Consider the following 70,972-nt stretch of genomic DNA (forward strand, 5'->3'; position numbering starts at 1 on the left):
ATGCTCAAACACTCAGCTCTCAAACATTTAGGGATTGCTCACAACGAAAGCCAAAAACCTCTAAACCCTAGACACTGGTTCCTACTCTACCTAGCCAGGATTCTATACACCCAAGCAGGGCATCGCAAGACCATCCTGCTCACAGACTGGACAGCCATCGGCTCCACTGTCTAAGGGAACTGACATGTTGACGTCACACTCCGAGCCATATTCCATCTACCCACTGATCCATGGAGCAGGGCAGAGCAGTTCCAGGCTGACCCCAAGTGAGACACCCCACACCTGTGACCACACACACCACGTGACACAATTAAGAGACGAAGGACACAAAACATGGACGAGACAAAGGACGTGACACAGACCGGAACTGCTCTGCCCGGCACACGGGAATCCCATGATAAAAAGTAAGCCCTTCCTTTGATGCGTCCAAATAACCTGTCACAGGATACCCCCTGCACCAGACTAATTTCAAAAATCCCTCCAGGCGAGGCACAGACTTGCACCAACTCCCAACCCCTCTCTGGGGCTTTGCCCTGCACTTATCTTGCCAAGAGCAGGGGATGCCAATCCATCTTGGATGCACAGGACGGGCACCTGGGCTGCCTCAGAGGTTCCTGCCATCATCAGAGTACTCGGAGTCAACTGCAAGAAAGAAAACCAGACTCCAGATCTGAGTACTGAGGCACGTGGCCCCAGCCCCCAGGATCCCTCTACTCACTGTCACCGAGGCAGGTCCTCGTGTCACTGGCTCTGACCTGACTTGGACAAGGTGCTATCATCTCCTGGGACACATGAGCGAGAGAGAGACAAAATTAGAGGGCATCTCTATAGCTGCAGTGGATTCCTGCTCCTCCTGCTGCCTCCCCAACTCACCTCCAACGCTCATCTGCTCCCAAAGGTTAGCTGGATGGCACGTGCAATCAAAAAAGCTCAATCCTTCATTGCTGATCCTTTCAATACTCGGAGATTACCTACAAGGACAGCTCCAGAGGACCAAACCGTGTCCGTCACCTCACTGTGAGTTGGCTTCAGCCCTGTGAGGCTTCGTACGTCTCCTGCAAAACAACCCAGAGGCAAGTGTGAGTACTGAGATACTGCCCAAGAGTTTGCTGCTCCCATGGCAGCTTCTGTCTGACTCCCCTTGACCGTGACCTCTTACAGGCAGGGTCCCCGTCACGTTGGACTGTATGTTAGAAGTCGGTGCATTGCCTGGAAAACAAAAAAACAAGTATGTACACAGATTCACCACAAGTAAACCACCTGCAAAAGAGCAGCTAGTTTTGTCCTGCAGTCACTGCTCACCTTGCTCACCAGGCTCACCTTCCCTCTGGTGCCTGTCATCTGCTGGGCTGAGGGCTCTGCATCTTAAAAAAAAAAAAATAAAAAAAACAAAACTAAACCACCAAACCATCCAAATGATCAAGTAACCCTAGGGCCAAAAGTCATGTCTTGGCTCTGACCTCACATGACAACCCACCTTCTGACTGTGCTCCTCCAGCCTCTTCTGTTCATCTCTGCTTTACATCCAGTCCCTCTGACACTGCAAAGAAATGAGTTACCAAAGTCAGCCATATATACAGGGGGACTTTAGCTGCTGTGCAATTCTAATTTCTCCTTAGACAAGCCCTCTGGGGTCCAAAGACAACCTGCACAAACAAACACTGACCTAACTTTAAGGTCCTCAGTGCCTAAGCCTATCCATGGGGTAACCGGGAAGTCTCCTTTCTACTCCACCTACCCCCAAGTCTACACTGCAGGGCAGAGCAGTTCCAGGCCCAACACAAACTCCAAGGACACATTTCCAGACAAGTGCTGTGGTGCAACCAGGAGAGAGAACTCTGAGAAAGGAACGACGCCAAAATGGATGTGCTGCCGCACGAGAAGACGGAGGATACGGTGAGACTGAACGGAGGAGGCTCTGGGGAGCCTGAAAAGACACTCTAACAGAATGGCCTGGGACAAGAACTGCCTACAAAATTGCTAAGATGGATGGGAGACAAGGCTATGTTCAGAATCTTCTTAAACTCTCAGAAATCCCAGGCGGTTACAAGAGATGACTGCACAGCACAGCCACCGATACAACCTGTAAGGAGGCTGTAAAAGACACCTGACCTGACACTTCTCAGATGCGATTCTGATGCACATCCAAGCTAGTGAGACAAAGAACGGATGGTATGGGCACTGGGCTGGGCAGTGCAGAGGTTCAAGACCCTAGGAATGATGCCTCAGATAAGAGCTTTGAGGGCAGAAAGCAAAGATGTGGTGACTGTGAATAGTAAGACACGAAACACAGACTGGACAAAGGACATGACACAGACCTGAACAGCTCTGCCCTGCACATCCTACTCCATGATGAAAAGTAAACTGCTCCTCCTATGTGTGCCAAGGGCCTGTTAGGGCAGACCCTTTCCCCTGGGCTCATTTGAAAATCCCTCCCTCCTAACCATAAAACTGGACCCAGCTCTCATCCCCTCTCCAGGTGGGAGTCCTCCACTTATCTTTCCCACAGCTGGGGATGTGAATCCATCTTCGATGTGAAGGAAGGACGCCCGGCTGGCTCAGAGGGTCCTGTGAGATCACTGACTCGGTTGGCTACGAGAAAGAAAACAGAAACTGACACAAGAGTTGGGCAGCACGTGGGAGATAACCCTGCAATTGGCTACTCACCCTCCCCTGAGCTGAGAGGTTCTCAGGCCACTGGCTCTGATCCCAGTCAGAGGCTGCTGCCGTCACCGTGCGCCGTACCTGGGGGTGTGAGAAAAAAAGTTATGGGTGTTTCTGAAAGTAAGGGAGACGCCAGCACCTACTCCCTACCTCCCCGACTCAACCTCAATGCTCCTCCTTTGCCAAAGGCAGGCTGGATGGCACCTGCAACTGGGAAAGGTCCAGCCTTAATTGATGACCCTCGTAGTACTAGGAGATTACTCACAAGGACAGCTGAAGACCATCAAACCTAATTGGCAGGTGGCTCCGGCCCTCTCAGGCTGCACACATTCTCTGCAAAGTAAAAAAGCCAAAGGCAAATGTACAGACTGAGGTACTGCCTGAAAGGATGCCTTTCCTGGGGTAGCTCCTACCTACCTCTCCTCCACAGTGACCTCTTACCAGCAGGGGCCCTGAAGCACTGGACTGTCTGTTAGAAGGTGGCAGAACCCCTGGAAAACACAAGAAACAAAGCATGTGCACAGATTTACCACAACACCTGTAAAAGACCATCTAGTTCTGTCCTGGAGTCAATGCTCACCTTGCTCACCGGGACCACCTCCCCTCCAGTGCCTAGAGCCTCCTGGGCCCAGGGCTCTGCAGCTGAAAACAAAGAAAAAACAAACCCAAACAACAAAATCCTTAACACACAAGTAAACGTGGAGCTAAAAGCCACATCTTTGTGCTGATGTCAGGTGATGACCCACCTTCTTGCTCTGCTCCTCTGGCCTCTGTTCTGTTCAACTCTGCTTTACACCCTACCCCTCTGACATGGTAAAGAAACCCTAACCAAAGTCACCCAGATAGATGGGGAGAGCTCAAAGAGTCTCCCTTCTCTTTAGGCAAACCACCCAGGGTCACTGCCTGCAGCCAAAGACTGCAGCTGTAATTGCACAGAATATCTGGGTGAATGAGAAGAAAACTTAAGTAGCACATCTGAAAAGTCAGTGGGTGCCTTCACAGGCATTTAGGGGGCTCCTGGACACTGCTTTCCACCCATACTACCTCAAAAAACCCCTAGCAATTCCTAACTGGCACCCCAGCCCTCACTCTATCTGTGGGCTGTAACCCCCCACTGACTACTTGCAAACCTGAGTGTCTGTAACATCTTCAACACAGAGCAGCTTCACCTGAGGACTGGATAACACTGGTGAAAAAATGCCAAACTGCAGTTGAGATGATCAGGAAATCCCAAAATATGCAAGGCTCCTAAGGAAAAGAAAAAGAGATAACCAATTATAAAAGCAGCTTAGCAACACCAAGTTATTAAATTTAAAAACCCTGCATGTGAGTGTAATCCTCTTCATTACCATATACAGCTCTGCTTCTTTGGATACCAAAGCTGATGCTTTAATAAAGCAGGAATAGCTTGAGAAGTGCCATTAAATGAAAGAAAGGGAGAGCTCTTATCCCATTGAAGCCTGCCTGCTGAATGACTTCCCTGACCAAAGGCTGGGGTTAATATACCCCTGGTCGTGCCCACCTCCCTTCCCTTGAGGCCCCGGGAGAAAGGGAGCAGCCCAATCCAAGACAGTATAAAGGCTCTGGGAGCAGCAGCACCTGGTTTGCATCTCTGACTTAAAATCAGGATAGGTAAAGAGCCTGACAAAGAAAAGGACTCCTAACGTGAGCAGGTATTATAGTTGCTATTAGATTTAGGGTTGGTATTGGATTCGGGTAGGGGCTGGAGCGGAGGGACTGGAGCAGAATGGCGGGAGTTGGAGCGGAGGGGGCTGCGGCGCCGGGAAGGGGAGCGGCGCGGCGCGGGCTGCGGCGCCGGGAAGGGCAGCGGCGCGGCGGGGGCTGCGGCGCCGGGAAGGGCAGCGGCGCGGCGGGGGCTGCGGCGCCGGGAAGGGGAGCGGCGCGGCGCGGGCTGCGGCGCCGGGAAGGGGAGCGGCGCGGCGCGGGCTGCGGCGCCGGGAAGGGGAGCGGCGCGGCGCGGGCTGCGGCGCCGGGAAGGGGAGCGGCGCGGCGCGGGCTGCGGCGCCGGGAAGGGGAGCGGCGCGGCGCGGGCTGCGGCAGCGCGGCGTGGCCGCGTCCTACCTGCGGGACAAGGGTGAGCCTGGCGGTACCGGAACGAGGCGCGGAGGGGGCCGCAAGGAGCCCCGGGGCTGCCGGGACCCTCCCGCGCTGCTGGGGTGAGCTCCCGGGGTGCTTCGCGATGGGGGATGTGGAGTGAGGTAATAACGAGAATCAGGAAGTGCTTCCACGGACCCGCGCCCGGTTCGGTGGCTGTGCCGAGGTTTGAACCGGGAAAGAGCCGCTGTCCTGCGGTGAGGACCGGGGAAAATAGCCTTAAAATGAGAGTGGAGAGCTCTGCACAGAGGAAATAAAACTCACTGGGTTTAGTAGCTAAAATATCAGGGGAAATTACTGTCTGGTTACGGCAGTAAGCTTCCCACAGCAGTTTCAGGTGCCTACCTTTGGAGACCAGCCCCAAAGTAGAAACTCCTCTCGACTGCTCCTGAGAGAGGCAATTGGAACTTTAGGTGCTGAGGAAAGCGATTTCCTCTCCTAAGTCCTGGTTCACCTGCCCGAGCACCTACAGTGTTTATATTCCACCTCACTCTCTGCTTTGCACGTTTGTATCAATAAAAGAAACTTCCAAGGTCTTCCTCTAGTCTGAGCTGCATGTTTTCTGCACCCCAACACTCTCCCACCTGTCCACGTGCGCTGCTCCCCTCTCCTGCGCTGCTTCCTGGAACAGGGCTCATCCCTCGGCACCTTCCTCGAGCGATAATCCGGGTACATCAGGTGCTTCCCCCAGCCCCTGCGAGATGCTCTCACCATCACTGCTTGAGAGATTCCCTGGGATCGACTGCTCTCCTGCAGAAGCTCCCCATAAAAAGGGCCCCACCGAGCACGGCCCGCCCCTTGTCACCCTCACTGCCCACACCTGGGGCTGTCCCGCCTCTTTGTCAGCCTCACTGCCCACACCTGGGGCTGTCCCGCATGGGAGGGGAGAGAGGGACGGGTGGAGCCACAGGCGGCCGCGCCCACCCGCCGCGCCCAGCTTACCCCGGGGACGGTCTCCGTCGGATCTGCCGCCGTGGGTCGCTCCCGGGGGGGAAGGCGGCGGCGCAGCCCCGATAGCATCTCCAGGGCACGGCGGGGGCGGGAGCGGGAGCGGGAGCGGGAGCGGAGCGGGGCGAGCGGGCGGCGCGGCGTGGGCGCCTGAGGTCCTCGCGCGCCGCGGCGCCGAGACGGGGGCTGCCCTCGCCGGTGCCTGCCGCCGCCCACGAACCTGCCGCCCGCGCCCGGCGCCGCCGAGCGCCCCGCCCCGTCCCCACAGCGGGAAGCGGCGCGGCGAGACGGCGCTGCGGGCGCGGGGCGGGGGTCCGGGTCGCGGCGGAGGTCAGGCAACAGGATAGACACCTCTCTAAAGCGAGGGGGCCTCTCGCCGCCATCTTTAGTGTGGCCTCGGCTAAGTTCCGGTTTTGGCGGCGCCATCTTGAGTGTGGCGTCGGGGCAAACTTCCGGGCAGGGGCCGCCATTTTTAGTGTGGTCGTTCCGGTCCTGGCGGCGCCATCTTTACTGTGGGCTTGGCGGACTTCTGGGACGGGGCCTTGGAGGACTTCCGGTCGCTCTCTACTTCCGGGGACCGGGTTTACCCAAATTAGCGTCCCTCCTCGCTAATTTCTGCGCTTTCACCCCAAAAAATCTTCATGTTATTCCCCCCACACACACCCCGGGAGGGACGGGAGACCGCGAGTCCCGCCCTGCCGCCGGAACCGGCCCTTAACTCGACCAGGGAGCGCTGCACCGGCACGAGAGCCACCGCGCATGCGTCGCCGGTCCCTCTCCTGGCTGCCCTCAGTTACCACGTGATCGCCGGCGTCTTTCCAACGACTGCGCACGCGCCGGCGTCGCCACCTTGGCTCCCCCCCCCACCCCGCCGCCCGACCGCCCGGCTTCGCTTTCTTACTGCGGCTCCCCCTCCACTTTTTCGGCTCTCTGGGGTTCCCTCACCCACATTTTGGGGTCCCCTTCTCACATTTGAGGGGTGATGACCCCGCAATTTACGGTTCGGGGGGGGGGGGGGGGAGGAGAGGAAACGGGGTGCCCAAGAAGGGGTTTCTTTTTTTCTTTTTTTTTTTTTTCTCTTTTATTTCATTTTCATTTTATTTCCTTTTTAGGTTTTTTGCCTTTTTTTTTAATTTTCTTTTGTTTTTTATATTTCCTTTTTTTATTTCGTTTATTTTTTATTCTCTTTATTTTTCATCTTCTCTCCCAGTGCTCCCCAACAACCCTCAGTAACACCCGGTGCTCCCCAGTGCACCCCAGTAACACCCAGTGCTCCTCAACAACCCCCAGTAACACCCAGTGCTCCCCAACAAACTCCAGTAGCACCCAGTGCTCCCCAAAAATTGACCCCAAACCGACCCAAATCATCCCAAAAGCTGACCCAAAACTGACCCCAATCATCCCAAAAGCTGACCCAAAACTGACCCAAATCACCCCAAACAGTGACCCCAAACTGACCCCAAAAAATGACCCAAATCATCCCAAAAACTGACCCAAAACTCTGCATTTATTTGGCATCATTTCCTCTCAAAAACAACATCTCCGATTTAGTTGATTGCTAAAGCCATCATTTTAAAATCATCTCAGGAATCAAAAGGGACTGGAAAACACACAGAAATCATTCCTGCACCCACCAAATCATTAGGAATTGGAACCCGATTCCCTCATCTCTCTCCTTGTTCTTCTTGCCTGGAAAACCTGATGATCCCCGCTGGCTATTTTTAGGCTGCTTTTCTTCCACAGCTCCTTTCCTCCCGGCTGAAACCTCCTGGCATATTCAGGGCTTAGCTGGAGGGAAGCCCCTCTGAAGTATTTCCTCTCGTGGCAATTCTGTGGGATGAAGAAGTAAAAAAAGCACATCAAGAGCTCCTTCTCCCCCCTTCCTTTGCAAACACCCTCCCAGTTTGTCCTTGGCAGCTCCATCCCCCCGGCACCCGCACCCGACGCTTCGGCTCCGCTGGCAAAGGGACAGCAAGTGCACAAGCAAGTTCAGTGCTGGGCAGGGGCTCCCTGGGGAACGGCACTTCAGTGCTTTAGTCCGTGGCCTTTCCTGCTGCCCTCCCTCCTGGAGGCAGAGGATGACCCGGCCCTTGTTTCTCCCACGCTCGCAGACCCAGGTCCTGCTCCTTTGGCCCCACTTTTCTTAGCAGACCCGGCATCATTTCCCAGGGTCCCCAGGAAACTTCTGCACTTGACCCATTGCTAAGTGCAGAGCACAGGGCAAGGGAAGGACAAATTTCTTGGCACCCACCCCCTGGAATTTTCCTTCTCCGCAGCACGCTCCCGTTCCTGCTCCTTCCCCCAGCACCTCAGAGAATGTCCTTTTCACCCAGGTCCTGCTTACCGTCGTCCAACAAAACACGCTGACAACATTTTTCAGGATGCCAGTGGAGAGATATTAGAGCACACTGCACAGGGAAGCTGAGCCTGCCCCATCCCTGCAAGTGTTCCAGGCCAGGCTGGATGGGACTGGGAGCATCCAGCTGAGGATGAGAGGGGAAGGTGTCCCTGCCCACGGAAGGCAGGATGGCCTTTGAAGGTCCCCTTCAAACCAAATCGCTCTGGGATTCCCCTCCAAAATCACTACCCAAGAGACACAGCAATCAAAGCAGAGGGACTACACTCCCAGCTTTTCTTACCTGCAGGCACACAGCACAGCACGTTGGACATAAAAGCCACAGGGTTAGTCCTGCCAGAGGTGTCCGGCACACCCATGGCAACCGAAGGGAAAGAGGGAGCCTGAGAACACAGAGTAAAAGACACTTTAATTAGGAGTACACCGAGCACTAGCCAGGTCATTCACACAGCTTCACTGTCCAGTCATACAAAAAGCACTCACCGAGGCCTCAGTTAGGATGGTTCCTGACGCTGACCAGCTGAATACCTCCCTGGAAGCCCGCTCCGCTCATGCCAGGCACTGGGGCTCACTCAGGGGGGCTTTGCCAAGCAGCCAATGGAAATTAAAATTACAGGCTGGGCAAAGCCGCTTCCCACAGGACCGCTCCTGGCCAAGGCCACCGGTCCCTGCAAGTCAGACCACTGACCACCCGGGGGGATTTTCGGGGGCACGCTTCCAGCTTTTATTCTCCAGAAACTCCAGTTCTTTCTGGCACCCCTTGCTTCAGTCTTCCCCTGCTGGAAGAGGTCACTTAAGACTTTCGAGGGGCCAGATTGCCAAAGCCCGGCCAGTCCATTCCCACGAGGAAAGAAAGGTAGCTTTGTCTTGGACAGGATGCTGAAGGGGGAGACACAAAATAAAAGTTTAATTTAAAACAACTGCCTAGAATAGGAAGCAATTCAAACAGAAGGCAGACAAGACTCGTGCAAATCTGAATACATTTGACTTCAAAGGAGAATTATTTCCCTCTGCACCTAACAGAAAGTCATTTTCACCCGGGCCCTGCTTACCATCGTTGAACAAAACACGCTGACAACATTTTTCCTGATGACAGGGGAGAGATATTAGAGCACACTGCACAGGGAAGCTGAGCCTGCCCCATCCCTGCAAGTGTTCCAGGCCAGGCTGGATGGGACTGGGAGCATCCAGCTGAGGATGAGAGGGGAAGGTGTCCCTGCCCACGGAAGGCAGGATGGCCTTTGAAGGTCCCCTTCAAACCAAATCGCTCTGGAATTCCCCTCCAAAATCACTACCCAAGAGACACAGCAATCAAAGCAGAAGGACTGCACTCCCAGCTTTTCTTACCTGCAGGCACACACAGCACAGCACGTTGGACATAAAAGCCCCGGGGTTAGTCCTGCCAGAGGCATCCGGCACAGTGTCCACGGCGACCGAAGGGAAAGAGGAAGCCTGGGAACACGGAGTAAAAGACACCTTAATTAGGGATCACAGGGGAGGGAATTGGGATGGGCCTGAGGACAGTGGGAAGGGACTGGGATGGAACTGGGCAAACTGGGGAAGGACTGGGTTGCACTGCAGGAGGACACTTGGGAAGGAATGGGTGCGCTGGCTTGCACTGAGACAAGTGGGAAGGGACTGGGATGAGAGTGGGGGCACTGGGGTGGGACTGGGAGCACTGGTGGCACTGGGCTAGGACTGGGGGAACTGGGGAGGGAGCAGGGAGGGACTGCGAGGGGGCTGGGAAGGGAACTGGGATGGTACTGGAATGGGAATGGGATGCATGGGAGAAAGGAGCGGAATGCACTGGGGAAGGACTGGGAGCAACGGGAAAGCCACTGCAGGGACTGGGATTGGACTGGGAAGGGACTGCAAGAGGACTGTGACAGGACTGGGGAGTGGGCCTGGGATGGGACTGGGATGCACAGGGGAAAAGAACCGGGATGCCCTGGGGAGGGACTGAGGTCACGGGAGGGCTGGGGATGGGTCAGGGGCACTGGGAAGGGAACTGGGATGGGACTGGATGTTCTAGGAAGGGAGTGGGATGCATCGGGGAAAAGGACTGGCATGCACTGGGAGGGACTGGGGCAGTGGGGAGGGATGGGGATGGGACTGGGGACACTGGAGAGGGACTGGGGGCACTGGGGGGATTTGGGCTGGGAGTGGGGACACTGGGGTGGGACTGAGATTTTCGGGGGGGTGAGGGGGACTGGGAGCAGTGGGATGGGACTGAGGGTCATTGGGGAGGGACTGGGATGGGACTGGGAGCACTGGGAAAGGGACTGCAGGGACTGGGATAGGACTGGGAAGGGACTGCAAGGGGACTGTGAGAGGACTGGGGAGGGGACTGGAGAGCGTGCCTGGGATGGGCCTGAGAATCTCTGGGGAGAGACTGGGACCACTGGGATGGGACTGCTGTCACTGGGATGGGATGCAGTTGTACTGGGAGGGGACTGGGGAGGGAATGGGAATCACTTAGGAGGGACTGGGATGGGACTAGGCAAACTGGGGAAGGACTGGGTTGCACTGCAAAAGGACACTTGGGAGGGAAAGGAGGTGGTGGGTTGCAGTGGGGGAAGTGGGGAGAGACTGGGATGAGAGTGGGGGCACTGGGGTGGGACTGGGAGGACAGGTGGCACTGGGCTAGGACTGCGGGAACTGGGGAGGGAGCAGGGAGGGACTGCGAAGTGACTGGGATGGGAATGGGATGCACAGGGAAAAGGAGCACAATGAACTGGGGAGGGACTGGGATGGGACTGGGGACACTTCAAGGGAGTTGGATGCACTGGGCTGAGACTAGGGGCACTGGAGCGGGACTGGGGGGAGTAGGGAGGGACTGGGATGGGACTGAGGGCACTGGAGATGGACTGGGGAGAACTGGGCTGGCACTGGGGGTGCTGGAGTGCAACTGGGATTCTCAAGGGAGGGACTGGGGGAAGTGGGATGGGACAGGGGTCATTGGGGAGGGATTGGGGACAGTGGGACTACAGGCACTGGGATGGGACTGAGCTGCGCTGGGTGGGCACAGGGATGGGACTGAGGTCACTGGGGAGGGAACTGGGATGGGACTGGGAGCACTGGGAAAGGGACTGGGAAGGGACTGCAAGAGGACTGTGACAGGACTGGGGAGTGGGCCTGGGACGGGACTGGGATGCACAGGGGGAAAGAACCGGGATGCCCTGGGGAGGGACTGAGGTCACGGGAGGGCTGGGGATGGGTCAGGGGCACTGGGGAGGGAACTGGGATGGGACTTGGATGTTCTAGGGAGGGAGTGGGATGCATCGGGGAGAAGGACTGGCATGCACTGGGAGGGACTGGGGGCAGTGGGGAGGGATGGGGATGGGACTGGGGACACTGGAGAGGGACTGGGGGCACTGGGGGGATTTGGGCTGGGAGTGGGGACACTGGGGTGGGACTGAGATTTTCGGGGGGGTGAGGGGGACTGGGAGCAGTGGGATGGGACTGGGGGTCATTGGAGAGAGACTGGGATGGAACTGGGAGCACTGGGAAAGGGACTGCAGGGACTGGGATAGGACTGGGAAGGGACTGCAAGGGGACTGTGAGAGGACTGGGGAGGGGTCTGGAGAGCGTGCCTGGGATGGGCCTGAGAATCTCTGGGGAGAGACTGGGACCACTGGGATGGGACTGCTGTCACTGGGATGGGATGCAGTTGTACTGGGAAGGGACTGGGGAGGGACTGGGAATCACTTAGGAGGGACTGGGATGGGACTAGGCAAACTGGGGAAGGACTGGATTGCACTGCGAGAGCACACTTGGGAGGGAAAGGAGGTGGTGGGTTGCAGTGGGGGAAGTGGGGAGAGACTGGGATGAGAGTGGGGGCACTGGGGTGGGACTGGGAGGACAGGTGGCACTGGGCTAGGACTGGGGGAACTGGGGAGGGAGCAGGGAGGGACTGCGAGGGGGCTGGGAAGGGAACTGGGATGGTACTGGAATGGGAATGGGATGCATGGGAGAAAGGAGCAGAATGCACAGGGGAGGAACTGGGAGCAACGGGAAAGCCACTGCAGGGACTGGGATTGGACTGGGGAGGGACTGCAAGAGGACTGTGACAGGACTGGGGAGTGGGCCTGGGACAGGACTGGGATGCACAGGGGGAAAGAACCGGGATGCCCTGGGGAGGGACTGAGGTCACGGGAGGCCTGGGGATGGGTCAGGGGCACTGGGGAGGGAACTGGGATGGGACTTGGATGTTCTAGGGAGGGGGTGGGATGCATCAGGGAAAAGGACTGGCATGCACTGGGAGGGACTGGGGCAGTGGGGAGGGATGGGGGCACTGGGGGGATTTGGGCTGGGAGTGGGGACACTGGGGTGGGACTGAGATTTTCGGGGGGCGGGGGGGGGGACTGGGAGCAGTGGGATGGGACTGGGGGTCATTGGGGAGGGACTGAGGAACCGTGGGACTGGGGGCACTGGAATAGGAGTGAGATGCACTGGGGAGGGACTGGGCCGGGACTGAGGGCACTGGAGAGGCCCTGGGGGCACTTGGGGGAACTGGGCTGGGACGGGGATTCTCTGGGGAGGGACTGGAGGCACTGGGATAGGACTGAGAGGCACTGGGGAGGCACTAGGACACACTGGGCCACCACTGGGATGGGACTGGGATCACTGGGGAGGGAATTGGGATGGGCCTCAGGGCAGTGGGAAGGGACTGGGATGGAACTGGGCGAACTGGGGAAGGACTGGGTTGCACTGCAGGAGGACACTTGGGAAGGAATGGGTGCGCTGGCTTGCACTGAGAGAAGTTGCAAGGGACTGGGATGAGAGTGGGGGCACTGGGGTGGGACTGGGAGCACTGGTGGCACTGGGCTAGGACTGGGGGAACTGGGGAGGGAGCAGGGAGGGACTGCGAAGTGACTGGGATGGGAATGGGATGCACAGGGAAAAGGAGCACAATGAACTGGGGAGGGACTGGGATGGGACTGGGGACACTTCAAGGGAGTTGGATGCACTGGGCTGAGACTAGGGGCACTGGAGCGGGACTGGGGGGAGTAGGGAGGGACTGGGATGGGACTGAGGGCACTGGAGATGGACTGGGGAGAACTGGGCTGGCACTGGGGGCGCTGGAGTGCAACTGGCATTCTCAAGGGAGGGACTGGGGGAAGTGGGATGGGACAGGGGTCATTGGGGAGGGATTGGGGACAGTGGGACTACAGGCACTGGGATGGGACTGAGCTGCGCTGGGTGGGCACAGGGATGGGACTGAGGTCACTGGGGAGGGAACTGGGATGGGACTGGGAGCACTGGGAAAGGGACTGGGAAGGGACTGCAAGAGGACTGTGACAGGACTGGGGAGTGGGCCTGGGACGGGACTGGGATGCACAGGGGGAAAGAACCGGGATGCCCTGGGGAGGGACTGAGGTCACGGGAGGGCTGGGGATGGGTCAGGGGCACTGGGGAGGGAACTGGGATGGGACTTGGATGCTCTAGGGAGGGAGTGGGATGCATCGGGGAAAAGGACTGGCATGCACTGGGAGGGACTGGGGCAGTGGGGAGGGATGGGGGCACTGGGGGGATTTGGGCTGGGAGTGAGGACACTGGGGTGGGACTGAGATTTTCGGGGGGTGGGGGGGGGACTGGGAGCAGTGGGATGGGACTGGGGGTCATTGGGGAGGGACTGGGGAACCGTGGGACTGGGGGCACTGGAATAGGAGTGAGATGCACTGGGGAGGGACTGGGCCGGGACTGAGGGCACTGGAGAGGCCCTGGGGGCACTTGGGGGAACTGGGCTGGGACTGGGATTCTCTGGGGAGGGACTGGAGGCACTGGGATAGGACTGAGAGGCACTGGGGAGGCACTAGGGCACACTGGGTCACCACTGGGATGGGACTGGGATCACTGGGGAGGGAATTGGGATGGGCCTCAGGGCAGTGGGAAGGGACTGGGATGGAACTGGGCGAACTGGGGAAGGACTGAGCTGCACTGCAGGAGGACACTTGGGAAGGAATGGGTGCGCTGGCTTGCACTGAGAGAAGTTGCAAGGGACTGGGATGAGAGTGGGGGCACTGGGGTGGGACTGGGAGCACTGGTGGCACTGGGCTAGGACTGGGGGAACTGGGGAGGGAGCAGGGAGGGACTGCGAAGTGACTGGGATGGGAATGGGATGCACAGGGAAAAGGAGCACAACGCATTGGGGAGGGACTGGGGGCAGTGGGGAGGGACTGGGATGGGACTGAGGGCACTGGAGATGCTCCCTGTCTCACCCCAGTGCCCCCATTCTCATCCCAGTCCCTTCCCACTTCTCTCAGTGCAAGCCAGTGCACCCATTCCTTCCCAAGTGTCCTCCTGCAGTGCAACCCAGTCTTTCCCCAGTTTGCCCAGTCCCATCCCAGTCCCTTCCCACTGCCCTCAGGCCCATCCCAATTCCCTCCCCGGTGATTCCAGTCCTATCCCAGTGGTGGCCCAGTGTGTCCTAGTGCCTCCCCACTGCCTCTCAGTCCTATCCCAGTGCCTCCAGTCCCTCCCCAGAGAATCCCCGTCCCAGCCCAGTTCCCCCAAGCGTCCCGAGGGCCTCTTCAGTGCCCTCAATTGTACTGGGAAGGGACTGGGGAGGGACTGGGAATCACTTAGGAGGGACCGGGATGGGACTAGGCAAACTGGGGAAGGACTGGGTTGCACTGCAAAAGGACACTTGGGAGGGAAAGGAGGTGGTGGGTTGCAGTGGGGGAAGTGGGGAGAGACTGGGATGGGAGTGGGGGCACTGGGGTGGGACTGGGAGGACAGGTGGCATTGGGCTAGGACTGGGGGAACTGGGGAGGGAGCAGGGAGGGACTGCGAGGGGGCTGGGAAGGGAACTGGGATGGTACTGGAATGGGAATGGGATGCATGGGAGAAAGGAGCGGAATGCACTGGGGAGGGACTGGGAGCAACGGGAAAGCCACTGCAGGGACTGGGATTGGACTGGGAAGGGACTGCAAGAGGACTGTGACAGGACTGGGGAGTGGGCCTGGGATGGGACTGGGATGCACAGGGGAAAAGAACCGGGATGCCCTGGGGAGGGACTGAGGTCACGGGAGGGCTGGGGATGGGTCAGGGGCACTGGGGAGGGAACTGGGATGGGACTTGGATGTTCTAGGGAGGGAGTGGGATGCATCGGGGAAAAGGACTGGCATGCACTGGGAGGGACTGGGGCAGTGGGGAGGGATGGGGGCACTGGGGGGATTTGGGCTGGGAGTGAGGACACTGGGGTGGGACTGAGATTTTCGGGGGGTGGGGGGGGGACTGGGAGCACTGGGATGGGACTGGGGGTCATTGGGGAGGGACTGGGATGGGACTGGGGGCACTGGGATAGGAGTGAGATGCACTGGGGAGGGACTGGGCCGGGACTGAGGGCACTGGAGAGGCCCTGGGGGCACTTGGGGTACTGGGCTGGGACGGGGATTCTCTGGAGAGGGACTGGAGGCACTGGGATAGGACTGAGAGGCACTGGGGACACACTGTGGCACCATTGGGATGGGACTGGGATCACTGGGGAGGGAATTGGGATGGGCCTCAGGGCAGTGGGATGGGACTGGGATGGAACTGGGCGAACTGGGGAAGGACTGGGTTGCACTGCAGGAGGACACTTGGGAAGGAATGGGTGCGCTGGCTTGCACTGAGAGAAGTTGCAAGGGACTGGGATGAGAGTGGGGGCACTGGGGTGGGACTGGGAGCACTGGTGGCACTGGGCTAGGACTGGGGGAACTGGGGAGGGAGCAGGGAGGGACTGCGAAGTGACTGGGATGGGAATGGGATGCACAGGGAAAAGGAGCACAATGAACTGGGGAGGGACTGGGATGGGACTGGGGACACTTCAAGGGAGTTGGATGCACTGGGCTGAGACTAGGGGCACTGGAGCGGGACTGGGGGGAGTAGGGAGGGACTGGGATGGGACTGAGGGCACTGGAGATGGACTGGGGAGAACTGGGCTGGCACTGGGGGCGCTGGAGTGCAACTGGGATTCTCAAGGGAGGGACTGGGGGAAGTGGGATGGGACAGGGGTCATTGGGGAGGGATTGGGGACAGTGGGACTACAGGCACTGGGATGGGACTGAGCTGCGCTGGGTGGGCACAGGGATGGGACTGAGGCCACTGGGGAGGGAACTGGGATGGGACTGGGAGCAATGGGAAAGGGACTGGGAAGGGACTGCAAGAGGACTGTGACAGGACTGGGGAGTGGGCCTGGGACGGGACTGGGATGCACAGGGGGAAAGAACCGGGATGCCCTGGGGAGGGACTGAGGTCACGGGAGGGCTGGGGATGGGTCAGGGGCACTGGGGAGGGAACTGGGATGGGACTTGGATGCTCTAGGGAGGGAGTGAGATGCATCGGGGAAAAGGACTGGCATGCACTGGGAGGGACTGGGGCAGTGGGGAGGGATGGGGGCACTGGGGGGATTTGGGCTGGGAGTGGGGACACTGGGGTGGGACTGAGATTTTCGGGGGGGGGAGGGGGACTGGGAGTAGTGGGATGGGACTGGGGGTCATTGGAGAGAGACTGGGATGGAACTGGGAGCACTGGGAAAGGGACTGCAGGGACTGGGATAGGACTGGGAAGGGACTGCAAGGGGACTGTGAGAGGACTGGGGAGGGGTCTGGAGAGCGTGCCTGGGATGGGCCTGAGAATCTCTGGGGAGAGACTGGGACCACTGGGATGGGACTGCTGTCACTGGGATGGGATGCAGTTGTACTGGGAAGGGACTGGGGAGGGACTGGGAATCACTTAGGAGGGACTGGGATGGGACTAGGCAAACTGGGGAAGGTCTGGATTGCACTGCGAGAGCACACTTGGGAGGGAAAGGAGGTGGTGGGTTGCAGTGGGGGAAGTGGGGAGAGACTGGGATGAGAGTGGGGGCACTGGGGTGGGACTGGGAGGACAGGTGGCACTGGGCTAGGACTGGGGGAACTGGGGAGGGAGCAGGGAGGGACTGCGAGGGGGCTGGGAAGGGAACTGGGATGGTACTGGAATGGGAATGGGATGCATGGGAGAAAGGAGCAGAATGCACTGGGGAGGAACTGGGAGCAACGGGAAAGCCACTGCAGGGACTGGGATTGGACTGGGGAGGGACTGCAAGAGGACTGTGACAGGACTGGGGAGTGGGCCTGGGACAGGACTGGGATGCACAGGGGGAAAGAACCGGGATGCCCTGGGGAGGGACTGAGGTCACGGGAGGGCTGGGGATGGGGCACTGGGGAGGGAACTGGGATGGGACTTGGATGTTCTAGGGAGGGGGTGGGATGCATCAGGGAAAAGGACTGGCATGAACTGGGGGCAGTGGGGAGGGATGGGGATGGGACTGGGGACACTGGAGAGGGACTGGGGGCACTGGGGGGATTTGGGCTGGGAGTGGGGACACTGGGGTGGGACTGAGATTTTCGGGGGGGTGAGGGGGACTGGGAGCACTGGGATGGGACTGGGGGTCATTGGGGAGGGACTGGGATGGGACTGGGGGCACTGGGATAGGAGTGAGATGCACTGGGGAGGGACTGGGCCGGGACTGAGGGCACTGGAGAGGCCCTGGGGGCACGTGGGGTACTGGGCTGGGACGGGGATTCTCTGGAGAGGGACTGGAGGCACTGGGATAGGACTGAGAGGCACTGGGGACACACTGTGGCACCATTGGGATGGGACTGGGATCACTGGGGAGGGAATTGGGATGGGCCTCAGGGCAGTGGGATGGAACTGGGATGGAACTGGGCGAACTGGGGAAGGACTGGGTTGCACTGCAGGAGGACACTTGGGAAGGAATGGGTGCGCTGGCTTGCACTGAGAGAAGTTGCAAGGGACTGGGATGAGAGTGGGGGCACTGGGGTGGGACTGGGAGCACTGGTGGCACTGGGCTAGGACTGGGGGAACTGGGGAGGGAGCAGGGAGGGACTGCGAAGTGACTGGGATGGGAATGGGATGCACAGGGAAAAGGAGCACAATGAACTGGGGAGGGACTGGGATGGGACTGGGGACACTTCAAGGGAGTTGGATGCACTGGGCTGAGACTAGGGGCACTGGAGCGGGACTGGGGGGAGTAGGGAGGGACTGGGATGGGACTGAGGGCACTGGAGATGGACTGGGGAGAACTGGGCTGGCACTGGGGGCGCTGGAGTGCAACTGGGATTCTCAAGGGAGGGACTGGGGGAAGTGGGATGGGACAGGGGTCATTGGGGAGGGATTGGGGACAGTGGGACTACAGGCACTGGGATGGGACTGAGCTGCGCTGGGTGGGCACAGGGATGGGACTGAGGTCACTGGGGAGGGAACTGGGATGGGACTGGGAGCACTGGGAAAGGGACTGGGAAGGGACTGCAAGAGGACTGTGACAGGACTGGGGAGTGGGCCTGGGACGGGACTGGGATGCACAGGGGGAAAGAACCGGGATGCCCTGGGGAGGGACTGAGGTCACGGGAGGGCTGGGGATGGGTCAGGGGCACTGGGGAGGGAACTGGGATGGGACTTGGATGTTCTAGGGAGGGAGTGGGATGCATCGGGGAAAAGGACTGGCATGCACTGGGAGGGACTGGGGCAGTGGGGAGGGATGGGGGCACTGGGGGGATTTGGGCTGGGAGTGAGGACACTGGGGTGGGACTGAGATTTTCGGGGGGTGGGGGGGGGACTGGGAGCAGTGGGATGGGACTGGGGGTCATTGGGGAGGGACTGGGGAACTGTGGGACTGGGGGCACTGGAATAGGAGTGAGATGCACTGGGGAGGGACTGGGCCGGGACTGAGGGCACTGGAGAGGCCCTGGGGGCACTTGGGGGAACTGGGCTGGGACTGGGATTCTCTGGGGAGGGACTGGAGGCACTGGGATAGGACTGAGAGGCACTGGGGAGGCACTAGGGCACACTGGGTCACCACTGGGATGGGACTGGGATCACTGGGGAGGGAATTGGGATGGGCCTCAGGGCAGTGGGAAGGGACTGGGATGGAACTGGGCGAACTGGGGAAGGACTGAGCTGCACTGCAGGAGGACACTTGGGAAGGAATGGGTGCGCTGGCTTGCACTGAGAGAAGTTGCAAGGGACTGGGATGAGAGTGGGGGCACTGGGGTGGGACTGGGAGCACTGGTGGCACTGGGCTAGGACTGGGGAACTGGGGAGGGAGCAGGGAGGGACTGCGAAGTGACTGGGATGGGAATGGGATGCACAGGGAAAAGGAGCACAACGCATTGGGGAGGGACTGGGGGCAGTGGGGAGGGACTGGGATGGGACTGAGGGCACTGGAGATGCTCCTGTCTCACCCCAGTGCCCCCATTCTCATCCCAGTCCCTTCCCACTTCTCTCAGTGCAAGCCAGTGCACCCATTCCTTCCCAAGTGTCCTCCTGCAGTGCAACCCAGTCTTTCCCCAGTTTGCCCAGTCCCATCCCAGTCCCTTCCCACTGCCCTCAGGCCCATCCCAATTCCCTCCCCGGTGATTCCAGTCCTATCCCAGTGGTGGCCCAGTGTGTCCTAGTGCCTCCCCACTGCCTCTCAGTCCTATCCCAGTGCCTCCAGTCCCTCCCCAGAGAATCCCCGTCCCAGCCCAGTTCCCCCAAGCGTCCCGAGGGCCTCTTCAGTGCCCTCAATTGTACTGGAAGGGACTGGGGAGGGACTGGGAATCACTTAGGAGGGACTGGGATGGGACTAGGCAAACTGGGGAAGGACTGGGTTGCACTGCAAAAGGACACTTGGGAGGGAAAGGAGGTGGTGGGTTGCAGTGGGGGAAGTGGGGAGAGACTGGGATGGGAGTGGGGGCACTGGGGTGGGACTGGGAGGACAGGTGGCATTGGGCTAGGACTGGGGGAACTGGGGAGGGAGCAGGGAGGGACTGCGAGGGGGCTGGGAAGGGAACTGGGATGGTACTGGAATGGGAATGGGATGCATGGGAGAAAGGAGCGGAATGCACTGGGGAGGGACTGGGAGCAACGGGAAAGCCACTGCAGGGACTGGGATTGGACTGGGAAGGGACTGCAAGAGGACTGTGACAGGACTGGGGAGTGGGCCTGGGATGGGACTGGGATGCACAGGGGAAAAGAACCGGGATGCCCTGGGGAGGGACTGAGGTCACGGGAGGGCTGGGGATGGGTCAGGGGCACTGGGGAGGGAACTGGGATGGGACTTGGATGCTCTAGGGAGGGAGTGAGATGCATCGGGGAAAAGGACTGGCATGAACTGGGGGCAGTGGGGAGGGATGGGGATGGGACTGGGGACACTGGAGAGGGACTGGGGGCACTGGGGGGATTTGGGCTGGGAGTGGGGACACTGGGGTGGGACTGAGATTTTCGGGGGGGTGAGGGGGACTGGGAGCACTGGGATGGGACTGGGGGTCATTGGGGAGGGACTGGGATGGGACTGGGGGCACTGGGATAGGAGTGAGATGCACTGGGGAGGGACTGGGCCGGGACTGAGGGCACTGGAGAGGCCCTGGGGGCACTTGGGGTACTGGGCTGGGATGGGGATTCTCTGGAGAGGGACTGGAGGCACTGGGATAGGACTGAGAGGCACTGGGGACACACTGTGGCACCATTGGGATGGGACTGGGATCACTGGGGAGGGAATTGGGATGGGCCTCAGGGCAGTGGGAAGGGACTGGGATGGAACTGGGCGAACTGGGGAAGGACTGGGTTGCACTGCAGGAGGACACTTGGGAAGGAATGGGTGCGCTGGCTTGCACTGAGAGAAGTTGCAAGGGACTGGGATGAGAGTGGGGGCACTGGGGTGGGACTGGGAGCACTGGTGGCACTGGGCTAGGACTGGGGGAACTGGGGAGGGAGCAGGGAGGGACTGCGAAGTGACTGGGATGGGAATGGGATGCACAGGGAAAAGGAGCACAATGAACTGGGGAGGGACTGGGATGGGACTGGGGACACTTCATGGGAGTTGGATGCACTGGGCTGAGACTAGGGGCACTGGAGCGGGACTGGGGGGAGTAGGGAGGGACTGGGATGGGACTGAGGGCACTGGAGATGGACTGGGGAGAACTGGGCTGGCACTGGGGGCGCTGGAGTGCAACTGGGATTCTCAAGGGAGGGACTGGGGGAAGTGGGATGGGACAGGGGTCATTGGGGAGGGATTGGGGACAGTGGGACTACAGGCACTGGGATGGGACTGAGCTGCGCTGGGTGGGCACAGAGATGGGACTGAGGTCACTGGGGAGGGAACTGGGATGGGACTGGGAGCACTGGGAAAGGGACTGGGAAGGGACTGCAAGAGGACTGTGACAGGACTGGGGAGTGGGCCTGGGACGGGACTGGGATGCACAGGGGGAAAGAACCGGGATGCCCTGGGGAGGGACTGAGGTCACGGGAGGGCTGGGGATGGGTCAGGGGCACTGGGGAGGGAACTGGGATGGGACTTGGATGTTCTAGGGAGGGAGTGGGATGCATCGGGGAAAAGGACTGGCATGCACTGGGAGGGACTGGGGCAGTGGGGAGGGATGGGGGCACTGGGGGGATTTGGGCTGGGAGTGGGGACACTGGGGTGGGACTGAGATTTTCGGGGGGTGGGGGGGGGGGGACTGGGAGCAGTGGGATGGGACTGGGGGTCATTGGGGAGGGACTGGGGAACCGTGGGACTGGGGGCACTGGAATAGGAGTGAGATGCACTGGGGAGGGACTGGGCCGGGACTGAGGGCACTGGAGAGGCCCTGGGGGCACTTGGGGGAACTGGGCTGGGACTGGGATTCTCTGGGGAGGGACTGGAGGCACTGGGATAGGACTGAGAGGCACTGGGGAGGCACTAGGGCACACTGGGCCACCACTGGGATGGGACTGGGATCACTGGGGAGGGAATTGGGATGGGCCTCAGGGCAGTGGGAAGGGACTGGGATGGAACTGGGCGAACTGGGGAAGGACTGAGCTGCACTGCAGGAGGACACTTGGGAAGGAATGGGTGCGCTGGCTTGCACTGAGAGAAGTTGCAAGGGACTGGGATGAGAGTGGGGGCACTGGGGTGGGACTGGGAGCACTGGTGGCACTGGGCTAGGACTGGGGGAACTGGGGAGGGAGCAGGGAGGGACTGCGAAGTGACTGGGATGGGAATGGGATGCACAGGGAAAAGGAGCACAACGCATTGGGGAGGGACTGGGGGCAGTGGGGAGGGACTGGGATGGGACTGAGGGCACTGGAGATGCTCCCTGTCTCACCCCAGTGCCCCCATTCTCATCCCAGTCCCTTCCCACTTCTCTCAGTGCAAGCCAGTGCACCCATTCCTTCCCAAGTGTCCTCCTGCAGTGCAACCCAGTCTTTCCCCAGTTTGCCCAGTCCCATCCCAGTCCCTTCCCACTGCCCTCAGGCCCATCCCAATTCCCTCCCCGGTGATTCCAGTCCTATCCCAGTGGTGGCCCAGTGTGTCCTAGTGCCTCCCCACTGCCTCTCAGTCCTATCCCAGTGCCTCCAGTCCCTCCCCAGAGAATCCCCGTCCCAGCCCAGTTCCCCCAAGCGTCCCGAGGGCCTCTTCAGTGCCCTCAATTGTACTGGGAAGGGACTGGGGAGGGACTGGGAATCACTTAGGAGGGACTGGGATGGGACTAGGCAAACTGGGGAAGGACTGGGTTGCACTGCAAAAGGACACTTGGGAGGGAAAGGAGGTGGTGGGTTGCAGTGGGGGAAGTGGGGAGAGACTGGGATGGGAGTGGGGGCACTGGGGTGGGACTGGGAGGACAGGTGGCATTGGGCTAGGACTGGGGGAACTGGGGAGGGAGCAGGGAGGGACTGCGAGGGGGCTGGGAAGGGAACTGGGATGGTACTGGAATGGGAATGGGATGCATGGGAGAAAGGAGCGGAATGCACTGGGGAGGGACTGGGAGCAACGGGAAAGCCACTGCAGGGACTGGGATTGGACTGGGAAGGGACTGCAAGAGGACTGTGACAGGACTGGGGAGTGGGCCTGGGATGGGACTGGGATGCACAGGGGAAAAGAACCGGGATGCCCTGGGGAGGGACTGAGGTCACGGGAGGGCTGGGGATGGGTCAGGGGCACTGGGGAGGGAACTGGGATGGGACTTGGATGTTCTAGGGAGGGAGTGGGATGCATCGGGGAAAAGGACTGGCATGCACTGGGAGGGACTGGGGCAGTGGGGAGGGATGGGGGCACTGGGGGGATTTGGGCTGGGAGTGAGGACACTGGGGTGGGACTGAGATTTTCGGGGGGTGGGGGGGGGACTGGGAGCACTGGGATGGGACTGGGGGTCATTGGGGAGGGACTGGGATGGGACTGGGGGCACTGGGATAGGAGTGAGATGCACTGGGGAGGGACTGGGCCGGGACTGAGGGCACTGGAGAGGCCCTGGGGGCACTTGGGGTACTGGGCTGGGACGGGGATTCTCTGGAGAGGGACTGGAGGCACTGGGATAGGACTGAGAGGCACTGGGGACACACTGTGGCACCATTGGGATGGGACTGGGATCACTGGGGAGGGAATTGGGATGGGCCTCAGGGCAGTGGGATGGGACTGGGATGGAACTGGGCGAACTGGGGAAGGACTGGGTTGCACTGCAGGAGGACACTTGGGAAGGAATGGGTGCGCTGGCTTGCACTGAGAGAAGTTGCAAGGGACTGGGATGAGAGTGGGGGCACTGGGGTGGGACTGGGAGCACTGGTGGCACTGGGCTAGGACTGGGGGAACTGGGGAGGGAGCAGGGAGGGACTGCGAAGTGACTGGGATGGGAATGGGATGCACAGGGAAAAGGAGCACAATGAACTGGGGAGGGACTGGGATGGGACTGGGGACACTTCAAGGGAGTTGGATGCATTGGGCTGAGACTAGGGGCACTGGAGCGGGACTGGGGGGAGTAGGGAGGGACTGGGATGGGACTGAGGGCACTGGAGATGGACTGGGGAGAACTGGGCTGGCACTGGGGGCGCTGGAGTGCAACTGGGATTCTCAAGGGAGGGACTGGGGGAAGTGGGATGGGACAGGGGTCATTGGGGAGGGATTGGGGACAGTGGGACTACAGGCACTGGGATGGGACTGAGCTGCGCTGGGTGGGCACAGGGATGGGACTGAGGCCACTGGGGAGGGAACTGGGATGGGACTGGGAGCAATGGGAAAGGGACTGGGAAGGGACTGCAAGAGGACTGTGACAGGACTGGGGAGTGGGCCTGGGACGGGACTGGGATGCACAGGGGGAAAGAACCGGGATGCCCTGGGGAGGGACTGAGGTCACGGGAGGGCTGGGGATGGGTCAGGGGCACTGGGGAGGGAACTGGGATGGGACTTGGATGCTCTAGGGAGGGAGTGAGATGCATCGGGGAAAAGGACTGGCATGCACTGGGAGGGACTGGGGGCAGTGGGGAGGGATGGGGGCACTGGGGGGATTTGGGCTGGGAGTGGGGACACTGGGGTGGGACTGAGATTTTCGGGGGGGTGAGGGGGACTGGGAGCAGTGGGATGGGACTGGGGGTCATTGGAGAGAGACTGGGATGGAACTGGGAGCACTGGGAAAGGGACTGCAGGGACTGGGATAGGACTGGGAAGGGACTGCAAGGGGACTGTGAGAGGACTGGGGAGGGGTCTGGAGAGCGTGCCTGGGATGGGCCTGAGAATCTCTGGGGAGAGACTGGGACCACTGGGATGGGACTGCTGTCACTGGGATGGGATGCAGTTGTACTGGGAAGGGACTGGGGAGGGACTGGGAATCACTTAGGAGGGACTGGGATGGGACTAGGCAAACTGGGGAAGGACTGGATTGCACTGCGAGAGCACACTTGGGAGGGAAAGGAGGTGGTGGGTTGCAGTGGGGGAAGTGGGGAGAGACTGGGATGAGAGTGGGGGCACTGGGGTGGGACTGGGAGGACAGGTGGCACTGGGCTAGGACTGGGGGAACTGGGGAGGGAGCAGGGAGGGACTGCGAGGGGGCTAGGAAGGGAACTGGGATGGTACTGGAATGGGAATGGGATGCATGGGAGAAAGGAGCAGAATGCACTGGGGAGGAACTGGGAGCAACGGGAAAGCCACTGCAGGGACTGGGATTGGACTGGGGAGGGACTGCAAGAGGACTGTGACAGGACTGGGGAGTGGGCCTGGGACGGGACTGGGATGCACAGGGGGAAAGAACCGGGATGCCCTGGGGAGGGACTGAGGTCACGGGAGGCCTGGGGATGGGTCAGGGGCACTGGGGAGGGAACTGGGATGGGACTTGGATGTTCTAGGGAGGGGGTGGGATGCATCAGGGAAAAGGACTGGCATGAACTGGGGGCAGTGGGGAGGGATGGGGATGGGACTGGGGACACTGGAGAGGGACTGGGGGCACTGGGGGGATTTGGGCTGGGAGTGGGGACACTGGGGTGGGACTGAGATTTTCGGGGGGGTGAGGGGGACTGGGAGCACTGGGATGGGACTGGGGGTCATTGGGGAGGGACTGGGATGGGACTGGGGGCACTGGGATAGGAGTGAGATGCACTGGGGAGGGACTGGGCCGGGACTGAGGGCACTGGAGAGGCCCTGGGGGCACTTGGGGTACTGGGCTGGGACGGGGATTCTCTGGAGAGGGACTGGAGGCACTGGGATAGGACTGAGAGGCACTGGGGACACACTGTGGCACCATTGGGATGGGACTGGGATCACTGGGGAGGGAATTGGGATGGGCCTCAGGGCAGTGGGATGGGACTGGGATGGAACTGGGCGAACTGGGGAAGGACTGGGTTGCACTGCAGGAGGACACTTGGGAAGGAATGGGTGCGCTGGCTTGCACTGAGAGAAGTTGCAAGGGACTGGGATGAGAGTGGGGGCACTGGGGTGGGACTGGGAGCACTGGTGGCACTGGGCTAGGACTGGGGGAACTGGGGAGGGAGCAGGGAGGGACTGCGAAGTGACTGGGATGGGAATGGGATGCACAGGGAAAAGGAGCACAATGAACTGGGGAGGGACTGGGATGGGACTGGGGACACTTCAAGGGAGTTGGATGCACTGGGCTGAGACTAGGGGCACTGGAGCGGGACTGGGGGGAGTAGGGAGGGACTGGGATGGGACTGAGGGCACTGGAGATGGACTGGGGAGAACTGGGCTGGCACTGGGGGCGCTGGAGTGCAACTGGCATTCTCAAGGGAGGGACTGGGGGAAGTGGGATGGGACAGGGGTCATTGGGGAGGGATTGGGGACAGTGGGACTACAGGCACTGGGATGGGACTGAGCTGCGCTGGGTGGGCACAGGGATGGGACTGAGGTCACTGGGGAGGGAACTGGGATGGGACTGGGAGCACTGGGAAAGGGACTGGGAAGGGACTGCAAGAGGACTGTGACAGGACTGGGGAGTGGGCCTGGGACGGGACTGGGATGCACAGGGGGAAAGAACCGGGATGCCCTGGGGAGGGACTGAGGTCACGGGAGGGCTGGGGATGGGTCAGGGGCACTGGGGAGGGAACTGGGATGGGACTTGGATGTTCTAGGGAGGGAGTGGGATGCATCGGGGAAAAGGACTGGCATGCACTGGGAGGGACTGGGGCAGTGGGGAGGGATGGGGGCACTGGGGGGATTTGGGCTGGGAGTGAGGACACTGGGGTGGGACTGAGATTTTCGGGGGGTGGGGGGGGGACTGGGAGCAGTGGGATGGGACTGGGGGTCATTGGGGAGGGACTGGGGAACTGTGGGACTGGGGGCACTGGAATAGGAGTGAGATGCACTGGGGAGGGACTGGGCCGGGACTGAGGGCACTGGAGAGGCCCTGGGGGCACTTGGGGGAACTGGGCTGGGACGGGGATTCTCTGGGGAGGGACTGGAGGCACTGGGATAGGACTGAGAGGCACTGGGGAGGCACTAGGGCACACTGGGTCACCACTGGGATGGGACTGGGATCACTGGGGAGGGAATTGGGATGGGCCTCAGGGCAGTGGGAAGGGACTGGGATGGAACTGGGCGAACTGGGGAAGGACTGAGCTGCACTGCAGGAGGACACTTGGGAAGGAATGGGTGCGCTGGCTTGCACTGAGAGAAGTTGCAAGGGACTGGGATGAGAGTGGGGGCACTGGGGTGGGACTGGGAGCACTGGTGGCACTGGGCTAGGACTGGGGGAACTGGGGAGGGAGCAGGGAGGGACTGCGAAGTGACTGGGATGGGAATGGGATGCACAGGGAAAAGGAGCACAACGCATTGGGGAGGGACTGGGGGCAGTGGGGAGGGACTGGGATGGGACTGAGGGCACTGGAGATGCTCCCTGTCTCACCCCAGTGCCCCCATTCTCATCCCAGTCCCTTCCCACTTCTCTCAGTGCAAGCCAGTGCACCCATTCCTTCCCAAGTGTCCTCCTGCAGTGCAACCCAGTCTTTCCCCAGTTTGCCCAGTCCCATCCCAGTCCCTTCCCACTGCCCTCAGGCCCATCCCAATTCCCTCCCCGGTGATTCCAGTCCTATCCCAGTGGTGGCCCAGTGTGTCCTAGTGCCTCCCCACTGCCTCTCAGTCCTATCCCAGTGCCTCCAGTCCCTCCCCAGAGAATCCCCGTCCCAGCCCAGTTCCCCCAAGTGCCCCCAGGGCCTCTTCAGTGCCCTCAATTGTACTGGGAAGGGACTGGGGAGGGACTGGGAATCACTTAGGAGGGACCGGGATGGGACTAGGCAAACTGGGGAAGGACTGGGTTGCACTGCAAAAGGACACTTGGGAGGGAAAGGAGGTGGTGGGTTGCAGTGGGGGAAGTGGGGAGAGACTGGGATGGGAGTGGGGGCACTGGGGTGGGACTGGGAGGACAGGTGGCATTGGGCTAGGACTGGGGGAACTGGGGAGGGAGCAGGGAGGGACTGCGAGGGGGCTGGGAAGGGAACTGGGATGGTACTGGAATGGGAATGGGATGCATGGGAGAAAGGAGCGGAATGCACTGGGGAGGGACTGGGAGCAACGGGAAAGCCACTGCAGGGACTGGGATTGGACTGGGAAGGGACTGCAAGAGGACTGTGACAGGACTGGGGAGTGGGCCTGGGATGGGACTGGGATGCACAGGGGAAAAGAACCGGGATGCCCTGGGGAGGGACTGAGGTCACGGGAGGGCTGGGGATGGGTCAGGGGCACTGGGGAGGGAACTGGGATGGGACTTGGATGCTCTAGGGAGGGAGTGAGATGCATCGGGGAAAAGGACTGGCATGAACTGGGGGCAGTGGGGAGGGATGGGGATGGGACTGGGGACACTGGAGAGGGACTGGGGGCACTGGGGGGATTTGGGCTGGGAGTGGGGACACTGGGGTGGGACTGAGATTTTCGGGGGGGTGAGGGGGACTGGGAGCACTGGGATGGGACTGGGGGTCATTGGGGAGGGACTGGGATGGGACTGGGGGCACTGGGATAGGAGTGAGATGCACTGGGGAGGGACTGGGCCGGGACTGAGGGCACTGGAGAGGCCCTGGGGGCACTTGGGGTACTGGGCTGGGATGGGGATTCTCTGGAGAGGGACTGGAGGCACTGGGATAGGACTGAGAGGCACTGGGGACACACTGTGGCACCATTGGGATGGGACTGGGATCACTGGGGAGGGAATTGGGATGGGCCTCAGGGCAGTGGGAAGGGACTGGGATGGAACTGGGCGAACTGGGGAAGGACTGGGTTGCACTGCAGGAGGACACTTGGGAAGGAATGGGTGCGCTGGCTTGCACTGAGAGAAGTTGCAAGGGACTGGGATGAGAGTGGGGGCACTGGGGTGGGACTGGGAGCACTGGTGGCACTGGGCTAGGACTGGGGGAACTGGGGAGGGAGCAGGGAGGGACTGCGAAGTGACTGGGATGGGAATGGGATGCACAGGGAAAAGGAGCACAATGAACTGGGGAGGGACTGGGATGGGACTGGGGACACTTCAAGGGAGTTGGATGCACTGGGCTGAGACTAGGGGCACTGGAGCGGGACTGGGGGGAGTAGGGAGGGACTGGGATGGGACTGAGGGCACTGGAGATGGACTGGGGAGAACTGGGCTGGCACTGGGGGCGCTGGAGTGCAACTGGCATTCTCAAGGGAGGGACTGGGGGAAGTGGGATGGGACAGGGGTCATTGGGGAGGGATTGGGGACAGTGGGACTACAGGCACTGGGATGGGACTGAGCTGCGCTGGGTGGGCACAGAGATGGGACTGAGGTCACTGGGGAGGGAACTGGGATGGGACTGGGAGCACTGGGAAAGGGACTGGGAAGGGACTGCAAGAGGACTGTGACAGGACTGGGGAGTGGGCCTGGGACGGGACTGGGATGCACAGGGGGAAAGAACCGGGATGCCCTGGGGAGGGACTGAGGTCACGGGAGGGCTGGGGATGGGTCAGGGGCACTGGGGAGGGAACTGGGATGGGACTTGGATGTTCTAGGGAGGGAGTGGGATGCATCGGGGAAAAGGACTGGCATGCACTGGGAGGGACTGGGGCAGTGGGGAGGGATGGGGGCACTGGGGGGATTTGGGCTGGGAGTGGGGACACTGGGGTGGGACTGAGATTTTCGGGGGGTGGGGGGGGGGGACTGGGAGCAGTGGGATGGGACTGGGGGTCATTGGGGAGGGACTGGGGAACCGTGGGACTGGGGGCACTGGAATAGGAGTGAGATGCACTGGGGAGGGACTGGGCCGGGACTGAGGGCACTGGAGAGGCCCTGGGGGCACTTGGGGGAACTGGGCTGGGACTGGGATTCTCTGGGGAGGGACTGGAGGCACTGGGATAGGACTGAGAGGCACTGGGGAGGCACTAGGGCACACTGGGCCACCACTGGGATGGGACTGGGATCACTGGGGAGGGAATTGGGATGGGCCTCAGGGCAGTGGGAAGGGACTGGGATGGAACTGGGCGAACTGGGGAAGGACTGAGCTGCACTGCAGGAGGACACTTGGGAAGGAATGGGTGCGCTGGCTTGCACTGAGAGAAGTTGCAAGGGACTGGGATGAGAGTGGGGGCACTGGGGTGGGACTGGGAGCACTGGTGGCACTGGGCTAGGACTGGGGGAACTGGGGAGGGAGCAGGGAGGGACTGCGAAGTGACTGGGATGGGAATGGGATGCACAGGGAAAAGGAGCACAACGCATTGGGGAGGGACTGGGGGCAGTGGGGAGGGACTGGGATGGGACTGAGGGCACTGGAGATGCTCCCTGTCTCACCCCAGTGCCCCCATTCTCATCCCAGTCCCTTCCCACTTCTCTCAGTGCAAGCCAGTGCACCCATTCCTTCCCAAGTGTCCTCCTGCAGTGCAACCCAGTCTTTCCCCAGTTTGCCCAGTCCCATCCCAGTCCCTTCCCACTGCCCTCAGGCCCATCCCAATTCCCTCCCCGGTGATTCCAGTCCTATCCCAGTGGTGGCCCAGTGTGTCCTAGTGCCTCCCCACTGCCTCTCAGTCCTATCCCAGTGCCTCCAGTCCCTCCCCAGAGAATCCCCGTCCCAGCCCAGTTCCCCCAAGCGTCCCGAGGGCCTCTTCAGTGCCCTCAATTGTACTGGGAAGGGACTGGGGAGGGACTGGGAATCACTTAGGAGGGACCGGGATGGGACTAGGCAAACTGGGGAAGGACTGGGTTGCACTGCAAAAGGACACTTGGGAGGGAAAGGAGGTGGTGGGTTGCAGTGGGGGAAGTGGGGAGAGACTGGGATGGGAGTGGGGGCACTGGGGTGGGACTGGGAGGACAGGTGGCATTGGGCTAGGACTGGGGGAACTGGGGAGGGAGCAGGGAGGGACTGCGAGGGGGCTGGGAAGGGAACTGGGATGGTACTGGAATGGGAATGGGATGCATGGGAGAAAGGAGCGGAATGCACTGGGGAGGGACTGGGAGCAACGGGAAAGCCACTGCAGGGACTGGGATTGGACTGGGAAGGGACTGCAAGAGGACTGTGACAGGACTGGGGAGTGGGCCTGGGATGGGACTGGGATGCACAGGGGAAAAGAACCGGGATGCCCTGGGGAGGGACTGAGGTCACGGGAGGGCTGGGGATGGGTCAGGGGCACTGGGGAGGGAACTGGGATGGGACTTGGATGCTCTAGGGAGGGAGTGAGATGCATCGGGGAAAAGGACTGGCATGAACTGGGGGCAGTGGGGAGGGATGGGGATGGGACTGGGGACACTGGAGAGGGACTGGGGGCACTGGGGGGATTTGGGCTGGGAGTGGGGACACTGGGGTGGGACTGAGATTTTCGGGGGGGTGAGGGGGACTGGGAGCACTGGGATGGGACTGGGGGTCATTGGGGAGGGACTGGGATGGGACTGGGGGCACTGGGATAGGAGTGAGATGCACTGGGGAGGGACTGGGCCGGGACTGAGGGCACTGGAGAGGCCCTGGGGGCACTTGGGGTACTGGGCTGGGATGGGGATTCTCTGGAGAGGGACTGGAGGCACTGGGATAGGACTGAGAGGCACTGGGGACACACTGTGGCACCATTGGGATGGGACTGGGATCACTGGGGAGGGAATTGGGATGGGCCTCAGGGCAGTGGGAAGGGACTGGGATGGAACTGGGCGAACTGGGGAAGGACTGGGTTGCACTGCAGGAGGACACTTGGGAAGGAATGGGTGCGCTGGCTTGCACTGAGAGAAGTTGCAAGGGACTGGGATGAGAGTGGGGGCACTGGGGTGGGACTGGGAGCACTGGTGGCACTGGGCTAGGACTGGGGGAACTGGGGAGGGAGCAGGGAGGGACTGCGAAGTGACTGGGATGGGAATGGGATGCACAGGGAAAAGGAGCACAATGAACTGGGGAGGGACTGGGATGGGACTGGGGACACTTCAAGGGAGTTGGATGCACTGGGCTGAGACTAGGGGCACTGGAGCGGGACTGGGGGGAGTAGGGAGGGACTGGGATGGGACTGAGGGCACTGGAGATGGACTGGGGAGAACTGGGCTGGCACTGGGGGCGCTGGAGTGCAACTGGCATTCTCAAGGGAGGGACTGGGGGAAGTGGGATGGGACAGGGGTCATTGGGGAGGGATTGGGGACAGTGGGACTACAGGCACTGGGATGGGACTGAGCTGCGCTGGGTGGGCACAGAGATGGGACTGAGGTCACTGGGGAGGGAACTGGGATGGGACTGGGAGCACTGGGAAAGGGACTGGGAAGGGACTGCAAGAGGACTGTGACAGGACTGGGGAGTGGGCCTGGGATGGGACTGGGATGCACAGGGGGAAAGAACCGGGATGCCCTGGGGAGGGACTGAGGTCACGGGAGGGCTGGGGATGGGTCAGGGGCACTGGGGAGGGAACTGGGATGGGACTTGGATGTTCTAGGGAGGGAGTGGGATGCATCGGGGAAAAGGACTGGCATGCACTGGGAGGGACTGGGGCAGTGGGGAGGGATGGGGGCACTGGGGGGATTTGGGCTGGGAGTGGGGACACTGGGGTGGGACTGAGATTTTCGGGGGGTGGGGGGGGGGGGACTGGGAGCAGTGGGATGGGACTGGGGGTCATTGGGGAGGGACTGGGGAACCGTGGGACTGGGGGCACTGGAATAGGAGTGAGATGCACTGGGGAGGGACTGGGCCGGGACTGAGGGCACTGGAGAGGCCCTGGGGGCACTTGGGGGAACTGGGCTGGGACTGGGATTCTCTGGGGAGGGACTGGAGGCACTGGGATAGGACTGAGAGGCACTGGGGAGGCACTAGGGCACACTGGGCCACCACTGGGATGGGACTGGGATCACTGGGGAGGGAATTGGGATGGGCCTCAGGGCAGTGGGAAGGGACTGGGATGGAACTGGGCGAACTGGGGAAGGACTGAGCTGCACTGCAGGAGGACACTTGGGAAGGAATGGGTGCGCTGGCTTGCACTGAGAGAAGTTGCAAGGGACTGGGATGAGAGTGGGGGCACTGGGGTGGGACTGGGAGCACTGGTGGCACTGGGCTAGGACTGGGGGAACTGGGGAGGGAGCAGGGAAGGGAACTGGGATGGTACTGGGATGGGAATGGGATGCACAGGGAAAAGGAGCACAATGAACTGGGGAGGGACTGGGATGGGACTGGGGACACTTCAAGGGAGTTGGATGCACTGGGCTGAGACTAGGGGCACTGGAGCGGGACTGAAGGGAGTAGGGAGGGACTAGGATGGGACTGAGGGCACTGGAGATGGACTGGGGAGAACTGGGCTGGCACTGGGGGCGCTGGACTGCAACTGGGATTCTCAGGGGAGGGACTGGGGGAAGTGGGATGGGACAGGGGTCATTGGGAAGGGACTGGGGACAGTGGAACTACAGGCACTGGGATGGGACTGCGATGCACTGGGTGGGCACTGGGATGGGACTGAGGTCACTGGGGAGGGAACTGGGATGGGACTGGGAGCACTGGGATAGGGACTGCAGGGACTGGGATAGGACTGGGAAGGGACTGCAAGGGGACTGTGAGAGGACTGGGGAGGGGACTGGAGAGCGTGCCTGGGATGGGCCTGAGAATCTCTGGGGAGGGACTGGGACAACTGGGATGGGGCGCAGATGTACTGGGAAGGGACTGGGGAGGGACTGGGATTTGATTGGAAGCACTGGGGAGGGACTAGGCATCATTTAGGAGGGACTGGGATGGGACTGGGGAGGGACTGGGGTCACTGATGATGGCTCTTTAATGCACTTGGGAGGGACTGGGAGCACTGGGATGCAGTGTGGAAGGACTGGAGGTACTTGGATGGGACTGAGAGAACTAGGATGGCACTGAGGGCACTGGGGAGGTACCAGGGGCACTGGGTTGGGACTGGGCTGGACTGGGGGCACTTGGGAGCAAGTGGGATCACCGGGAAGGGAACTGGGATGGGACTGAGGCCACTGGAGAGGGACTGCAATGGGTTTGAGGCAACTTTGGAAGGACTGGGAGCACTGGGGAGGTTCTGGAGGGAACTGCACAGGGAGCTTGGTTGGACTGAGGGTACTAGGGATGGACTGGGATGGGACTGGGGTGTAGTGGGAGCAATTGGCAAGAACTGGAGGCACTGGGGAAGGAACAGGGAGGGGACTGGCTGCACTGGGATGGGGTTTGGAGTACTTGGGAGAAACTGGGAAGGACTCAGGAGGGACTGGGGACAGTGGGGAGGGACTGGGGACAGTAGGAAGGGACTGGAAAGGTGAAATTGAAACAGACTCACCTGAGTCACGGTCTAAGAAGTCCTGCTACAGCTCCTGAGTCGGAACAACAGCCAAGGGGCCTCAGCCCAATCCCTGGCCCCTCCTCCCCCTCATTGTTAACACCTGGGCCTTCCCCATAGAACAGCTGACTCTACCCAGTACTCCCAGTTCCCTCCAATGGCTTGCAATAAAATTACTAGACTCCCCAGTGCGCACAAAAATACAATCCCAATCCCACAGTAATTTCTACTCAAAACCAACAGTACCTGACCAAAGCAACCAGTCCATATTCTAGACCCCAGCTCTATCCCAGCCCCTCAGTGATTTTAGCTTGAGACCCACAAGCTTTATTGCACTGCCAGCTCTGCTCTCTCAGAAGCAGCTCCAAATCTTGCAGGATCTTCATATTGGCTCCATCTCTGTGACTTTTCAGCTCCAATCTCACACTCCCATTCCCAGTCCCCCAATTACTCCTCCAGCCCCACAAACCCTAGCCCAATTCAAAACTCACAAACCCAGCACTAGACTAATTTAACCTCTCCTAGCCCAGTCCATGTTCCTGCCCATCAATCACTAGTCCACAGCCACACAGGTTTTTAAACAACGGTGCCAGTCACTATCCGAGCTCCAGACACTCTCCCAGCTCCAGAGATGCAATCCTAGCACTATACTGACTTCAGCCCCAGCCTCCCTGTCCGCATTCCCAATTTACAATCCCAATTCCAACCACACAGGGATTTTAGCAACGGTGCCACAGGCCCTATCTCACAGTGATTGCTTTGATTACTGCCCAAGTGTTACTGTCCCCAGCCCAGAACCCATCCCTACCCCAGCCCCTCAGTGATTTCAGCTCGAGACCCACAAGCTTTATTGCACTGCCAGCTCTGCTCTCTCAGCAGTAGCTCTGCATCTTGCCAGCGCCGCCACGGGAAGCTGCTCCAGGTTCTCACTGCAGGATCTTCAGCTTGGCTCCAGCTCTGTGACTTTCCAGCTCCACCCTCACACTCCCAAACCCAGTCCCCCAGGTGCTCCTCCAGCCCCAAAATTCCTATCCCAATTCCAAAATCACAAGCCCAGCCCTATACGAATTTCGGCTCTACCCACCCAGTCCACATTCCCAATTTACAATCCCATTTCCAGCTGCATAGAGATTTCAGCAACGGTGCCACAGGCCCTATCACCTCCCCACACGGATGCCTGCCCAAGTGTTACAGTCCCAAGCCCAAACCCTGTCCCTACCCCAGCCCCTCAGTGATTTCAGCTCGAGACCCACAAGCTTTATTGCACTGCCAGCTCTGCTCTCTCAGCAGTAGCTCTGCATCTTGCCAGCGCTGCCACGGGAAGCTGCTCCAGGTTCTCACTGCAGGATCTTCAGCTTGGCTCCAGCTCTGTGACTTTCCAGCTCCCACCTCACACTCCCAGTCCTAGTCCCCCAGGTGCTCCTCCAGCCCAAAAATTCCTATCCCAATACCAAAGACACAAGCACAGCACTAGACTGATTTCAGCTCTCCCACCCAATCCATGTTCCCACCCATCAATCCCTATATCAGACACACAGCCATTGCAGCGACGGTGCCACAGGCCCTATCTCACAGTGATTGCTCTGATTACTGCCCCAAGTATTACAGTCCCAAGCCCACACCCTGTTCCTACCCCAGCCCCTCAGTGATTTCAGCTCGAGACCCACAAGCTTTATTGCACTGCCAGCTCTGCTCTCTCAGCAGTAGCTCTGCATCTTGCCAGCGCTGCCACGGGAAGCTGCTCCAGGTTCTCACTGCAGGATCTTCAGCTTGGCTCCAGCTCTGTGACTTTCCAGCTCCACCCTCACACTCCCAAACCCAGTCCCCCAGGTGCTCCTCCAGCCCCAAAATTCCTATCCCAATACCAAAGACACAAGCACAGCACTAGACTGATTTCAGCTCTTCCCCACCCAATCCACGTTCCCACCCAGCAATCCCTATATCACACACACAGCCATTGCAGCGACGGTGCCACAGGCCCTATCTCACAATGATTGCTCTGATTACTGCCCCAAGTGTTACAGTCCCAAGCCCACACCCTGTCCCTACCCCAGCCCCTCAGTGATTTCAGCTCGAGACCCACAAGCTTTATTGCACTGCCAGCTCTGCTCTCTCAGCAGTAGCTCTGCATCTTGCCAGCGCCGCCTCAGGAAGCTGCTCCAGGTTCTCACTGCAGGATCTTCAGCTTGGCTCCAGCTCTGCGACTTTCCAGCTCCACCCTCACACTCCCAGTCCTAGTCCCCCAGGTGCTCCTCCAGCTCCACAAACCCGATCCCAATTCAAAAATCACAAGCCCAGCACTATACTGACTTCAGCTCTACCCACCCAATCCACGTTCCCGCCCATTAATCCCTATTCCACAGCCCCTCAGGGATTTCAGCGAACGTGCCACAGGCCCTATCTGAGCTCCAGACACCCTCCCAGCTCCACAGATGCAATCCAACCACTATGCTGATTTCAGCCCCAGCCTCTCAGTCCACATTCCCAATTATAATCCCAATTCCACAGCCACACAGAGATTTCAGCAACGGTGCCACAGGCCCTATCTCCTCCCCACACGGATTCCTGCCCCAAGTGTTACTGTCCCAAGCCCAAACCCTGTCCCTACCCCAGCCCCTCAGTGATTTCAGCTCGAGACCCACAAGCTTTATTGCACTGCCAGCTCTGCTCTCTCAGCAGTAGCTCTGCATCTTGCCAGCGCCGCCTCAGGAAGCTGCTCCAGGTTCTCACTGCAGGATCTTCAGCTTGCCTCCAGCTCTGTGACTTTCCAGCTCCACCCTCACACTCCCAGTCCTAGTCCCCCAGGTGCTCCTCCAGCCCCACAAACCCGATCCCAATTCAAAAATCACAAGCCCAGCCCTATACTGACTTCAGCTCTACCCACCCAATCCACGTTCCCACCCATCAATCCCTATATCAGACACACAGCCACTGCAGCAACGGTGCCACATGCCCTATCTCACAGTGATTGCTCTGATTACTGCCCCAAGTATTACAGTCCCAAGCCCAGAACCCTGTCCCTACCCCAGCCCCTCAGTGATTTCAGCTCGAGACCCACAAGCTTTATTGCACTGCCAGCTCTGCTCTCTCAGCAGTAGCTCTGCATCTTGCCAGCGCCGCCTCAGGAAGCTGCTCCAGGTTCTCACTGCAGGATCTTCAGCTTGGCTCCAGCTCTGCGACTTTCCAGCTCCAACTTCACATTCCCAATCCCAGTCCCCCAGGTACTCCTCCAACCCCACAAACCCGATCCCAACTCCAAAGGCCAGATCTTTGCCCTAGACTGATTTCAGCTCTTCCCCCCCAGTCCATGTTCCTGCCCATCAATCCCTATTCCACAGACACACAGATGTTTGTGCGACGGTGCCAGTCCCTGTCTCAATCCTACAGTGATTTCTACTGCAGTGCCACAGTCCCTATCCCTGCTCAACAGTCCCTTTCCGAGCACCACTCTCCCTATCCCATACCCAGACCCACAACCTTTATTTCTCTGCCAGCTCTGCTGTCAGCTCCCGGTAAAGCTGCTGCACGTTCCAATCCTAGCATCTTTCTTTTTTTAAAGGTCTGAGTTTTCCACCCCAGCTCTCAAGCCCACATTCCAGGCCAGGCCTGACTATTTTTATCCCAGCTCCATCCCTGCAGTACTTATGCCAGGTCCATGCTCCCTAATCCAGCCCCACCCTTGTTCTGCCCACAGTCCTACCGTCTTTATGTCTCCACCAGCTCTGCTGCCTGAGCTCCACGTTCTCAGCTTTCTGCTGCCTCTGCCTCAGCTTTCTGCTGCCTCTGCCTAAATCTGCTCCTGGGTATCTCTGCAGGCCCGGGCTGTTGACAAGGTCACAAATCAGTCTTTGTCGTTCACTTAAATATCTCTAGGAGCTGTCCCACCCATCCCAACGGGAACAGCAACAAAACAATAGAATAAACAATCAAGTAGTCAAAGATGAAAATAAAAGTAAAATAAAATTATAATAGAATGAAACATCTTTTATTACTTTTCTTTGTAACAATACTTTCAATACCAGCCCCACTGAGAGGCTGCATCCTAGTCCTTCTGGTTCGGGGGAGCACCCCTGAGCATGGGCTGCTCCCCCACTGAGCACTGACCAAAGCTGGCCGGCACAGCTGCCCGGGACACCGCCTGCCCAACGCCCTGCCTCGGCAGCTGTGGGGGACCGACCCCGGCTCCCCCTGGATCGGCAGCCGAGGGGGTGCTGCCTCATGGCTCCCCACCGCTCCCTGGAGCGGCAGCCGCGAGGGTCCCACCCTGGCTCACCGCCGCTCCTCGGCCCGGCGGCCGCGCCGATCCCGGGCCGGCTCCCGCCGCTCCAGCGCCGCCCCCAGCCCCGCCGCCGAACTGCCCCCAGCGCCCCCCGCCCACGCCGTTTATAGCCCGCGGCCCGCACGGCCCCGCCCCCCTCGTGCCAGCCCAGCCAATCCCAGCGTCCGGCAGCGTCCGGCCCCGCCAATCCCCGCCTGCCCGTTCCCGCCCTGCCCGTCCCCAAGAACCCCACTGTCCCCTCAGGCCCCGCTCCCAGGGGCTGCTCCGCTTCCGCCCGCTGCCCGCCTCCCTCCCCTTCTCCCGGGAGAACTCCGGGACGGGACGGGACCGCGGACCTCCCACCCGCCCTTTCAACAGCGCCTGCGGGCACCGCGGCAGCGCAGGCGCGGCTCCGCCGGATCCCGAAGCAAAGGCGCCGAGACCGGCGCCTGAGGGGAACGCGGGGGACGAGGTGGAGAGGGGGGCGGCTCCGCGCCGCGGCTGAGCGAGCAGAGCTTGCCCGACCGCGGCCCCGTTGAAAGGGCCGCTGCCGCTCCCGCCCCCTCCCCGCCTCCCGGAAGAACTCCCAGACGGGACGTGAGCGCGGAGCTGTGCCACCCGCCCTCCCTGGTCCCAACAGGGCCTGTCGGGGGCTGCGGCAGCGCAGGCGCTGCTCCGGAAGCAAAGGCGCCGGCACCTACAGCGCCTGAGGGGAACGTGGGGAAGGGGGGCGGCGCCGCGCCGCGGCTGAGCGGGCACAGCTTACGGGACCGCGGCCCCATTGAAAGGGCAGGCTACGATTGGACGGAGCGGAGAAAAGCGGGCTGGGAGTGGCGGGCCGGGATCGGACCTGCACGTCGGGAGCGGCAGCCGCGGGAGTCCCGCCCCAGCTCACCGCCGATCTCGTCCCGGCTCCCGCCGCTCCAGCGCCGCTTCCACCTCCGCCGCCGAACTGCCCCCCCCCCGCTTCCCCCTCCGCTATTTATAGCCCGCGGCCCGCACGGCCCCGCCCCCCTCGTGCCAGCCCAGCCAATCCCCGCCCGCCCGTTCCCGAGAACCCCGCTGGTCCCGCAGGCCCCGCTCCCGGAGCCCCTCCCGCCCGCTCCCCGCCTCCCTCTCCTTCTCCTGGGAGAGCTCCCGGACGGGACGTGACCGCGGAGCTCCCACCGCCCTTCCGTGGTCCCAGCAGCGCCTGAGGGGAACGGGGGGACGGTGCCGCTCGGAGGGGCCGCGCCGCGGCTGAGCGGGCAGAGCTTGGGGGACCGCTGCCGGATTGAAAAGGCGGGCTGTGATTGGACGGCGCCGAGAAAGGCGGCCCGGGATTGGCGGGCCAGACTCTGCCTCGGGCCCGGATTGGCGGGGCTTGGAGCCGGCGGGGTGGCGGGAGGTGCTCGGGTGGTCAGGAGGAGGGACTAGGGCCGTGTCGGAGGCGCCCTTCCCGCGGGTCCGTGGCCGTCCCGGGTCCCGCTCCCGGGACCCCGTCCCCTGCCCCGCCCCTTGGTCGGGCTGCACCCCCGGGGTCCCGGCCCCAAGGCCCCTGCAGAGCCCCTCGGGGAGCCCCCCACCGGCACACGGGGCGGTTCCGGATCGCGAAGGCGGACTGTGCGGCATGGGGGACCGTGGAGCAGCGGCGACGTGGTGGGCCGGGAGTCGGCGGCGGGGAGCGGGGAGGACGCAGAGCGGCAGTGCGCCTCTGACCGCCTCTCCCCACGCAGCAGTTCTGCTTCTACGGGGACTTAGACTGCCCCGACTGGGTGCTGGCTGAGATCAGCTCCCTGGCCGAAATCTTTTAAGTGCCCGCCCCCACCCCCATCCCCCTGCCTGCCCCAGGCCCGCTGCCCACCCTCCTTCTCCTGCGCAGTCCCCGCTGCTGCTGAAGTTCAGCGCTATTTCAGTACTTGTTCTACTTGTGTTTCTGAAAAAAAGCTAGAATCAGGATAGCCAAAGCAACATAGAAAGTCTATTCCATCTTCAGCTACATTACAGGGCAAAGGAAATAAGTGATCCTACCCATCAGTGGAACAGGGAAAGAATGAAGATTAAGTCTGTGAGCTATAGAAGAGAAAAATCACACTGTAACAACTTAGAAGATTGCTCCAAGACCACAGTCACAGGAAAAGGGAAGAGAGCCAGGGGCAGAAACTGTAAGGCCAAAAAGATGATGGACACATCTGTGCATCAATCAGGTTCAGAGGTCACTGCATGCCCCAAGCCTAACGAGTTCTCTGGTTTATGTGTGTTATACACCTATTAATTACTTGAATAGAAAATTTACAATTGAACTTTCACAAAGGTTACAGAGTGATATCCCTGCACTGACCATTGCAGCTGAGCTTCTGCTACAGATTCTGACACGTCAGGTGACTGAATGTTTGCTTGTTTTCTAGGCTCTCCTTACAGTCCATCCAGGACATGAAATATAGAGGGGATTTCTTGAGAGGCAGCTTTTAGACCTCATTCCCTTACCTTCGTGGTCAATGCCATCAGCGTCACTCTCCCTCTCTTCTTGCTCTTCATCGAGAGTTCCTCATGTTAGTATTAGCTCAGAGGGACCCATTGCAGAAGCATCAGGTCCTTGAAGGGAACAGAAACGGCTGTACACAAACCAGCTTGCTAAAGGTAAGGGAGCGTGTGCACTGACAACTTCTGTCTGCACAGAAACCCAGCAATGAACACCTGCTCTAAGGGGACAGAAAGCTGCTTGTGGATCCCAGACACAGGACAGACTCCATCAGCACCTACTCGCCTCATCTAAGGAACAGTGCAGCCAACAGCAGAGCTTTCTCATATTCTGATCTGACTGTTTCGCCTTTTCTAAAGTATTTCATTATTTCTAGTAGGTCCACTGCTTTAGCTACACAGTGGGGTTTCTTCCAAACCTGTGACTGACACAGGACGAGCTGAGTGTGACCAATCCCACAGGAACTAAAGCCCTGCTCCTCTAACATGGAGCTGCTTTCACATTTCTGCTGTGAGGACAAAGAAGCACTGTACTACTTCACAAGGCAAACTCTTCAGAAAACTTCTGCAGTAAACTTTATCTTCCTGGGGAGGTACCTGCCAGTGTGCTGCCCTGCACACACACGCTGCCCATGTCCTTCCACAAGTGTTCCAGCTGCTCTCTCTTTTGTTTATTTTGAGCTTTCTCCCGTAGACAAAGATTTACATGTGGATTCTGAGAACATTTAAAACATCAGGAGAAGAGAAACCTCACCCAAACCCAGCAGCCTGTCCCCCAGTCAGAGAGCAGAAGTCACTACGCAGGTCTTACATTTCAACTCAGGTTACACAGAACTTCTGACTAAGCATGGAAAGCAACCTCCAGTCAGGTGGGATTCTAGGACGTTTTCAGCAGCGCCGGGAAGCCAAACTCTGTGTAGCTGTGCCTGCAGAGAACTGTCCTTTGGACAGCCAGAACTCAAGGTGAGCAGAGCTACTGATTTTGGCACTGCAATTCAGTCTTTCTTACTAAGTCAAACTAGTACTCTTCACTGGTGCAGGAAGATACAGGGATAGTCTCAACAAATCCCTTTGGAAATTTATTTTTAAGAACTCTCTGTCCATCTGAATGGAAGACACAATCTTATTTCCCAATCATTTTCACACAATTAGCTCAAATACTAGCACTAAACCAGTGAGCAACATCTGTTTTACAAAATCTTTAGTTTTGTAAAGATATGCTCCACCACATCTAGGAAAAAAAAGGCAAATGGTGGACTCCTTCAGGACAGGAGTTTTCCCACAGTGAGTACGACTAGTAAATGAAATGTTAGACCCTCTCAACATAAAGGCAATTGTGTGCACAAAAGTGACCCAAGATACACTGTTCAGGTGTAAAACAGCTAAAAACACTTACCAGTGTTTTTCTCAGGCGCTCGTATTCTGGCCGATACTCTCTGAAAAGGTGAATAAAGGGAGTGCATTCAGTCTGAAAAACACATGATTTGTATTGCATAAGGATCATCCTGGAGGCTTCTTTTTACTCACAAAAAAAAGTTTTCTCTAGGCTTTCATGTTTGAGAGACATTTCAGAAAGACAGTACTTTTTTCCCCAGATTTGGATTCTGAAACCAATGGATGCAAAATCAATGAACATACTTCATTAAAACAGCAACAATTCAAAACTTGGTATGGAACTACAAGAAAAAAATTACTTCACAGACTTGCTGGCACAGATAGCTTTTACTTTTTCACGGAACAGCACAAAAATTCATCTCTGAATAGTTCCTTTTTACTGCTGCTTTTTATGCTGATACTGGACACCCTAAGCTACCTTGGCTATGGCAACTGTGCACTCCTTCAAATCAAAGGAGCAGACTCATGAATCAGGACCTTCAGGAAGTGGTCACTGGGTCGCGGACCAGAAGTTATCCCCTTACCTCTCCTATTCATCTACAGCTTTAGAAAGCTGGGTAAAAATCTCCCCCAGTCCTGTGCCAAACACTGCAGAAACACCAACCACCTGGAAAAGAGAACACACCAGAACTAGAGAGTAACTGAGCCAGATTTTTAATACAGAAAAAAACCAAAATAAAAACAAACAAACAAACAATCCCCCACAACGACAACAAAAAAAATCAACACCACCGAAAAACCCAACAACAACAAACTACTAATCTAAACCTAACAACACCCATTTAATCAGCACAGTGGCCTAAGAGTGGGCAGGAACACTTCTGCTTCTGTCCAGCCCGCTTTCAAACTCTTCCTCCACTTGCTGTTCATGTTTGTTACTTCTGCTTTTTGGTTGTCGGTGATTTTGTGTTTGGTGAGTTGTTGGGGCATTTTGGGGGGCGTTTCTTTGGGGAAGGAGGTTTGTTTGGTATTTTGTAACACTGTAGGGCAATTCAAAAGAAAGGTCAAGTCTTTCTGCTGTTTACTTGTTTATTGTTAATAACCCAAGTTCTCATTCTGCATCTAGGGTTATACGTGGTTAGCAAGTATCAGTGTACTAGAATTAAAGTGCAAAAGAGACAACAAGAACTGACCTTTTGGCTCTGAAATAGTCTAATAGTCTAACTTTTTATTTAGCCAAAGCACATTTAAAAGGTCCCCAGAACAGCAAGAGAGGGAGAATTTAATCAGTTGCTATGACAATACATTCAAAATGCACATCTACTTTCTAATTTCAACTTGTCTCTCATTACACTTCTGGCCATTTGTTCTGCTTGTATTAAATCAATTCTCTAAAAATACCTTGAATTAAGACTATTACCAGCCAGAATCCTACACCCTCTAACGAAAATTCTCCCTCTTTTTCATAGGCAAGACAGTCTCAACTACTGACTTCCAAATGGAAGACCTTTCCCAACACAGCCTTGCATTTGATCATTAATACAGTAAATATGCAGACAGCTCTCCAAAGGATTTTAAGCATTAAGGCCAGGCGCTGTGCCAATATATATAAATATTTATACTTTCCCTGCACTTCAGTACAAGCTGCCTTTTACTCCGTAATCCTCCTCATATGACCTGCTCTCCATCCAGTGCTCCAACAGTCCTGACAGGCAGATAAACATGACCTGATCAGCAAATAAGGAACAGGAAGTATGTTAGTTCTGTATATGGGACCACTACAATCCCTTTTGAAATTCTGTATATTGTTCCACATAGGACACTCACAATAGTTTTGGTTTGGCTCTGTTATCATTATCTACATGAATGGAATCATTTCGTTCCTGTAATATCCACACAGCCGAGAAGGCTTGCTTTTTCTTTAGTAAAAGCTGATGACAAACACAATCAGCTAAAACCTTTAGCACAGACTATGGGATCATTAACAGCCTCCAGTGTATACTGTTGTCAGAGAAACAATTAATTTGTCCTCTCAAAACCTGGTTGAGTGGAATAACAATCTTCTTCTTGCACAAGCAAATATAAAGGGTTTTTTTGTTCATTTATTTGCTTTGGAGATTCTTTCCCTTCTTCCTATGCAGTACATTGCCCAACTGTACTTGACACTTTCAGAACAAGGAAAATTACCTCAGGTGGGAAATGCTGCAGCAAAGAACACTGCCTCTTACCAGCCTATCTGAGTTTTCATCTTGTGATTAATCACAGTTCAATATTAAATTATTCAGGCTGCCATTCAGTGTGACAAGCTGCAGTGTAACAAGCTGCAGCGTGACCTCAACACAGGTCATCAACAGATTACAGTTCCAAAGGGCAGTGCAAAGCCCCTTTACAGAAGGACAGAATGGTGGGGGTTGGACAATACCTCTGGAGATCATCTAGTCCAGTCTCTCCTGCTCAAAAAGCGGGATTAGGCAGAAGAGGTTGCTCACAACTTTGCCTGAGCAAAAGTGTTTTAAGCATCTCCAGGGATGGAGACTCCACAATTTCTCTGGACCAGTCCAGAGGAGAACTTCTTAAGTTATTGTTTTCAGTGGGAAGGTAGGGACAGAAACAAGCGATCCCAAAACTTCAAACTCATCCCCACAGCGGTCCAGAGCAGCTCGAGACCAGGCTCCTGCCTTCCCAGGGCCAGGCTCTTCTCTCTGCCAGGCACCCACCAGCCGGGCACTGCCCTGCCCGGCGGCCCCGAGCGCTTCAGGCGCCGGCCCGGCCAACGCCTCGCTCTGCGCGGGCGCCGCTTCCAAAATCACTACCCAAGAGACACAGCAATCAAAGCAGAGGGACTGCACTCCCAGCTTTTCTTACCTGCAGGCACACACAGCACAGCACGTTGGACATAAAAGCCACAGGGTTAGTCCTGCCAGAGGCGTCCGGCACACCCACGGCGACCGAAGGAAAACAGGGAGCCTGGGAACACGGAGTAAAAGACACCTTAATTAGGACTACACTGAGCACTAGCCAGGTCATTCCCACAGACAGCTTCACCGTCCAGTCACACAAAAAGCACTGACCTACCAGGGCCCCAGTTAGGATGGCTCCTGACGCTGACACCTCCCTTTGCCCCGGGGGATCAAGAAGAACATCCCTGGGAAGAAGTCACCCCCAACAACAAAAAGGCAAAATTAGTGAAGCACGGGGTCCTCTTCTGACTAGATTGCCACCAGCATTCAATAGCAAATGCCACGACTATTCTGTTACAGACGAGAAAACCCTGTTCTCCCAAACAAACAGCGAGGAGATTTATGGGCACGCCTGGAAATTTCCTGGGAGGAACTTTTTGTAACTAAGGAGCAGGTGCTGTCTTGAGTTGAAGGCGTCAATTTGACAGACACTTAGCACAGCAAACTCTTCAGCAGAGCAATTAATTGCTGCCTATTTGAACAGCAGGGGAGAGAAAATGACAGTCGAAGGGAAGACAAGAAAAGCAGAACTGCAATCAGCAGCCTTTTCTTCCATCTCTCCCGAGAAGGTCTAGTTTGTCTGTTCTAATAATTCTATGCCCTTTTCTACAGGAAACTTAGACCAAGGCTGAAAAAACAACTAGAAAACACGGAGAGAAGCTTTTTAGAATTTCACGTGATTTTCCCAAACCGATCCCAGAAAAGCAGAACTCGGTAGAATGTACTCACCTCGAGGCCTTTGGTCTTTTTTTCCATAAGCTTCGTCACCTGATTGAAAAAGCAGAGTAGACTCGGTATTTAGGCTCACAACAGGAAAACAACAGGAAAACTTCCCCTTTGTTTCCTCAAAGAAACTACATTAATCTGCACAGCTGCAGGCGCGTCTCCAGCTGTTAAAGCCTTTCAGCTTTTCAGAGGGTGAGAATGCCCTGCTAGGGAAGGCTGAAAAATGCTCGGAGCCTGCACAGGTCAAAGAGCCCCTCGATTTTGTCTGTGTTCCAGTCCCTGGCTAAAGAAAGGGCAGAACAAGCGCAGCTGTTGCTTGCCTTTTCCCTCAGAGGTTTTGCCAGGCGCCGGGCCAGCCCGGGCGCTCCGGGGGAAGGCCGGCAGCGCCCAAACCCCGCCGCTTTCCCGGGGGCGTCGCTTGCGAGAGCGCCCCCGAGCGCCGGGCCCCGCCTCACAGTCGCCGCCTGGCGGACACGGCCGGGAGCGGCACTGCAGCCGCGCGCGGCGCCGCAGCCGCGCGCCCCCCCCCCACCCCTTGGCGAGACCCGCGGCGCCTTTCGCGAGTACGGGCCTTTGTTCCCTAAAACCTGCCCTTGCCTAGGAAAAGCTGAGCAATTCACAGAGTTGCTGTTTCCAGCCCAGCTTCCCAAAGGATTTCTCTCTCCCGGCAGCACAGACAGGGGCCCCGAGGCAGCGCAGACCCTCCCCGCGGGGGAGGGGGGGGCGCAATGCCAGGGCACATCCGAACCCGGCCCTGCGGCGGCACGCAGGTGCAAGTTTCTCCGCAGAGGCGAGAAACTTGCCTGTCGCTTCCCCTGCCTGCGGTCGCCGATGGCCGCGGGAGAGGCAGAAGAGCGGCCGCGCCCCCCCGCCGCGCCCCCCCACAGCGCCCAGGTTACCCCGGGGACGATCTCCGTCGGATCTGCCGCCGTGGGTCGCTTAGAGGGGGGGAAGGCGGCGGCGCAGCCCCGACAGCATCTCCAGGCCACGGCGGGACCGAGCGGGGCGGGGACGGGGGCGGGAGCGGGAGCGGGAGCGGAGCGGAGCGGAGCGGAAGGGGGGCGGTGCCTGGGCTCCTCGCGGCGACCGCCGTCGCCGGTGCCTGCCGCCGCCCACGAACCTGCCGCCCGCGCCCGGCGCCGCCGAGCGCCCCGCCTTGTCCCCACAGCGGGAAGCGGCGCGGCGAGACGGCGCTGCGGGCGCGGGGCGGGGGTCCGGGTGGCGGCGGAGGTCAGGCAACAGGATAAACGCCTCTCTAAAGCGAGGGGGCCTCTCGCCGCCATCTTTAGAGTGGCCTCGGCTAAGTTCCGGTTTTGGCGGCGCCATCTTGAGTGTGGCCTCGGGGCGGACTTCCGGGCCGGGGCCGCCATCTTTAGTGTGGTCGTTCCGGTCCTGGTGGCGCCATCTTTACTGTGGGCTTGGCGAACTTCCGGGCCGGGGCCGCCATCTTTAGTGTGGTCGTTCCGGTCCTGGCGGCGCCATCTTTACTGTGGGCTTGGCGGACTTCCGGGCCGGGGCTTTGGAGGACTTCCGGTCGCTCTCTACTTCCGGGGACCGGGTTTACCCAAATTAGCGTCCCTCCTCGCTAATTTCTGCGCTTTCACCCCAAAAAATCTTCATGTTATTCCCCCCACACACACCCCGGGAGGGACGGGAGACCGCGAGTCCCGCCCTGCCGCCGGAACCGGCCCTTAACTCGACCAGGGAGCGCTGCACCGGCACGAGAGCCACCGCGCATGCGTCGCCGGTCCCTCTCCTGGCTGCCCTCAGTTACCACGTGATCGCCGGCGTCTTTCCAACGACTGCGCACGCGCCGGCGTCGCCACCTTGGCTCCCCCCCCCACCCCGCCGCCCGACCGCCCGGCTTCGCTTTCTTACTGCGGCTCCCCCTCCACTTTTTCGGCTCCCTGGGGTTCCCTCACCCACATTTTGGGGTCCCCTTCTCACATTTGAGGGGTGATGACCCCGCAATTTACGGTTCGGGGGGGGGGGAGGAGAGGAAACGGGGTGCCCAAGAAGGGGTTTCTTTTTTTCTTTTTTTTTTTTTCTCTTTTATTTCATTTTCATTTTATTTCCTTTTTAGGTTTTTTGCCTTTTTTTTTTATTTTCTTTTCTATTTTATATTTCCTTTTTTATTTTGGTTATTTTTTATTCCCTTTATTTTTAATTTGCTCTCCCAGTGCTCCCCAGTAACACCCAGTGCTCCCCAACAACCCTCAGTAACACCCGGTGCTCCCCAGTGCACCCCAGTAACACCCAGTGCTCCTCAACAACCCCCAGTAACACCCAGTGCTCCCCAGTAAACACCCAGTGCTCCCCAACAAACTCCAGTAACACCCAGTGCTCCCCAGTGCTCCCCAGTAAACACCCAGTGCTCCCCAACAACCCCCAGTAACACCCAGTGCTCCCCAGTGCTCCCCAGTAAACACCCAGTGCTCCCCAACAACCACCAGTAACACCCAGTGCTCCCCAAAAATTGACCTCAAACCGACCCAAATCACCCCAAAAGCTGACCCAAAACTGACCCCAAAACCTGACCCAAATCATCCCAAAAGCTGACCCAAAACTGACCCCAATCACCCCAAAAGCTGACCCAAAACTGACCCAAATCACCCCAAACAATGACCCCAAACTGACCCCAAAAACTGACTCAAATCATCCCAAAAACTGACCCAAAACTCTGCATTTATTTGGCATCATTTCCTCTCAAAAACAACATCTCCGATTTAGTTGATTGCTAAAGCCATCATTTTAAAATCATCTCAGGAATCAAAAGGGACTGGAAAACACACAGAAATCATTCCTGCACCCACCAAATCATTAGGAATTGGAACCCGATTCCCTCATCTCTCTCCTTGTTCTTCTTGGCTGGAAAACCTGATGATCCCCGCTGGCTATTTTTAGGCTGCTTTTCTTCCACAGCTCCTTTCCTCCCGGCTGAAACCTCCTGGCATATTCAGGGCTTAGCTGGAGGGAAGCCCCTCTGAAGTATTTCCTCTCGTGGCAATTCTGTGGGATGAAGAAGTAAAAAAAGCACATCAAGAGCTCCTTCTCCCCCCTTCCTTCGCAAACACCCTCCCAGTTTGTCCTTGGCAGCTCCATCCCCCCGGCACCCGCACCCGACGCTTCGGCTCCGCTGGCAAAGGGACAGCAAGTGCACAAGCAAGTTCAGTGCTGGGCAGGGGCTCCCTGGGGAACGGCACTTCAGTGCTTTAGTCCGTGGCCTTTCCTGCTGCCCTCCCTCCTGGAAGCAGAGGATGACCTGGCCCTTGTTTCTCCCACGCTCGCAGACCCAGGTCCTGCTCCCTTGGCCCCACTTTTCTTAGCAGACCCGGCATCATTTCCCAGGGTCCCCAGGAAACTTCTGCACTTGACCCATTGCTAAGTGCAGAGCACAGGGCAAGGGAAGGACAAATTTCTTGGCACCCACCCCCTGGAATTTTCCTTCTCCGCAGCACGCTCCCGTTCCCGCTGTCTCTGGAGGTGCCCGCACGAGTCCTCCTTCTCCCAGCACCTCAGAGAATGTCCTTTTCACCCAGGTCCTGCTTACCGTCGGCCAACAAAACACGGTGACAACATTTTTCAGGATGCCAGTGGAGAGATATTAGAGCACACTGCACAGGGAAGCTGAGCCTGCCCCATCCCTGCACGTGTTCCAGGCCAGGCTGGATGGGACTGGGAGCATCCAGCTGAGGATGAGAGCGGAAGGTGTCCCTGCCCACGGAAGGCAGGCTGGCCTTTGAAGGTCCCCTTCAAACCAAATCGCTCTGGGATTCCCCTCCAAAATCACTACCAAAGAGACACAGCAATCAAAGCAGAGGGACTGCACTCCCAGCTTTTCTTACCTGCAGGCACACACAGCACAGCACGTTGGACATAAAAGCCACAGGGTTAGTCCTGCCAGAGGTGTCCGGCACACCCACAGAGACCGAAGGGAAAGAGAAAGCCTGGAAACACAGAGTAAAACACACTTTAATTAGGAGTACACCGAGCACTAGCCAGGTCATTCACACAGCTTCACTGTCCAGTCATACAAAAAGCACTCACCGAGGCCTCAGTTAGGATGGTTCCTGACGCTGACCAGCTGAATACCTCCCTGGAAGCCCGCTCTGCTCCTGCCAGGCACTAAGGGGCTTTGCCAAGCAACCAATGGAAATTAAAATTACAGGCTGGGCAAAGGCACTTCCCGCAGGACCGCTCCTGGCCAAGGCCACCGGTCCGTGCAAGTCAGACCACTGACCACCCGGGGGGATTTTCGGGGGCACGCTTCCAGCTTTTATTCTCCAGAAACTCCAGTTCTTTCTGGCACCCCTTGCTTCAGTCTTCCCCTGCTGGAAGAGGTCACTTAAGACTTTCGAGGGGCCAGATTGCCAAAGCCCGGCCAGTCCATTCCCACGAGGAAAGAAAGGTAGCTTTGTCTTGGACAGGATGCTGAAGGGGGAGACACAAAATAAAAGTTTAATTTAAAACAACTGCCTAGAATAGGAAGCAATTCAAACAGAAGGCAGACAAGACTCGTGCAAATCTGAATACATTTGACTTCAAAGGAGAATTATTTCCCTCTGCACCTAACAGAAAGTCATTTTCACCCGGGCCCTGCTTACCATCGTTGAACAAAACACGCTGACAACATTTTTCCTGATGACAGGGGAGAGATATTAGAGCACACTGCACAGGGAAGCTGAGCCTGCCCCATCCCTGCAAGTGTTCCAGGCCAGGCTGGATGGGACTGGGAGCATCCAGCTGAGGATGAGAGGGGAAGGTGTCCCTGCCCACGGAAGGCAGGATGGCCTTTGAAGGTCCCCTTCAAACCAAATCGCTCTGGGATTCCCCTCCAAAATCACTACCCAAGAGACACAGCAATCAAAGCAGAAGGACTGCACTCCCAGCTTTTCTTACCTGCAGGCACACACAGCACAGCACGTTGGACATAAAAGCCCCGGGGTTAGTCCTGCCAGAGGCGTCCGGCACACCCACAGAGACCGAAGGGAAAGAGGGAGCCTGGGAACACGGAGTAAAAGACACCTTAATTAGGGATCACTGGGGAGGGAATTGGGATGGGCCTGAGGGCAGTGGGAAGGGACTGGGATGGAACTGGGCAAACTGGGGAAGGACTGGGTTGCACTGCAGGAGGACACTTGGGAAGGAATGGGTGCGCTGGCTTGCACTGAGACAAGTGGGAAGGGACTGGGATGAGAGTGGGGGCACTGGGGTGGTACTGGGAGCACTGGTGGCACTGGGCTAGGACTGGGGGAACTGGGGAGGGAGCAGGGAGGGACTTCGAGGGGGCTGGGAAGGGAACTGGGATGGTACAGGAATGGGAATGGGATGCATGGGAGAAAGGAGCGGAATGCACTGGGGAGGGACTGGGAGCAACGGGAAAGCCACTGCGGGGACTGGGATTGGACTGGGGAGGGACTGCAAGAGGACTGTGACAGGACTGGGGAGTGGGCCTGGGATGGGACTGGGATGCACAGGGGAAAAGAACCGGGATGACCTGGGGAGGGACTAAGGTCACGGGAGGGCTGGGGATGGGTCAGGGGCACTGGGGAGGGAACTGGGATGGGACTTGGATGTTCTAGGGAGGGAGTGGGATGCATCGGGGAAAAGGACTGGCATGCACTGGGAGGGACTGGGGGCAGTGGGGAGGGATGGGGATGGGACTGGGGACACTGGAGAGGGACTGGGGGCACTGGGGGGATTTGGGCGGGGAGTGGGGACACTGGGGTGGGACTGAGATTTTCGGGGGGGTGAGGGGGACTGGGAGCACTGGGATGGGACTGGGGGTCATTGGGGAGGGACTGGGATGGGACTGGGAGCACTGGGAAAGGGACTGCAGGGACTGGGATAGGACTGGGAAGGGACTGCAAGGGGACTGTGAGAGGACTGGGGAGGGGACTGGAGAGCGTGCCTGGGATGGGCCTGAGAATCTCTGGGGAGGGACTGGGACCACTGGGATGGGACTGCTGTGACTGGGATGGGATGCAGTTGTACTGGGAAGGGACTGGGGAGGGACTGGGAATCACTTAGGAGGGACTGGGATGGGACTAGGCAAACTGGGGAAGGACTGGGTTGCACTGCAAAAGGACACTTGGGAGGGAAAGGAGGTGGTGGGTTGCAGTGGGGGAAGTGGGGAGAGACTGGGATGAGAGTGGGGACACTGGGGTGGGACTGGGAGGACAGGTGGCACTGGGCTAGGACTGGGGGAACTGGGGAGGGAGCAGGGAGGGACTGCGAGGGGGCTGGGAAGGGAACTGGGATGGTACTGGAATGGGAATGGGATGCATGGGAGAAAGGAGCGGAATGCACTGGGGAGGGACTGGGAGCAACGGGAAAGCCACTGCAGGGACTGGGATTGGACTGGGGAGGGACTGCAAGAGGACTGTGACAGGACTGGGGAGTGGGCCTGGGATGGGACTGGGATGCACAGGGGGAAAGAACCGGGATGCCCTGGGGAGGGACTGAGGTCACGGGAGGGCTGGGGATGGGTCAGGGGCACTGGGGAGGGAACTGGGATGGGACTTGGATGTTCTAGGGAGGGAGTGGGATGCATCGGGGAAAAGGACTGACATGCACTGGGAGGGTCTGGGGCAGTGGGGAGGGATGGGGGCATTGGGGGAATTTGGGCTGGGAGTGGGGACACTGGGGTGGGACTGAGATTTTCGGGGGGCGGGGGGGGGGGACTTGGAGCAGTGGGATGGGACTGGGGGTCATTGGGGAGGGACTGGGGAACCGTGGGACTGGGGGCACTGGGATAGGAGTGAGATGCACTGGGGAGGGACTGGGCCGGGACTGAGGGCACTGGAGAGGCCCTGGGGGCACTTGGGGGAACTGGGCTGGGACTGGGATTCTCTGGGGAGGGACTGGAGGCACTGGGATAGGACTGAGAGGCACTGGGGAGGCACTAGGACACACTGGGCCACCACTGGGATGGGACTGGGATCACTGGGGAGGGAATTGGAATGGGACTGGGGGCAGTGGGAAGGGACTGGGATGGAACTGGGCGAACTGGGGAAGGACTGGGTTGCACTGCAGGAGGACACTTGGGAAGGAATGGGTGCGCTGGCTTGCACTGAGAGAAGTTGCAAGGGACTGGGATGAGAGTGGGGGCACTGGGGTGGGACTGGGAGCACTGGTGGCACTGGGCTAAGACTGGGGGAACTGGGGAGGGAGCAGGGAGGGACTGCGAAGTGACTGGGATGGGAATGGGATGCACAGGGAAAAGGAGCACAACGCATTGGGGAGGGACTGGGGGCAGTGGGGACGGACTGGGATGGGACTGGGGACACTTCAAGGGGGTTGGATGCCCTGGGTGCGACTAGGGGCACTGGGCTGAGACTAGGGGCACTGGAGAGGGACTGGGGGTAGTAGGGAGGGACTGGGATGGGACTGAGGGCACTGGAGATGCTCCCTGCCTCACCCCAGTGCCCCCATTCTCATCCCAGTCCCTTCCCACTTCTCTCAGTGCAAGCCAGTGCACCCATTCCTTCCCAAGTGTCCTCCTGCAGTGCAACCCAGTCCTTCCCCAGTTTGCCCAGTCCCATCCCAGTCCCTTCCCACTGCCCTCAGGCCCATCCCAATTCCCTCCCCGGTGATTCCAGTCCCATCCCAGTGGTGGCCCAGTGTGTCCTAGTGCCTCCCCAGTGCCTCTCAGTCCTATCCCAGTGCCTCCAGTCCCTCCCCAGAGAATCCCAGTCCCAGCCCAGTTCCGCCAAGTGCCCCGAGGGCCTCTTCAGTGCCCTCAATTGTACTGGGAAGGGACTGGGGAGGGACTGGGAATCACTTAGGAGGGACTGGGATGGGACTAGGCAAACTGGGGAAGGACTGGGTTGCACTGCAAAAGGACACTTGGGAGGGAAAGGAGGTGGTGGGTTGCAGTGGGGGATATAGGGAGAGACTGGGATGGGAGTGTGGACACTGGGGTGGGACTGGGAGGACAGGTGGCACTGGGCTAGGACTGGAGGAACTGGGGAGGGAGCAGGGAGGGAGCAGAGAAGGGAACTGGGATGGTACTGGGATGGGAATGGCATGCATGGGAGAAAGGAGCGGAATGCACTGGGGAGGGACTGGGAGCAACGGGAAAGCCACTGCAGGGACTGGGATTGGACTGGGAAGGGACTGCAAGAGGACTGTGATAGGACTGGGGAGTGGGGCTGGGATGGGACGGGGATGCACAGGGGGAAAGAACCGGGATGCCCTGGGGAGGGACTGAGGTCACGGGAGGGCTGGGGATGGGTCAGGGGCACTGGGGAGGGAACTGGGATGGGACTTGGATGTTCTAGGAAGGGAGTGGGATGCATCGGGGAAAAGGACTGGCATGCACTGGGAGGGACTGGGGCAGTGGGGAGGGATGGGGATGGGACTGGGGGCAGTGGAGAGGGACTGGGGGCACTGGGGGAATTTGGGCTGGGAGTGGGGACACTGGGGTGGGACTGAGATTTTCGGAGGGGTGAGGGGGACTGGGAGCAGTGGGATGGGACTGGGGGTCATTGGGGAGGGACTGGGATGGGACTGGGAGCACTGGGAAAGGGACTGCAGGGACTGGGATAGGACTGGGAACGGACTGCAAGGGGACTGTGAGAGGACTGGGGAGGGGACTGGAGAGCGTGCCTGGGATGGGCCTGAGAATCTCTGGGGAGGGACTGGGACCACTGGGATGGGACTGCTGTGACTGGGATGGGATGCAGTTGTACTGGGAAGGGACTGGGGAGGGACTGGGAATCACTTAGGAGGGACTGGGATGGGACTAGGCAAACTGGGGAAGGACTGGGTTGCACTGCAGGAGGACACTTGGGAGGGAAAGGAGGTGGTGGGTTGCAGTGGGGGAAGTGGGGAGAGACTGGGATGAGAGTGGGGGCACTGGGGTGGGACTGGGAGGACAGGTGGCACTGGGCTAGGACTGGGGGAACTGGGGAGGGAGCAGGGAGGGACTGCGAGGGGGCTGGGAAGGGAACTGGGATGGTACTGGAATGGGAATGGGATGCATGGGAGAAAGGAGCGGAATGCACTGGGGAGGGACTGGGAGCAACGGGAAAGCCACTGCGGGGACTGGGATTGGACTGGGGAGGGACTGCAAGAGGACTGTGACAGGACTGGGGAGTGGGCCTGGGATGGGACTGGGATGCACAGGGGGAAAGAACCGGGATGCCCTGGGGAGGGACTGAGGTCACGGGAGGGCTGGGGATGGGTCAGGGGCACTGGGGAGGGAACTGGGATGGGACTTGGATGTTCTAGGGAGGGAGTGGGATGCATTGGGGAAAAGGACTGACATGCACTGGGAGGGACTGGGGCAGTGGGGAGGCATGGGGGCATTGGGGGAATTTGGGCTGGGAGTGGGGACACTGGGGTGGGACTGAGATTTTCGGGGGGCGGGGGGGGGGGGACTTGGAGCAGTGGGATGGGACTGGGGGTCATTGGGGAGGGACTGGGGAACCGTGGGACTGGGGGCACTGGGATAGGAGTGAGATGTACTGGGGAGGGACTGGGCCGGGACTGAGGGCACTGGAGAGGCCCTGGGGGCACTTGGGGGAACTGGGCTGGGACTGGGATTCTCTGGGGAGGGACTGGAGGCACTGGGATAGGACTGAGAGGCACTGGGGAGGCACTAGGGCACACTGGGCCACCACTGGGATGGGACTGGGATCACTGGGGAGGGAATTGGAATGGGACTGGGGGCAGTGGGAAGGGACTGGGATGGAACTGGGCGAACTGGGGAAGGACTGGGTTGCACTGCAGGAGGACACTTGGGAAGGAATGGGTGCGCTGGCTTGCACTGAGAGAAGTTGCAAGGGACTGGGATGAGAGTGGGGGCACTGGGGTGGGACTGGGAGCACTGGTGGCACTGGGCTAAGACTGGGGGAACTGGGGAGGGAGCAGGGAGGGACTGCGAAGTGACTGGGATGGGAATGGGATGCACAGGGAAAAGGAGCACAACGCATTGGGGAGGGACTGGGGGCAGTGGGGACGGACTGGGATGGGACTGGGGACACTTCAAGGGGGTTGGATGCCCTGGGTGCGACTAGGGGCACTGGGCTGAGACTAGGGGCACTGGAGAGGGACTGGGGGTAGTAGGGAGGGACTGGGATGGGACTGAGGGCACTGGAGATGCTCCCTGCCTCACCCCAGTGCCCCCATTCTCATCCCAGTCCCTTCCCACTTCTCTCAGTGCAAGCCAGTGCACCCATTCCTTCCCAAGTGTCCTCCTGCAGTGCAACCCAGTCCTTCCCCAGTTTGCCCAGTCCCATCCCAGTCCCTTCCCACTGCCCTCAGGCCCATCCCAATTCCCTCCCCGGTGATTCCAGTCCTATCCCAGTGGTGGCCCAGTGTGTCCTAGTGCCTCCCCAGTGCCTCTCAGTCCTATCCCAGGGCCTCCAGTCCCTCCCCAGAGAATCCCCGTCCCAGCCCAGTTCCCCCAAGTGCCCCGAGGGCCTCTTCAGTGCCCTCAATTGTACTGGGAAGGGACTGGGGAGGGACTGGGAATCACTTAGGAGGGACTGGGATGGGACTAGGCAAACTGGGGAAGGACTGGGTTGCACTGCAAAAGGACACTTGGGAGGGAAAGGAGGTGGTGGGTTGCAGTGGGGGAAGTGGGGAGAGACTGGGATGGGAGTCGGGGCACTGGGGTGGGACTGGGAGGACAGGTGGCACTGGGCTAGGACTGGAGGAACTGGGGAGGCAGCGGGGAGGGAGCAGGGAGGGGGCTGGGAAGGGAACTGGGATGGTACTGGGATGGGAATGGGATGCATGGGAGAAAGGAGCGAAATGCACTGGGGAGGGACTGGGAGCAACGGGAAAGCCACTGCAGGGACTGGGATTGGACTGGGGAGGGACTGCAAGAGGACTGTGACAGGACTGGGAGTGGGCCTGGGATGGGACGGGGATGCACAGGGGGAAAGAACCGGGATGCCCTGGGGAGGGACTGAGGTCACGGGAGGGCTGGGGATGGGTCAGGGGCACTGGGGAGGGAACTGGGATGAGACTTGGATGTTCGAGGGAGGGAGTGGGATGCATTGGGGAAAAGGACTGGCATGCACTGGGAGGGACTGGGGGCAGTGGAGAGGGACTGGGGGCACTGGGGGGATTTGGGCTGGGAGTGGGGACACTGGGGTGGGACTGAGATTTTCGGGGGGGTGAGGGGGACTGGGAGCACTGGGATGGGACTGGGGATCATTGGGGAGGGACTGGGATGGGACTGGGAGCACTGGGAAAGGGACTGCAGGGACTGGGATAGGACTGGGAAGGGACTGCGAGGGGACTGTGAGAGGACTGGGGAGGGGACTGGAGAGCGTGCCTGGGATGGGCCTGAGAATCTCTGGGGAGGGACTGGGACCACTGGGATGGGACTGCTGTGACTGGGATGGGATGCAGTTGTACTGGGAAGGGACTGGGGAGGGACTGGGAATCACTTAGGAGGGACTGGGATGGGACTAGGCAAACTGGGGAAGGACTGGGTTGCACTGCAGGAGGACACTTGGGAGGGAAAGGAGGTGGTGGGTTGCAGTGGGGGAAGTGGGGAGAGACTGGGATGAGAGTGGGGGCACTGGGGTGGGACTGGGAGGACAGGTGGCACTGGGCTAGGACTGGGGGAACTGGGGAGGGAGCAGGGAGGGACTGCGAGGGGGCTGGGAAGGGAACTGGGATGGTACTGGGATGGGAATGGGATGCATGGGAGAAAGGAGCGGAATGCACTGGGGAGGGACTGGGAGCAACGGGAAAGCCACTGCAGGGACTGGGATTGGACTGGGGAGGGACTGCAAGAGGACTGTGACAGGACTGGGGAGTGGGCCTGGGATGGGACTGGGATGCACAGGGGAAAAGAACCGGGATGCCCTGGGGAGGGACTGAGGTCACGGGAGGGCTGGGGATGGGTCAGGGGCACTGGGGAGGGAACTGGGATGGGACTTGGATGTTCTAGGGAGGGAGTGGGATGCATTGGGGAAAAGGACTGACATGCACTGGGAGGGACTGGGGCAGTGGGGAGGCATGGGGGCATTGGGGGAATTTGGGCTGGGAGTGGGGACATTGGGGTGGGACTGGGGCAGTGGGGAGGCATGGGGGCATTGGGGGAATTTGGGCTGGGAGTGGGGACACTGGGGTGGGACTGAGATTTTCGGGGGGCGGGGGGGGGGGACTTGGAGCAGTGGGATGGGACTGGGGGTCATTGGGGAGGGACTGGGGAACCGTGGGACTGGGGGCACTGGGATAGGAGTGAGATGCACTGGGGAGGGACTGGGCCGGGACTGAGGGCACTGGAGAGGCCCTGGGGGCACTTGGGGGAACTGGGCTGGGACTGGGATTCTCTGGGGAGGGACTGGAGGCACTGGGATAGGACTGAGAGGCACTGGGGAGGCACTAGGACACACTGGGCCACCACTGGGATGGGACTGGGATCACTGGGGAGGGAATTGGAATGGGACTGGGGGCAGTGGGAAGGGACTGGGATGGAACTGGGCGAACTGGGGAAGGACTGGGTTGCACTGCAGGAGGACACTTGGGAAGGAATGGGTGCGCTGGCTTGCACTGAGAGAAGTTGCAAGGGACTGGGATGAGAGTGGGGGCACTGGGGTGGGACTGGGAGCACTGGTGGCACTGGGCTAAGACTGGGGGAACTGGGGAGGGAGCAGGGAGGGACTGCGAAGTGACTGGGATGGGAATGGGATGCACAGGGAAAAGGAGCACAACGCATTGGGGAGGGACTGGGGGCAGTGGGGACGGACTGGGATGGGACTGGGGACACTTCAAGGGGGTTGGATGCCCTGGGTGCGACTAGGGGCACTGGGCTGAGACTAGGGGCACTGGAGAGGGACTGGGGGTAGTAGGGAGGGACTGGGATGGGACTGAGGGCACTGGAGATGCTCCCTGCCTCACCCCAGTGCCCCCATTCTCATCCCAGTCCCTTCCCACTTCTCTCAGTGCAAGCCAGTGCACCCATTCCTTCCCAAGTGTCCTCCTGCAGTGCAACCCAGTCCTTCCCCAGTTTGCCCAGTTCCATCCCAGTCCCTTCCCACTGCCCTCAGGCCCATCCCAATTCCCTCCCCGGTGATTCCAGTCCCATCCCAGTGGTGGCCCAGTGTGTCCTAGTGCCTCCCCAGTGCCTCTCAGTCCTATCCCAGTGCCTCCAGTCCCTCCCCAGAGAATCCCCGTCCCAGCCCAGTTCCGCCAAGTGCCCCGAGGGCCTCTTCAGTGCCCTCAATTGTACTGGGAAGGGACTGGGGAGGGACTGGGAATCACTTAGGAGGGACTGGGATGGGACTAGGCAAACTGGGGAAGGACTGGGTTGCACTGCAAAAGGACACTTGGGAGGGAAAGGAGGTGGTGGGTTGCAGTGGGGGATATAGGGAGAGACTGGGATGGGAGTGTGGACACTGGGGTGGGACTGGGAGGACAGGTGGCACTGGGCTAGGACTGGAGGAACTGGGGAGGGAGCAGGGAGGGAGCAGAGAAGGGAACTGGGATGGTACTGGGATGGGAATGGGATGCATGGGAGAAAGGAGCGGAATGCACTGGGGAGGGACTGGGAGCAACGGGAAAGCCACTGCAGGGACTGGGATTGGACTGGGAAGGGACTGCAAGAGGACTGTGATAGGACTGGGGAGTGGGGCTGGGATGGGACGGGGATGCACAGGGGGAAAAGAACCGGGATGCCCTGGGGAGGGACTGAGGTCACGGGAGGGCTGGGGATGGGTCAGGGGCACTGGGGAGGGAACTGGGATGGGACTTGGATGTTCTAGGAAGGGAGTGGGATGCATCGGGGAGAAGGACTGGCATGCACTGGGAGGGACTGGGGCAGTGGGGAGGGATGGGGATGGGACTGGGGGCAGTGGAGAGGGACTGGGGGCACTGGGGGAATTTGGGCTGGGAGTGGGGACACTGGGGTGGGACTGAGATTTTCGGAGGGGTGAGGGGGACTGGGAGCAGTGGGATGGGACTGGGGGTCATTGGGGAGGGACTGGGATGGGACTGGGAGCACTGGGAAAGGGACTGCAGGGACTGGGATAGGACTGGGAAGGGACTGCAAGGGGACTGTGAGAGGACTGGGGAGGGGACTGGAGAGCGTGCCTGGGATGGGCCTGAGAATCTCTGGGGAGGGACTGGGACCACTGGGATGGGACTGCTGTGACTGGGATGGGATGCAGTTGTACTGGGAAGGGACTGGGGAGGGACTGGGAATCACTTAGGAGGGACTGGGATGGGACTAGGCAAACTGGGGAAGGACTGGGTTGCACTGCAAAAGGACACTTGGGAGGGAAAGGAGGTGGTGGGTTGCAGTGGGGGAAGTGGGGAGAGACTGGGATGAGAGTGGGGGCACTGGGGTGGGACTGGGAGGACAGGTGGCACTGGGCTAGGACTGGGGGAACTGGGGAGGGAGCAGGGAGGGACTGCGAGGGGGCTGGGAAGGGAACTGGGATGGTACTGGAATGGGAATGGGATGCATGGGAGAAAGGAGCGGAATGCACTGGGGAGGGACTGGGAGCAACGGGAAAGCCACTGCGGGGACTGGGATTGGACTGGGGAGGGACTGCAAGAGGACTGTGACAGGACTGGGGAGTGGGCCTGGGATGGGACTGGGATGCACAGGGGGAAAGAACCGGGATGCCCTGGGGAGGGACTGAGGTCACGGGAGGGCTGGGGATGGGTCAGGGGCACTGGGGAGGGAACTGGGATGGGACTTGGATGTTCTAGGGAGGGAGTGGGATGCATTGGGGAAAAGGACTGACATGCACTGGGAGGGATTGGGCAGTGGGGAGGCATGGGGGCATTGGGGGAATTTGGGCTGGGAGTGGGGACACTGGGGTGGGACTGAGATTTTCGGGGGGCGGGGGGGGGGGGACTTGGAGCAGTGGGATGGGACTGGGGGTCATTGGGGAGGGACTGGGGAACCGTAGGACTGGGGGCACTGGGATAGGAGTGAGATGTACTGGGGAGGGACTGGGCCGGGACTGAGGGCACTGGAGAGGCCCTGGGGGCACTTGGGGGAACTGGGCTGGGACTGGGATTCTCTGGGGAGGGACTGGAGGCACTGGGATAGGACTGAGAGGCACTGGGGAGGCACTAGGGCACACTGGGCCACCACTGGGATGGGACTGGGATCACTGGGGAGGGAATTGGAATGGGACTGGGGGCAGTGGGAAGGGACTGGGATGGAACTGGGCGAACTGGGGAAGGACTGGGTTGCACTGCAGGAGGACACTTGGGAAGGAATGGGTGCGCTGGCTTGCACTGAGAGAAGTTGCAAGGGACTGGGATGAGAGTGGGGGCACTGGGGTGGGACTGGGAGCACTGGTGGCACTGGGCTAAGACTGGGGGAACTGGGGAGGGAGCAGGGAGGGACTGCGAAGTGACTGGGATGGGAATGGGATGCACAGGGAAAAGGAGCACAACGCATTGGGGAGGGACTGGGGGCAGTGGGGACGGACTGGGATGGGACTGGGGACACTTCAAGGGGGTTGGATGCCCTGGGTGCGACTAGGGGCACTGGGCTGAGACTAGGGGCACTGGAGAGGGACTGGGGGTAGTAGGGAGGGACTGGGATGGGACTGAGGGCACTGGAGATGCTCCCTGCCTCACCCCAGTGCCCCCATTCTCATCCCAGTCCCTTCCCACTTCTCTCAGTGCAAGCCAGTGCACCCATTCCTTCCCAAGTGTCCTCCTGCAGTGCAACCCAGTCCTTCCCCAGTTTGCCCAGTCCCATCCCAGTCCCTTCCCACTGCCCTCAGGCCCATCCCAATTCCCTCCCCGGTGATTCCAGTCCTATCCCAGTGGTGGCCCAGTGTGTCCTAGTGCCTCCCCAGTGCCTCTCAGTCCTATCCCAGGGCCTCCAGTCCCTCCCCAGAGAATCCCCGTCCCAGCCCAGTTCCCCCAAGTGTCCCGAGGGCCTCTTCAGTGCCCTCAATTGTACTGGGAAGGGACTGGGGAGGGACTGGGAATCACTTAGGAGGGACTGGGATGGGACTAGGCAAACTGGGGAAGGACTGGGTTGCACTGCAAAAGGACACTTGGGAGGGAAAGGAGGTGGTGGGTTGCAGTGGGGGAAGTGGGGAGAGACTGGGATGGGAGTCGGGGCACTGGGGTGGGACTGGGAGGACAGGTGGCACTGGGCTAGGACTGGAGGAACTGGGGAGGCAGCGGGGAGGGAGCAGGGAGGGGGCTGGGAAGGGAACTGGGATGGTACTGGGATGGGAATGGGATGCATGGGAGAAAGGAGCGAAATGCACTGGGGAGGGACTGGGAGCAACGGGAAAGCCACTGCAGGGACTGGGATTGGACTGGGGAGGGACTGCAAGAGGACTGTGACAGGACTGGGGAGTGGGCCTGGGATGGGACGGGGATGCACAGGGGGAAAGAACCGGGATGCCCTGGGGAGGGACTGAGGTCACGGGAGGGCTGGGGATGGGTCAGGGGCACTGGGGAGGGAACTGGGATGAGACTTGGATGTTCTAGGGAGGGGGTGGGATGCATCGGGGAAAAGGACTGGCATGCACTGGGAGGGACTGGGGGCAGTGGAGAGGGACTGGGGGCACTGGGGGGATTTGGGCTGGGAGTGGGGACACTGGGGTGGGACTGAGATTTTCGGGGGGGTGAGGGGGACTGGGAGCACTGGGATGGGACTGGGGATCATTGGGGAGGGACTGGGATGGGACTGGGAGCACTGGGAAAGGGACTGCAGGGACTGGGATAGGACTGGGAAGGGACTGCGAGGGGACTGTGAGAGGACTGGGGAGGGGACTGGAGAGCGTGCCTGGGATGGGCCTGAGAATCTCTGGGGAGGGACTGGGACCACTGGGATGGGACTGCTGTGACTGGGATGGGATGCAGTTGTACTGGGAAGGGACTGGGGAGGGACTGGGAATCACTTAGGAGGGACTGGGATGGGACTAGGCAAACTGGGGAAGGACTGGGTTGCACTGCAGGAGGACACTTGGGAGGGAAAGGAGGTGGTGGGTTGCAGTGGGGGAAGTGGGGAGAGACTGGGATGAGAGTGGGGGCACTGGGGTGGGACTGGGAGGACAGGTGGCACTGGGCTAGGACTGGGGGAACTGGGGAGGGAGCAGGGAGGGACTGCGAGGGGGCTGGGAAGGGAACTGGGATGGTACTGGGATGGGAATGGGATGCATGGGAGAAAGGAGCGGAATGCACTGGGGAGGGACTGGGAGCAACGGGAAAGCCACTGCAGGGACTGGGATTGGACTGGGGAGGGACTGCAAGAGGACTGTGACAGGACTGGGGAGTGGGCCTGGGATGGGACTGGGATGCACAGGGGAAAAGAACTGGGATGCCCTGGGGAGGGACTGAGGTCACGGGAGGGCTGGGGATGGGTCAGGGGCACTGGGGAGGGAACTGGGATGGGACTTGGATGTTCTAGGGAGGGAGTGGGATGCATTGGGGAAAAGGACTGACATGCACTGGGAGGGACTGGGGCAGTGGGGAGGCATGGGGGCATTGGGGGAATTTGGGCTGGGAGTGGGGACATTGGGGTGGGACTGGGGCAGTGGGGAGGCATGGGGGCATTGGGGGAATTTGGGCTGGGAGTGGGGACACTGGGGTGGGACTGAGATTTTCGGGGGGCGGGGGGGGGGGGACTTGGAGCAGTGGGATGGGACTGGGGGTCATTGGGGAGGGACTGGGGAACCGTGGGACTGGGGGCACTGGAATAGGAGTGAGATGCACTGGGGAGGGACTGGGCCGGGACTGAGGGCACTGGAGAGGCCCTGGGGGCACTTGGGGGAACTGGGCTGGGACTGGGATTCTCTGGGGAGGGACTGGAGGCACTGGGATAGGACTGAGAGGCACTGGGGAGGCACTAGGGCACACTGGGCCACCACTGGGATGGGACTGGGATCACTGGGGAGGGAATTGGAATGGGACTGGGGGCAGTGGGAAGGGACTGGGATGGAACTGGGCGAACTGGGGAAGGACTGGGTTGCACTGCAGGAGGACACTTGGGAAGGAATGGGTGCGCTGGCTTGCACTGAGAGAAGTTGCAAGGGACTGGGATGAGAGTGGGGGCACTGGGGTGGGACTGGGAGCACTGGTGGCACTGGGCTAAGACTGGGGGAACTGGGGAGGGAGCAGGGAGGGACTGCGAAGTGACTGGGATGGGAATGGGATGCACAGGGAAAAGGAGCACAACGCATTGGGGAGGGACTGGGGGCAGTGGGGACGGACTGGGATGGGACTGGGGACACTTCAAGGGGGTTGGATGCCCTGGGTGCGACTAGGGGCACTGGGCTGAGACTAGGGGCACTGGAGAGGGACTGGGGGTAGTAGGGAGGGACTGGGATGGGACTGAGGGCACTGGAGATGCTCCCTGCCTCACCCCAGTGCCCCCATTCTCATCCCAGTCCCTTCCCACTTCTCTCAGTGCAAGCCAGCGCACCCATTCCTTCCCAAGTGTCCTCCTGCAGTGCAACCCAGTCCTTCCCCAGTTTGCCCAGTTCCATCCCAGTCCCTTCCCACTGCCCTCAGGCCCATCCCAATTCCCTCCCTGGTGATTCCAGTCCCATCCCAGTGGTGGCCCAGTGTGTCCTAGTGCCTCCCCAGTGCCTCTCAGTCCTATCCCAGTGCCTCCAGTCCCTCCCCAGAGAATCCCAGTCCCAGCCCAGTTCCGCCAAGTGCCCCGAGGGCCTCTTCAGTGCCCTCAATTGTACTGGGAAGGGACTGGGGAGGGTCTGGGAATCACTTAGGAGGGACTGGGATGGGACTAGGCAAACTGGGGAAGGACTGGGTTGCACTGCAAAAGGACACTTGGGAGGGAAAGGAGGTGGTGGGTTGCAGTGGGGGATATAGGGAGAGACTGGGATGGGAGTGGGGGCACTGGGGTGGGACTGGGAGGACAGGTGGCACTGGGCTAGGACTGGAGGAACTGGGGAGGGAGCAGGGAGGGAGCAGGGAAGGGAACTGGGATGGTACTGGAATGGGAATGGCATGCATGGGAGAAAGGAGCGGAATGCACTGGGGAGGGACTGGGAGCAACGGGAAAGCCACTGCAGGGACTGGGATTGGACTGGGAAGGGACTGCAAGAGGACTGTGATAGGACTGGGGAGTGGGGCTGGGATGGGACGGGGATGCACAGGGGGAAAGAACCGGGATGACCTGGGGAGGGACTGAGGTCACGGGAGGGCTGGGGATGGGTCAGGGGCACTGGGGAGGGAACTGGGATGGGACTTGGATGTTCTAGGAAGGGAGTGGGATGCATCGGGGAGAAGGACTGGCATGCACTGGGAGGGACTGGGGCAGTGGGGAGGGATGGGGATGGGACTGGGGGCAGTGGAGAGGGACTGGGGGCACTGGGGGAATTTGGGCTGGGAGTGGGGACACTGGGGTGGGACTGAGATTTTCGGAGGGGTGAGGGGGACTGGGAGCAGTGGGATGGGACTGGGGGTCATTGGGGAGGGACTGGGATGGGACTGGGAGCACTGGGAAAGGGACTGCAGGGACTGGGATAGGACTGGGAACGGACTGCAAGGGGACTGTGAGAGGACTGGGGAGGGGACTGGAGAGCGTGCCTGGGATGGGCCTGAGAATCTCTGGGGAGGGACTGGGACCACTGGGATGGGACTGCTGTGACTGGGATGGGATGCAGTTGTACTGGGAAGGGACTGGGGAGGGACTGGGAATCACTTAGGAGGGACTGGGATGGGACTAGGCAAACTGGGGAAGGACTGGGTTGCACTGCAAAAGGACACTTGGGAGGGAAAGGAGGTGGTGGGTTGCAGTGGGGGAAGTGGGGAGAGACTGGGATGAGAGTGGGGGCACTGGGGTGGGACTGGGAGGACAGGTGGCACTGGGCTAGGACTGGGGGAACTGGGGAGGGAGCAGGGAGGGACTGCGAGGGGGCTGGGAAGGGAACTGGGATGCACAGGGAAAAGGAGCACAATGAACTGGGGAGGGACTGGGATGGGACTGGGGACACTTCAAGGGAGTTGGATGCACTGGGCTGAGACTAGGGGCACTGGAGCGGGACTGGGGGGAGTAGGGAGGGACTGGGATGGGACTGAGGGCACTGGAGATGGACTGGGGAGAACTGGGCTGGCACTGGGGGCGCTGGAGTGCAACTGGGATTCTCAAGGGAGGGACTGGGGGAAGTGGGATGGGACAGGGGTCATTGGGGAGGGATTGGGGACAGTGGGACTACAGGCACTGGGATGGGACTGAGCTGCGCTGGGTGGGCACAGGGATGGGACTGAGGTCACTGGGGAGGGAACTGGGATGGGACTGGGAGCACTGGGAAAGGGACTGGGAAGGGACTGCAAGAGGACTGTGACAGGACTGGGGAGTGGGCCTGGGATGGGACTGGGATGCACAGGGGGAAAGAACCGGGATGCCCTGGGGAGGGACTGAGGTCACGGGAGGGCTGGGGATGGGTCAGGGGCACTGGGGAGGGAACTGGGATGGGACTTGGATGTTCTAGGGAGGGAGTGGGATGCATCGGGGAAAGGGACTGGCATGCACTGGGAGGGACTGGGGGCAGTGGGGAGGGATGGGGATGGGACTGGGGGCAGTGGAGAGGGACTGGGGGCACTGGGGGGATTTGGGCTGGGAGTGGGGACACTGGGGTGGGACTGAGATTTTCGGGGGGGTGAGGGGGACTGGGAGCACTGGGATGGGACTGGGGGTCATTGGGGAGGGACTGGGATGGGACTGAGAGCACTGGGAAAGGGACTGCAGGGACTGGGATAGGACTGGGAAGGGACTGCGAGCGGACTGTGAGAGGACTGGGGAGGGGACTGGAGAGCGTGCCTGGGATGGGCCTGAGAATCTCTGGGGAGAGACTGGGACCACTGGGATGGGACTGCTGTGACCGGGATGGGATGCAGTTGTACTGGGAAGGGACTGGGGAGGGACTGGGAATCACTTAGGAGGGACCGGGATGGGACTAGGCAAACTGGGGAAGGACTGGGTTGCACTGCGAGAGCACACTTGGGAGGGAAAGGAGGTGGTGGGTTGCAGTGGGGGAAGTGGGGAGACACTGGGATGAGAGTGGGGGCACTGGGGTGGGACTGGGAGCACTGGTGGCACTGGGCTAGGACTGGGGGAACTGGGGAGGGAGCAGGGAGGGACTGCGAGGGGGCTGGGAAGGGAACTGGGATGGTACTGGAATGGGAATGGGATGCATGGGAGAAAGGAGCGGAATGCACTGGGGAGGGACTGGGAGCAACGGGAAAGCCACTGCGGGGACTGGGATTGGACTGGGAAGGGACTGCAAGAGGACTGTGACAGGACTGGGGAGTGGGCCTGGGATGGGACTGGGATGCACAGGTGTAAAGAACCGGGATGACCTGGGGAGGGACTGAGGTCACGGGAGGGCTGGGGATGGGTCAGGGGCACTGGGGAGGGAACTGGGATGGGACTTGGATGTTCTAGGGAGGGAGTGGGATGCATCGGGGAAAAGGACTGACATGCACTGGGAGGGACTGGGGCAGTGGGGAGGGATGGGGATGGGAGTGGGGACACTGGAGAGGGACTGGGGGCACTGGGGGGATTTGGGCTGGGAGTGGGGACACTGGGGTGGGACTGAGATTTTCGGGGGGGTGAGGGGGACTGGGAGCACTGGGATGGGACTGGGGGTCATTGGGGAGGGACAGGGGTGGGACTGGGAGCACTGGGAAAGGGACTGCAGGGACTGGGATAGGACTGGGAACGGACTGCGAGGGGACTGTGAGAGGACTGGGGAGGGGACTGGAGAGCGTGCCTGGGATGGGCCTGAGAATCTCTGGGGAAGGACTGGGACCACTGGGATGGGACTGCTGTGACTGGGATGGGATGCAGTTGTACTGGGAAGGGACTGGGGAGGGACTGGGAATCACTTAGGAGGGACCGGGATGGGACTAGGCAAACTGGGGAAGGACTGGATTGCACTGCGAGAGCACACTTGGGAAGGGAAAGGAGGTGGTGGGTTGCAGTGGGGGAAGTGGGGAGAGACTGGGATGAGAGTGGGGGCACTGGGGTGGGACTGGGAGGACAGGTGGCACTGGGCTAGGACTGGAGGAACTGGGGAGGCAGCGGGGAGGGAGCAGGGAGGGGGCTGGGAAGGGAACTGGGATGGTACTGGGATGGGAATGGGATGCATGGGAGAAAGGAGCGGAATGCACTGGGGAGGGACTGGGAGCAACGGGAAAGCCACTGCAGGGACTGGGATTGGACTGGGGAGGGACTGCAAGAGGACTGTGACAGCACTGGGGAGTGGGCCTGGGACAGGACTGGGATGCACAGGGGGAAAGAACCGGGATGCCCTGGGGAGGGACTGAGGTCACGGGAGGGCTGGGGATGGGTCAGGGGCACTGGGGAGGGAACTGGGATGAGACTTGGATGTTCGAGGGAGGGAGTGGGATGCATTGGGGAAAAGGACTGGCATGCACTGGGAGGGACTGGGGGCAGTGGAGAGGGACTGGGGGCACTGGGGGGATTTGGGCTGGGAGTGGGGACACTGGGGTGGGACTGAGATTTTCGGGGGGGTGAGGGGGACTGGGAGCACTGGGATGGGACTGGGGATCATTGGGGAGGGACTGGGATGGGACTGGGAGCACTGGGAAAGGGACTGCAGGGACTGGGATAGGACTGGGAAGGGACTGCGAGGGGACTGTGAGAGGACTGGGGAGGGGACTGGAGAGCGTGCCTGGGATGGGCCTGAGAATCTCTGGGGAGGGACTGGGACCACTGGGATGGGACTGCTGTGACTGGGATGGGATGCAGTTGTACTGGGAAGGGACTGGGGAGGGACTGGGAATCACTTAGGAGGGACTGGGATGGGACTAGGCAAACTGGGGAAGGACTGGGTTGCACTGCAGGAGGACACTTGGGAGGGAAAGGAGGTGGTGGGTTGCAGTGGGGGAAGTGGGGAGAGACTGGGATGAGAGTGGGGGCACTGGGGTGGGACTGGGAGGACAGGTGGCACTGGGCTAGGACTGGGGGAACTGGGGAGGGAGCAGGGAGGGACTGCGAGGGGGCTGGGAAGGGAACTGGGATGGTACTGGGATGGGAATGGGATGCATGGGAGAAAGGAGCGGAATGCACTGGGGAGGGACTGGGAGCAACGGGAAAGCCACTGCAGGGACTGGGATTGGACTGGGGAGGGACTGCAAGAGGACTGTGACAGGACTGGGGAGTGGGCCTGGGATGGGACTGGGATGCACAGGGGAAAAGAACTGGGATGCCCTGGGGAGGGACTGAGGTCACGGGAGGGCTGGGGATGGGTCAGGGGCACTGGGGAGGGAACTGGGATGGGACTTGGATGTTCTAGGGAGGGAGTGGGATGCATTGGGGAAAAGGACTGACATGCACTGGGAGGGACTGGGGCAGTGGGGAGGCATGGGGGCATTGGGGGAATTTGGGCTGGGAGTGGGGACATTGGGGTGGGACTGGGGCAGTGGGGAGGCATGGGGGCATTGGGGGAATTTGGGCTGGGAGTGGGGACACTGGGGTGGGACTGAGATTTTCGGGGGGCGGGGGGGGGGGGGGACTTGGAGCAGTGGGATGGGACTGGGGGTCATTGGGGAGGGACTGGGGAACCGTGGGACTGGGGGCACTGGAATAGGAGTGAGATGCACTGGGGAGGGACTGGGCCGGGACTGAGGGCACTGGAGAGGCCCTGGGGGCACTTGGGGGAACTGGGCTGGGACTGGGATTCTCTGGGGAGGGACTGGAGGCACTGGGATAGGACTGAGAGGCACTGGGGAGGCACTAGGGCACACTGGGCCACCACTGGGATGGGACTGGGATCACTGGGGAGGGAATTGGAATGGGACTGGGGGCAGTGGGAAGGGACTGGGATGGAACTGGGCAAACTGGGGAAGGACTGGGTTGCACTGCAGGAGGACACTTGGGAAGGAATGGGTGCGCTGGCTTGCACTGAGAGAAGTTGCAAGGGACTGGGATGAGAGTGGGGGCACTGGGGTGGGACTGGGAGCACTGGTGGCACTGGGCTAAGACTGGGGGAACTGGGGAGGGAGCAGGGAGGGACTGCGAAGTGACTGGGATGGGAATGGGATGCACAGGGAAAAGGAGCACAACGCATTGGGGAGGGACTGGGGGCAGTGGGGACGGACTGGGATGGGACTGGGGACACTTCAAGGGGGTTGGATGCACTGGGTGCGACTAGGGGCACTGGGCTGAGACTAGGGGCACTGGAGAGGGACTGGGGGTAGTAGGGAGGGACTGGGATGGGACTGAGGGCACTGGAGATGCTCCCTGCCTCACCCCAGTGCCCCCATTCTCATCCCAGTCCCTTCCCACTTCTCTCAGTGCAAGCCAGCGCACCCATTCCTTCCCAAGTGTCCTCCTGCAGTGCAACCCAGTCCTTCCCCAGTTTGCCCAGTTCCATCCCAGTCCCTTCCCACTGCCCTCAGGCCCATCCCAATTCCCTCCCTGGTGATTCCAGTCCCATCCCAGTGGTGGCCCAGTGTGTCCTAGTGCCTCCCCAGTGCCTCTCAGTCCTATCCCAGTGCCTCCAGTCCCTCCCCAGAGAATCCCAGTCCCAGCCCAGTTCCGCCAAGTGCCCCGAGGGCCTCTTCAGTGCCCTCAATTGTACTGGGAAGGGACTGGGGAGGGACTGGGAATCACTTAGGAGGGACTGGGATGGGACTAGGCAAACTGGGGAAGGACTGGGTTGCACTGCAAAAGGACACTTGGGAGGGAAAGGAGGTGGTGGGTTGCAGTGGGGGAAGTAGGGAGAGACTGGGATGGGAGTGGGGACACTGGGGTGGGACTGGGAGGACAGGTGGCACTGGGCTAGGACTGGAGGAACTGGGGAGGGAGCAGGGAGGGAGCAGGGAAGGGAACTGGGATGGTACTGGGATGGGAATGGCATGCATGGGAGAAAGGAGCGGAATGCACTGGGGAGGGACTGGGAACAACGGGAAAGCCACTGCAGGGACTGGGATTGGACTGGGAAGGGACTGCAAGAGGACTGTGATAGGACTGGGGAGTGGGGCTGGGATGGGACGGGGATGCACAGGGGGAAAGAACCGGGATGCCCTGGGGAGGGACTGAGGTCACGGGAGGGCTGGGGATGGGTCAGGGGCACTGGGGAGGGAACTGGGATGGGACTTGGATGTTCTAGGAAGGGAGTGGGATGCATCGGGGAGAAGGACTGGCATGCACTGGGAGGGACTGGGGCAGTGGGGAGGGATGGGGATGGGACTGGGGGCAGTGGAGAGGGACTGGGGGCACTGGGGGAATTTGGGCTGGGAGTGGGGAC

At 60.0% G+C, this 70,972-nt stretch overlaps 3 long non-coding RNA genes across 3 annotated transcripts; all 3 read right to left on the minus strand.

Annotated features, from left to right (window-relative positions):
* Positions 1-915: 915 nt before the first annotated feature.
* Positions 916-1,676, minus strand: LOC135408856 (uncharacterized). Its single transcript, XR_010427886.1, has 4 exons — positions 1,478-1,676; positions 1,303-1,364; positions 1,160-1,209; positions 916-1,055 (listed from the first exon to the last, which is right to left on the minus strand). It is a non-coding gene; the product is annotated as an uncharacterized LOC135408856 (long non-coding RNA).
* A 5,261-nt stretch (positions 1,677-6,937) lies between these two features.
* Positions 6,938-50,769, minus strand: LOC135408860 (uncharacterized). The gene is made up of 7 exons (XR_010427890.1): positions 50,676-50,769; positions 49,824-50,207; positions 49,622-49,723; positions 49,207-49,318; positions 48,344-48,785; positions 7,043-7,215; positions 6,938-6,952 (listed from the first exon to the last, which is right to left on the minus strand). It is a non-coding gene; the product is annotated as an uncharacterized LOC135408860 (long non-coding RNA).
* LOC135408857 (uncharacterized) lies at positions 8,592-9,520 on the minus strand. Its single transcript, XR_010427887.1, has 3 exons — positions 9,431-9,520; positions 8,775-8,962; positions 8,592-8,603 (listed from the first exon to the last, which is right to left on the minus strand). It is a non-coding gene; the product is annotated as an uncharacterized LOC135408857 (long non-coding RNA).
* Positions 50,770-70,972: the final 20,203 nt, after the last annotated feature.

This window comes from Pseudopipra pipra, unplaced genomic scaffold, assembly GCF_036250125.1.
Source record: "Pseudopipra pipra isolate bDixPip1 unplaced genomic scaffold, bDixPip1.hap1 HAP1_SCAFFOLD_69, whole genome shotgun sequence".
NCBI lineage: Eukaryota > Metazoa > Chordata > Aves > Passeriformes > Pipridae > Pseudopipra > Pseudopipra pipra.